Source organism: Cupressus sempervirens, chromosome 8 (assembly GCF_028749045.1).
Source record: "Cupressus sempervirens isolate cs-2001-9-10 chromosome 8, ASM2874904v1, whole genome shotgun sequence".
In the NCBI taxonomy this organism is placed as follows: Eukaryota; Viridiplantae; Streptophyta; class Pinopsida; order Cupressales; family Cupressaceae; genus Cupressus; species Cupressus sempervirens.
Window position 1 is genome coordinate 7,100,359 of NC_143125.1, and position 72,089 is coordinate 7,172,447.

A 72,089-nucleotide genomic window follows, 5' to 3' on the forward strand; every position below is an offset into this window, starting at 1 on the left:
TCGTCTTTGCTTTTGTAATATTAAATGCTACCGATGGTGCCAAGCATAACTGAATGCTTCCGAGTGCCTTTCTGTCCAAAAGATCCCATTCAGCCTCTGACATAGTTCCCTGATTCTTGGCTTTTCCTTCCAACAGCTTCCATAAATCCTTCTGATATAAATAGTCTTCCATTTGCATCTTCCATAACTGGAAGTTCTGCCCATTAAACCTATCAACCCTCAGCTTACCATCATCTGCCATTGCTCCCACTCAACCGTGAGACTCCCACTTAACCGTGAGACTTTCCTGCAGAGGATAACTGAGAAACAACTAGGCTCTGATACCACTTGTTAGGATAAACCACGGACAGAAATAAAAAACTACATGCAAATATAACCAATAACAAAAATAATAGAACACACAGAAATGAACACAAGGCACCAAGATTTAACGTGGTTCACCCAATCCCTGGGCTACGTCCACCAAACAGCAAGTTCGATCTTATTACAATCCAGTGATTACAACCTGATTACAATCCGTAATCCCTTACAGCTCAATACCGCCGCAAGAACCAATTTCGTATCACCACACATAAAAATACCCAACCCTAAGCCCTTTTTATACAAGTATTAAACCGCTTTAGGGTTATAACATGTCGGCCATATGTCGGCCATAATATGTCGGCTACCATGTCGGCCACTATTTATGAAGTATGTACAGTACTTTCTTGATCAGTCACCACAATCTAACAATAAAAAGTTGTATGAGGCACTTTGGGCAAGTAGGATTTCCCCTAAGAGGACAATAGGTATGTCTCCATTTGAACTAGTTTACGGGATTGATGCACAAGTTTATTTACCCCTAAACCTTGTAGCTTCAAAATTACAATCAATAATAGAAGATTCCTTTTTTCAATCATCATTGGAAAAAAGGATTATGTACCTGACCAAACTGGAGGAGGAAAGGAACAAAATGGTAGACAAAATAATAGAACGCTAGATGAGAATGAAAAAGATCTTCAACAGGAATGCAAGATCAAGAAAGTCCATGCTAGGTGATGAATTTCTTTTGTGGGATAAGCAAAATGTGAAGAAAGGGAGTCACAACAAATTTGAGTCTTTGTGGAAAGGTCCTTTTAGAGTACATGAAGTAATTGGACCTAATGTTGTGAGATTGTCTTATCTAGATGGTGAAATCTTGCCATATACCTACAATGGGCAAGATCTGAAATTATTTAAATATTGAAAGTGTGCCCTTTCTTTGTACATACTTGGCTTAGGTTCCTATTTTTGTTCTTGCTTTTTGTTTTCATTTTTTTCCCCTTGCTTTAGGTCTACCTTCCCAAGTTTTTGAATTCTCTAGTTTTCGTTTGAAAACCAGTCCCCATGTAGAGTCAATGTTAGTTTGGGATATTTTAAAGTTGTCATTTCGTTGGTGTATTTTTCTGATTCACTCCTGTTTTCATTGTTTATTTTGAACCATTGGTTCTACCTTTTGTCAATCTAGTATTTTGAGATGCAATAAACAATTCCTAGTGGCCAATTAGTGAACCTTTTCCTAATGATACTTCTCTCTCTTTTCCTATTGTTGACCAAGTTTGACCTGTAAAACCTCCATGGAAAATATATTAAAACCTCCATGGAAAATATATTGTTTTTATCATGTCAAAATGTTCAAAGTTTCTTTAAGTAATCCTAAAACACTTTGTACCACTTTTAAATGATATGAAATAGTCCTAAACCTCTTCGTACCCCTTGAATCAAGTTCAACAGTTCAATGGTTCTTTTGGTTCAAGTTACCTTTGGTTCTCATACAACACTTTCTAGTGGGCCCTCACTATATGTGTTGTGAAGTTCAAGGGAAAAATTGCATTCTATCTAGACACCATTATGGAAATGACACACTTATGTATAACTTGATCATTTATGGAAAGGTGATAGATAATTAGTGTTTTGATATAGGGTCATCATTGATAATCAGGCCAAGGTGTTGATTAAGAGAATAAAAGTAAAGATTTGGCTTGTGCAAGGGTAAAATATCACTTGAGCTTCTTGCCTTGTAATTAATACTAGATGTCGTAGTAGTCCCATCCTCCCTTTTCTCATGACATGTAAGGATTCATTATGCTCACCTCATAATTTATGTTGTGTTCCTTATTTTGAAGCCCATATGAGATAAAACATCCTTTGTAAAGAAAGCATAAGTTTCCTCAAGTGATCCAAATGCTAGCTATAGAAGCTTAGAGTGAGAATTAGCTTTCATAGATTCTCTAGTTATTGTTTCGCAAGTAATTTTTGTATTTCCCAACTCCTTTTTCCTTTCATCTTTAATAGAAAGGGTATTAACTACTTCTTTCATTTCCAAAGGAGAAATTATGAGTCATGAGGTCTACCCTATATATGTTTGTAAATGCTCATAGCTTGTATAGTAAGTAACCTGTCCTATCATATACAAACCTCCTAGGAGTTGATTTAGGTGGAATCATAGAGATGTTATGTGAGAGACTTTCAAAACCCTTTTCCACTAAAGTCTTGGAGTGTAATTTTATTATGGCTTCCACCTTCCTGCCAGCATACCCTTGTCTAGAATTGATTCAAGTATGTAATAAAAATTATGATGTACGATGTACCTAGCAAGAGTATTTTGAAAAAGGATGGGACTGTATTGCTAAGCATCACTAGATAATCTGTCTCTAAATTGTTCCATCTTGAAGAACAAGAGTTTGTCAACTTGACTCCTACATCATCTTTGGTGAAGTTTTTAAGAACTTCAAACATCTATAGGAATGTCATTGCGAAGAGCTAGAATGTATCATTTTACAAAGGTGGTTCTAGGTTGTCAAAAACCCTTACAAAGGATCATATGTCTCCACAGGTTCATGATATAATAGTTTTTTCTACACAAAATATGTGGTTCTCCAAATGTGATGTTATTTGAAAATTGGATGTATTTCTAGATAGTGTTGGAATGGTCAAAGTTTTTAGATTGGGTTGAGTTAATTGCTAGCTCTTTGAGGGACCAGCTTAAGTGGATTTTGAACCTAAAGAAAGATTTTATATGTCCTCATATTTGATGTATATGTTAGCGGGTACCCAGGATTTACAATCTTTACCTCATGAACCCTAGACAAAAAACATCACTCTGTATAATAATTGTCCTGTGTTGCCTAAGGATAAAGCTTTGGAAAATTTTATAAAGGTCCATGATATTTCTAGGAAGATATGTTTTGAAATGATAGGTTCTCCCTATTGTAGATTCTCTTATGAGTCTTAGACACTTGTTCAATCTTATGGAAGAATATACATTCAATATCCTAAATTTACCTATTTTAGGATAGGAGGCTTTGATGATGAACCCATGCAACTTCCTAGATATGCCCTTGATTGTTTTATCCTAGTAGAAGTGTCTTGGCAACTAGTTACTTTCATAAACAATTTTTCCACTAAAGAAGCATTAGATGTTATCCTCCCACTTAAATTAGGCAAATTAACTTGTAGAAGCATGGAAGATGCCATATGTATAGGTTCATAGTTAGTCAAATTTTGTTTTGGCTTTTATCATGCCAGATCAGATTTTGATAGCAATGAGATATTTCATAACTTGTTTGGACCCCATGTAAAGTTTTTGCCTGTTCATAATGTTGAAGACTTTTGGGAGGATTGTGTAGCTAAGCTAGAAGTATGGAAAAGAGAATCTTCTAGGTTTACCATTTCTCAAATTAAGATGTATCAACTAAGTATGCATGTGGGCACCACAGGTATTAAAGAAGATATGTTAGATCTTATTGACACTCAAGAAGCTAAATCTCTGACTTTAAAACAAGTTGTTATAAATTAGGATTCTAAATAGGAAGATGACATTCTTGAAAGGAAAAAAGTTGTCTTTGAAAGAAAGAATTCTTGGCTAAAGATTAAAATGAGCAAACATGTTAAAAAATCAGCTGATCACAAATGTTTTAATGGTTCCCTTAAACTTGAAGGTAATAGGAGATTTTCAAGAATTAGCAATGTGAAAGGTACTAATACTTCCTTAGTGTGAAAAACTCATTCCAAGAGTAAAGCCAGGATGTAAACACTGGTGAGATATAAAGACATCATTTACGTTGATGGTGAACTTGACAAAGAATAGGTTGGCAAACTTATTGACAATTGTCAACGGGTCCAGATGACAGTGGGCACATCTCCTCAAAGAATAGAAATCATGAATACTTTGGCCAAGAGAAATGAACCTCAAAAAGCTACTGCTTCCACTCTAAATTAATTATTTTCTTTAGTAAATAAGAAACAAAGCTTGGTACCTATTTTCTTTCCTATAGATGATATTGTCAGCAAGTACACTACTAGGACTCTAAAACATAAGAGAACTAAGAGCACAACCAGGATAGTGTTTGACAACATGACAGGTAAAAGCATTGTAGAAGTGACTACATATAATCACGAGGGTACATATGTGCTTGATGTGAGAAACTTTAAAGTTACTCGTATGGACCTAGGAGTAATCAACCATGAAATGAAAGAGCATTGGGTGGAAGCATCGACCAAGCAAATTGCTTTGCAATCTCAAAAAGATGGAATTGAGAAGAAAAAGCTAAAGGCAAAAATAAATGCAACGACTGAATATATAAGTTCACTAAAAGGACAGAGTTTGACATCCAATGATCAACCATATTCACATTTGATCCAAGTGCACCTGAGAATCAATAATTGATGGATGATTTGAAAAAGGGGAAAGTTATGATCATCATTGTCTATAATTGGATTGATCAAGTTGTAAGCCTAGTTGCTAAGTTCATATGAGATTTGCACAAAATCTTCACTCTTGTTGAGGTTGTTCTTAATGAATCTAATCTTCAAGTGATAATCTAGAAAGTGGAAGTTGAAAGGTTGTCATCCATGGCCACCCAATTGGTAGAGGTGGAAGAATATGGTTCAAGAATATTCTTAGAGGAAAATCCATTGCAATGTGTTGATGCAAGGTTGATTCATGTTTTGTGGAAATATATAACTTGGAGGGTGTCCAATTATGGTTCAGCCATCTCTCATGTGCAATCCTTCAAGAAAGAGTTCAGAACTACACTAGAAAGTGTGAACGGGGACTTTCAAACAATCAGTTCAACCCATTGTACACCTTTCAAAGAAGGAGGTTCTAATGTTGAGACATTGATTAAGAAGTATGGAGAATCCCTGCACCTAATTAAAAGAAATGTTAATCTTACCACATCTGATCTTATTAAGGTAGCCAAAGTTGAGGCAATGATAGACATGTGCAATCGACAACTCCCTAAGTCCCTAAACATTGTGAACAAGATGAAATAGGACAAGGACACATGGAAGAACTGGCTTCAAAGTATAAAGAGCCCAAATACAAATGTGATGTCTAAGTTCATGGGCATCTTTAGAGGATGGAAACTAGCACCGGGACCAATCAACCAAGAAGATGACAAAGAAGAAGAGGAGCCAATTAAGAAGCAAGTAAAATGGCCAACTTTAAAAAATTTATTGCTTGATGTTTGTTTGAGATAAACTCTTAATAGTTAGTGTTTGGGTCTACGTACCCATGGATTGGTTATTTCAACTACTTTTTAAAATTATCTGAGAATTGAGTTTTAATGGAGATTCTCAAACAATTCTCTATATATGTATGAAACTTAGTAGTAGTAGAGGTTGATAGTTTTTGATTGATATTAAACTAAAAACTTTAGTTTAGTATTTACTTTTGGTTTGTCTGCAAGTATTTTGAATCATCAGTAACATACAAAAATTGAATGATTTTTGAATGAATGAAATATCTCATAAAATATTTAAAGATTATATGCTTTGAGTTATTCTTTGTTCATTTATTCTTGAATAAATATTGAATTGTGGTGTTATTTTCTATTATTGGATTCATAAATGCAGATTCTGCATATATCTAGTTAATTTTTTATTATTCCTCTTAAAAGCATGTGCTGATGGAAAAACTATGTATTTCCATTGTTATATGTGTTGATTTTTTTACTTCATTTTTATTTATCTTATTTCTTCCCCTATCCAAGAATAGATGGGATGCCTTATTGATTTCTAGTTAAAAGTAATTTACATTTTAAAGTAATTATGTTAAACATCTCATAAGGGAGTTGAACCTTAGTAAAATTCAAAGAAGAATTAGTGAGTGTTAATTCTTCAATTGTTGGAAAGTTGTTTATGTCTTGAGAATTGGGCATAAAGAGTTTAATAATTTATTTTATAGAAAAGACAAATCAATTTATCAACATCTCTCAAGAACCCTTCAAATAGATTTCCTTATTTCACCAATGAGTTTACAAACTCCCCATTCTCTTTCCTAACACAAAACAAGATCACTTTCTCTAGTTTAATCCATCCCTGCAAGTATCAAGCTCTTTCCTCAGCCAACCACCTAGTTGGGTTGCTCCAACTCTCGCCTAGGGTTAGCTGGTAAAAATAGAAAACAATATTTTTTCAACTCTAACCAAAATTATTATAATGTATAGGAGTCTATTTTTATTTCCCACAAGGCCATTGATTTTTAATCATGGATGTTGTTTTTAACCACGGATGATTGTTAGAGTTTTAGGTGACTCTACAAAAGCCCCAGGATCAAATGAAAGACCAAAATAACTTCTGCAAGAGATTGGCAAGACAATTGCATGAAGATGCAAAAATGCTAATATTGGTAATGGATTTGATTGACATCGAATGGATTTATTTAAAATATACATAATAGGCCTCCTTATATAGGAGAGGTGATAAGAGACAATGATAAGGAGAAGATAAGATATCACCTACACAAGGTGGAATCACATGTCCACCAAAGGTGGATCATCCTCCATTATGCAATGAAGTATGTGCAATGATGAGGATGATAATGCGATAAGTGCAGTAATGGTGGAATGAGATAAGAACTATGACCACCTAGAGTGGAATTCTACTACACCATGTGTTTAATTGAGGTGCAAACTCCTAAGTGACTCAATCACAAACTACTATGCAATGTATTATCCTAAGTAAGCTTAAGTAAGTTTAATTAGTGAATATTTAATTACACCAACATCCCTCCCCCCCCCTCCCTTAAGTGAAACTTAGGGGAATGCACTTAAACTCACAATACAAGATGGGTCCTGGCTACTAGGCCATTTTAGGTACCCATGTACAATATGTAATGCAATACATGAAAAGTAAACTCTCATAAAGTGGAGAAAGAGAGAAAACCTCATGGGAAAAACCCTCCTCCAAAGAGAGATGAAAACAAGATGCATGGATGGATGGAGTACTCGAGACCCCCAAAAAATTGCATACATCATGTATATACAAAGAATGATCCCTCCATAGGAAGGAATAAGGAGACATGATATCCCCCCCATAATGAAGAAGCTCCAATGTAGATGAAGAGTACCTAGAAACAAGAGATAATCCAATGCCTGTAAGAAACATGTCTCTCATTAGGAAGAGATAAATACATCAAATGATGAAGAAGCCACTCGTAAAAAGTAAGGAAGGAGAAAGAAGGTCTCCATGTATGCTTCTCTAAAGACTAAATAGGTGTCTCCTGAAGAGAGCCAATTACAACCTATTTAATGACATGTTTTAATCCATTTCATGCACTTTCCTACTCACTTCCCTATTCCATTTCTATCCTATTTCATTCCATTTTACCATTTTAGCGTTGCATATAGTTTAATATAAATAACTAATATTTAATATTGTTTCAAGATTAAAATATGAAAAATTCATTAATGGTTGCTTTTTACTAATCTTTATGCTGATGTGGAATGGATCCTACTATCGCCTTCACATAATTATATGTTTTTACATGGACTTGCTATCTACGAATACATACCAAAGGATCATATGTGATTAATGTGGAACAAAAACAATGTGAGTTTCTATTATTTAGTTTGTTGGCTATACATGGAAGAACTTTATGTGGTTGGTGTAAGGAATTGAAACAAAATCTCATAGTTGGGAAGAATTTCCAAATATCATTCAGGATAGGAGACCCAACAATTAGATTTGTCCTATCTCTATCCTATGTTACAACCACTACAAACCCATGCTAGAGATACATAGGACTTCATTCATGGCAGGGACTAAAACCATCATTTCCTCTATTCTTCTCATGGATACCTTCAATACTATACAACAAAACTCCAGAATATATGAACTATCATTTTTCCTATTGTAACAACATTTTCTATATTTTGCAACTAGCAAATAAAGGTCTACATGGAAATAGAGCCCACTAATAAGACTTTTCTAAACTACTACAAAACCATGGTTCAATGAATATGAAGATAATGTTGCTTACCAAAATGATAACACAACTTTGTCTATTCTTGGCACATAGCTAAATTCTAGTAGTGTTGTTACATTAGCTATTATTTGTAGGGTATGTATTATCAATTTGATTGTAAAAAAAACTATTATAGCTATGTATATATAAGCATCCCAATGCAGATTGAAATGTACTTTTCTTCCTTTGTTAAACCTGAAGAATGCAATAATACTTCTGCTAACTAATCTAGCGTAGAAAGACACAATCTGTTCACTAACCTTGCAAACTAGAGAAAGGGACCACTCTTGCAATGTTTAGTGAGGTTGTTAATATTGTAAATTATTTTATATTGCATGTCGGTGATTTATGTAGCTTAAGTTTGGTGTGTTTGATTTGCCATAGAATAAGATTTCATTTTAAAATAATAGTTTCTTCATATTAATACATTTACAATCTGATTAATATCATAGCTAGGTAAGACATATTACTAAGTTTTCATTATTATATAGATTATTAATAACAACCAGCATATTCTGAATTTGCTATCATATTTTCATTAAGAGATAAATCAATATATCTATATAAGATTTATATTAGTAAATTATTGTATTAGATTATTTATATACATGATGTTAGTATTGATTATTCTGGATTCTGAATTATTGCATTTGTTATTATCATTTTTTTTAAAATTATGTTTCTAATGTTCTTGTTGCTAGGAAGTGACAATTCCTATCATTGGGATTTATTTAGTTTTTCATAGATTTGCATCGTGTGTTGTAGTTGCATCCATAATCCCTCATCTCACAACTATCACCCCTTGATGGCATATTGCTTGAACACCTTTCACAAGCTTACACTCTCAGATTGACACGTATAGACCAACTAAACTTCATCATAAATTGTTAATTGTTTCTTAATTATTTTCCCTAATGTTGGCCTATCATCTCCAAGCTCAAAGATTCTGTCACACCATCAAGCTGACCTATGAGACATGAAAAAATAAGAGAACATGAAGAGTTTGGAAATCCAATCTCCAAAGAAGGTGAAGAAGTATCTCAAAGAGAAACCCCCTTAGATGTATTAACCAAATCTGCATTATGAGACTCATCTGAAAGAGCATCTAGGAATTCATCCCACGCTACAAGATCTGAAGCATAAAGATCATCCTGTTGAATAGTATAACTCATGTTTGAAGAAGTAGGAGGTGGAGGAGTAGGAAGTTCAACACTTGTCTCAAGAACAAAATGATTCAAGTGTCCAATGTTCTCCTCACATGAATCATTCACCCTTGATAAAGGGTTAGGTACATCATGAATATCATCATCATTATCAACAAAATGTGCAAAATAATACAATCGTAATGTATGATCAACAACTCCCATAGCTATGACATCTCTAGTCTCCATGTCCCTAATATAGACATAATCATTAGTGAGCTCAACAATTTTACCTTGTGCCCCATGAGTAATTTGGTAAATGGAAAGGAGATTAGTGGTCAAGGATGGTACACAAAGAACACCATTAAATGTACCCTCTCCCATAGGAATAGAACCTTTCCCACAAACCTTCATGTATGTATTATTACCCATCAATATAGGTGGAGAAGTACAAGGCTCAATAGAAGAAAACATATCCATAGAAGATGCCATATAATGTGATGCACCTAAATCAAGAAGCCATTTACCTTGCTCAGGATGTGTGGAAACAATGATTGCTTGTACTTTACCTTTGGATGATGATGTAGATGTAGAAGAAGCAGAAGACATTGATCAGGGCAACTAGATATTTTTGTTTCAAAGAATGTAGGTGAGTTCATCAATCTTCTTATGGAAATATTCATGCCCATCATGTCCTAGCTTTTTGTAATAAGCACATTTATCTCTCTTTCTTCTAGATATTTCCTCTCTTGAAGAAAACTTGGATTCAATATTATGTTGTGAAGGAGATTCATCACCTTTGTCATGTTTCTTAGGATCCTTGTATTATTTGTTTCCCTGAGCCTTTGGAGAGGAGTCATTTACAACCAATGCTTGATACTTGGAAGCCTTGAATTGACCCATGTGTGCTAACTTTACTTTCTCCCTTGTGAGTTGAGCTACAAATTCATTAAAAGAAGGCATTTTGTATACACTACCAAGAGCATCCATAGTAGCATAGAATGTGGAAACAAAGATTGAATATTTAGGAGCTAGCTTGGAAAGATCAGATAATATCAATTGTTCATTATCTTTAGTAATACCATAATTAGAAAGCTCCAATCTAATAGAATTGAACTTAGAGAAAAAGTCTTGAATATTGTCAAAATCACATAAACTTAGACATATAAGCTCATTCTCTAGTTCAAGTTTTCTTATTCTATCAGGTTTACCAAAGATTCCTTCCAATGTAGTCCAGGCATCATGAGGATGTGTGTAGGATGCAATATGATATAGCAAATCAAAAGAGATGGTAGATCTAAGAGACCCAAGTGCTTTATCCCTTCTATTAAACCATTTCCTTTTGCTGCAACACCTGTAGCTAGTTCTAGATCCTGTCTAAGAATCATTCTAAGTAATCCAATAGTCATCAACTGATTAGAAATTGCTTGTTTCCATTTATGATAGTTATAGGGAGTGAGTAATGGAACTTTTAAAAAATCCATAATAAAATTGAATGATGACTAAAATAAGCTGATAACTCCTTACTGATTAAATAAAGCAAATTGAAATCCAAGTATTCACCAAGTGCAAATATAGCCAAAAAAGACCTATTTCTAAAAGTGATATGTCCACTCCAAATCACTGAAATATGATTACATATCTGGAAAGTAGAGGAAAAATCATGCACTTTCAAAAAAAACTGCATTGGAAATGTTACTAGATGTGCCCAAATAAAGCCTTGAAAATTACAAAATATGGGATTTGTGGTTATCAGAAAAATTTAGAAACAGAGATCCAAAATCACCTACAACACTGTGTAGATTGTGAAATTATACCCCAAAACAAAACAAAAAAATTGCTTAGAAAAAGGAGTTTGTATGAGGGAGATATCGTTGTTTGAAAATTGCCTTTGAAATTATTATTTTTGACTTGCCATTGTTGCACCTTCAAAAATCAAATGGCTCTAGATTTGGCCTCAGATGTCTAATTTGGATGAACAAAATCAATTTAGGGGTTTTTGGACCTCCTCTATATGATGCCAACCTCTAATTTACACCAGCAAGCTCCAATTTTTGCTTGCAATAGAAGGTCACAAAATATGACTCCTGAAATCTCCTCCAAATTGTGATGTCTAAATTGAAAAATGTTGCTCCAACAATGAGTCAAGTCAAGATTGCACTTCTTGAGAAGAGGTCTTCACACCATGAGAGCTCTGATACCATGTTAGAGTTTTAGGTGACTCTACAACACCCCCAGGATCAAATGAAAGACCAAGATAACTTCCACAAGAGATTGGAAAGATAATTGCATGAAGATGAAATTATGCTATTATTGATAATGGACTTGATTGACATCCAATGGATTGATTAAAAGATGTACATAATAGGCCTCCTTATATAGGAGAGGTGATAAGAGACAATGAGAAGGAGAAGATAAGCTATCACCTAGACAAGGTGGAATCACATGTCCACCAAAGGTGGGTCATCCTCCATTATGAAATGAATCATGTGCAATGATGAGGATGATAATGTGATAAGTGCACTAAAGGTGGAATGAGGTAACAACTATGACCACCTAGAGTGGAATTCTCCTACACCATGTGTTTAATTGAGGTGTAAACTCCTAAGTGTCTCAATCACAAACTACTATGCAATGCATTATCCTAAGTAAGCTTAAGTAAGTGTAATTAGTGAGTATTTAATTACGCCAAAAATGATGATCCTAGACTCCATTTTCTCTAAATTGCCTAAGTATGTCTAGTGATAGTAAATATCCAAACTTGTTTAATCTAACCTATCAAAACTAATCAAAGAAACTTCAAAATATGTATAGAGTTTGGAATACTCCTAATCTAAATACCTAGAACAAAAAAATGAAAATCAATCCATCAGCTTCAAATGGAACAATCTATGCAAGTTTGAGATATAAAAAATGCCTTATTCACTTGTTTACCACTTGATTTCTTCACATCCAACCGTACAAAATTGTTTGGATGAGATCTTATGATAATTCTACAACTCCCCCAAGTGATTCTTTATTGGTGGGAACCAACATAATTCATTTTCCACGTTGGTGCAAGAAGTTTCTCAAAAGTTGTCAAGTTGCAACATTGCAATTTTGACAACAATTGTAATTACTAAGAAACTTTTACATTTTCTCCATCTCAACACTATAAAAAGTTGTAGAATTGTCACAAGTGATGTTCCAAGACTGTGTGGACCTATTTCAAGTCACTTCAGACATTTGACCCATATTTTTGCTTCTACAAGCAACTAGGGCAATCTTGACAACTTTTGCACCTAGACAATGCAACTTTGAAATTTGGCTTCCCAATCTTTCCAAAACACATTTGAACACTACCTTGGGATACTATTGAGCCCTTATTAAATTCTAGGACACATCAAGGGTCAAAATAATAATAATTTGTGAGGACTTTAACAAGCCCTAGGGTGTTGTTGCACTATTCGCCCCAACAACAGAAGTCCTCATGGGACTGTGGGGGTAATTATTGAAATCAATCTCTAGAATCCATGTTGCTTCATTGTCTATCTTATCCTTTCTTTTGATCAGATATTCAATGTAGACTTTGTGTCTAGTCTTCTTCCCCACTGTGGAACTTAATACTTTCTCTACCTAACAAATTGAGTCAGGTACCTTTGGAAAAAAATTAACTATATTCTAGAGATTTACATCCTCTATAGGTTGTATGGGTGTAGGACCTTTGTAGGAAACCATATGTTGTATGGTAAATATAGTATAGAGACCTATGCCTTCGGGTAATTCCACCTTGTAAGCATTGATTCCATATTTGGCTAGGATCTTGCATGGGCCTATCCTCTTCATTTATAATTTATAAGGCTCCCCCTTTTATAATCTATCTTTTGTAAGGTGCACCATGAAAAATTCCTCTATCTAGAATTTCACATCCTTTTTTTTTCATCTTCTTTCTACTTCATCTTCTATGTATTCTCAGTGCATGCTTTCTTGATAGTATCATGAACCTCCTTCATGGATAGAGAAATGTCTTCAGTAACTGCATTCTTCTCAACACCTTGGCCTAGATATATGAGTTCTAATATGCCCCTAGGATGCATGTCATAAAAAATTTCAAAAGGGATTTTTTCCATAGTCTTATTAATGGTATCATTATAGGCATACTCTGCCTATGGTAACATTTGCTCCCAAGTTTGTCCATATTCTTTGGTTAAGCATCTTAACAAGTTACCTAAACTCCTATTGACCACTTAAGTATGCCCATATGTTTAAGGATGATAAACATATCCAAATGAAAAATTAGTCCCCAATTTATGCCACAAGGTCTTCCAATAATGATTTAGGAACTTGGTGTCTCTATTTGATACTATGCCTATAGGAAAACCATGGATTCTAACTACCTCTTTGAAAAAGAGATTAGCAATGTAGAAAGCATCATGTGTGGTCTTACATGGCATGAAGTGAGCCATCTTATTGAACCTAGCTACTATCACATAGATACTATCATATCCATGTTTAGTTTTAGGAAGTCCTACACAAAATCCATGTTCAAGCATTCCCAAGGCCTATTGGGGATTGGAAGAGGTTGGTATAACCTTGCATTTGTTGATACTCCTTTAGCCTTTTGACAAATAATGCATGCTTCAACATATCTTTTAACATATCTACTCATGGTTGGCTAATAGTAGAACCTCTGCACTAGGTCTAGCGTCTTGTGGATACCAAAACACTTACTCATGGCACCATTATGTTTTTCTTGAATCAAGTTCTCCCTCATGGAACTTCTAGGAACACAAAGTTGTCCTCCCTTGAATAATAAACCATCCTACAAATTAAAGTCAGAACATTCAGAATGAAAATGATTTTGAAATTTGAACAAACGTTATATGGTGTAGCAAAGTATTCATCATTAGGGTACATATCCTTGAGATTATCAATCCCTATGCTCCTTAACTGGACCTCTTTCACTATTAAGAGCCTCCTTCTTAACACACCCACCACTTTATTATCTTGTCCTTTCTTGTGCTTGATTGTGAAGTTATAGGCTTGGATATACTCCACCCATTTCATATGCTTGTGACTCAGCTTATCTTGTGAGTTTAAGAAACTCAGGGCTTGATTGTTAGTATAGACTACAAACTCTTTTGGTGGCAGGCAGTGTCTCCATTTTATGAGGGCTTGCATTAAGGCATACAACTCCAAGTCATAGAATGAATACTTCTTCTTAGCTTCATTAAATTTCTCACTATGAAAGGTAACTGGTCTTTCCTCTTGACTTAGGACTGCCCCTATGACCACATTATTGGCATCACATTCAACTGTAATTACTTTTTCAAAGCTAGGTAACAGTAGGATGGGTTGTGAGGCTATATTTTCCTTTAATTTTTTAAATCCCTTGTTAGCTTGTTCATTTCATCTGAACTTGGCTTTCATGCCACCTTTTATGGTGTCTAACAATGGAGCAACATATTTCACTAAACTATTTGATGAATTGTCTATAAAATTGTGTCGAACCATGAAAGCTTCTGACCTTAGTAGTAGACTTGGGAGTTGTTCAACTTACTATGACTTCCACCTTGCTAGGGTCTATCCTCAAGTTCCCTTTAGAGATCACAAAACCCAAATAGACTAATTCCTATTTCATGAAATAACATTTCTCCATATTAATGGTTAGGTTTTCATCATACAATCTCTATAAAACCAACTATAAATGTTTGAGGTTTTCCTCCTTTGTCTTATTGAATATTAAATTGTTAGCAAGGTAAACTGCAAAAAATTTACATATGAAGTCATGTAATACTTCATTCATTAGTCTCATGAATGTGGAGGGTGCATTTGTCAAGCCAAATGGAATCACAAGCCACTCATACAATCCCTTAGTGGTTTTGAAAGTTGTTTTGGGTATGGGAAACTTCTATCTAATAGTGATTTATTTATGACATTTGAATCAATACATAACCTCCATGTATATTTCTTTTTAGGTGTTAAAATAGTAGGAACTGCATAGGGACTTATACTCTTTCTTATTAAACCAAAGTCCAACAATTCCTGAACTTGCTTGGAAATTTCCTCATGTTGTTGAGGTATCAATTGTTAGACTGCTCTATGGGGAGAGAAGCACCAGGAATGAAGTCTATCTGATGACTTATAGCTCTCTTAGGTGGTAGGATGGTTGGTTGACCATCACTGATAATGTCTTCAAATTGATTAAGGATCTCTTGTACCTGCTTAGGGATATCTACCTTCTCTTTTGGATTAGACTCCACTATCTTCACCACTATGGCATACCCTACTCCTTCTTCTTCTCCCATAGTGTTAAGGAACTTATTCTCTCTTGCCATTAGTACATTGGGACCTATTTGTTGGGTTTCCCCCTCATCCAACAGAGACTAGATTTTGAATATTACTCCATACTTTTTGAAACTATAAGCATTCTTTTTCCCATCATGAATGGCTTCCCTATCATATTTCCATGGTCTTCCTAATAGTAGGTGACAAGCATCCATAGGTAGGATATCACAAAGAACCTTATCCATATATTTTCCTATGCTAAATTCCACCCAAGCTTGCTCATTAACTACTACAAGTTGTCCTTTCTTTAACCAAGTGACCTTGTATGGATTACTATGAGATATCCCATGCCAATTCAATTTAGTGTCTATTTCATTAGATATTATATTGTTAGTTGAACCTAAATGTATAATCACTTTAAATACCTTATTGAGTATTTTGTATTTGGTCCTAAAGAGTGTACTCCTCTGGCTTGGCTCCTCTTTAATAGGTTCCTTGATAAGTGTTCTTTTGATCATGAGGTTTTCTCCTTCTTCTGAGATCAGGGGTACCTCACTTATCTTTTTGTTAGATGCTTCTTCTTGTGCATATGTCACTCTTCTTTCCTCTCCTTGTGTAGTCGACCCCTTCTTTGGACACTTATAAGTAGGGTGCCCATATTGGTTACATGTGTAACACTTCATGGTGACAAATTATAAAGGTCCTCTTCCTTGGTTGTTTGATCTTCCTTTTGGGTGATTACTTGGTCCCCTACCTCTACTTTTTCCTCGTCTTGGGTTACTGGTTCCACCTTGTTTAGTCTACTTGGATTCTCCCTGTGTTCTTGTCTTTGCACTTGTACCTCCAAAAGTGCCTCTATGACCTATTATATCCCTTCCTCTTCCTTTTCCTTTGGAAGTATATTCATGTCTCTTCTTAACCTTTTCCTCCAATTTTTGGGCTAGTTGATAACACTTGTGGATGGTGTTTGGACTCCACAAATTAATCTCTTCTTAGATATTCCATCTCAAACCATTGATGTACTTGGCTATCTTAATGCTCTCTACTTCTTGTATAATGGACCTTAGATATATTTTTTGAAACTCCTTAGTATATGTGGTCGCATTTGTATCTTTTTGCTTCAAGTTTTGCCTTTTGGTATGTAACTATATCTTAAAATCTTCATGAAGATAAGTCTCCCTTACCTTAGATGACCCTTCCAAATGACTATAGCAATTTTTCCTTCTTTCACCCTTTCATCTTGGATGAATTTCCATGAGGTCAATGTTGATCCTCTCATCCTTGCCTTGGCTACTTTCACCTTTTGGGCCTTTGTGATGTTCTTACATTCAAAATAATTTTTCATTCCTTCTATCCACTCCATGACTTGTTCTAAGTTCATCTTTCCACTAAATAGTGGTACTCCTTTAAGGGATTTACCACTTAAAGCCTTGATAACTTTGAGGGAAGGTTCCCCATTCAACACTAGATTAGGGGTAGGTACCTCATTTTCTATAGATACCCATTTGAGTTTCTCCTACTTTTCACTCCTAGTGGCTTTGCTTGTCACTTCCTTAGTCTTACTTCCCCAAGTTTGGTTTCCAGGGCTATAATCTTGTCCTTTATCTCCTGGTTCTCATCCTCCTAATCCTACACCTTCTTTGATAGCTCTTCATTTCTCACCATGGTGGACTCACCAAAAGTTTCTTGGTTTGACATGCACTCTCACCCTGACCAAATCACTTTCTTTGATACCACTTTGATAGGAAACTACCCTTTCTGCTTATCACCCAACCTTTCCAATCATTCCTTGGTACGGTTTATGCTATTTAGGTCATACTTAGGAAGTAAATGATCTCTTAGGAGAGAAATCAAACATTTTATATGATGCAGGAGCACCCTGGGTGTAAGAGCAATCTTGCATCACCCAAAAATATTTCCATTTTGTTTCTTGAATAAGGGTTGTCTCAGCGCAAAGTTGTTGTTTCTAGAGGTTCGATACTTAGTAATTTAGTCATACAAGCTTAGAATGTCCTAATTTCAAAGGCAGATGTTCATCTTGGATATATCAGCCTACCAGTTGAGGCTCAATGCCATATCATGAGTATTCATTGATTTATTGTGAATTTATTGTTACAATTTTGGTATAAAAACTTTAGACTCATCATTGAAGACCTTAGAGGCCTTGAATGGGCTCTGAAATGGGGTCCACTAGAGCTTGCATGAGTCAGACCTTGTAGATAAGAAGTCGAGGATTATGAAAAGTGGTTATAATAGCCAATCCAAGAAACGGTTTGAAAGTTATGGCCTTCCGAAGTTGGGCTATCCAAAACTTCCAAAATAAGTGTCATAGGTGTACCGGGCCAACTTTATATGTAATTTTGGAGTTATTCAGTCTCGAGGGTTGGGGTTTGATATCTAGAAACTTCTCAGATGGTGTAAAAATGTTAATTTAAGGAATGTATGTAGATTGTCTAGGACAAATTTGGGTGATAGTTCATAACTCTATGTTGTAAATTATTGTAAGGAAGATGCTTATGTGGGTTTGCATATTGAATTTCAAAATTCTATAATTTTTCATTTGTGACAATAATAAGAAGCCCATATTTTGTTCTTGCCAATTGTTGTTATTTCTTTGTTCATGTTACGTATTTGTGGTATTAAGGGGAGCACCCTTCATCACTATAAGGGTTTCCTACTAACTTGCTTATCTTCTCCACTAGATTCTTAATTCTTCTCAATGCTTCAAGCCTCCAATATTACTTAAGAACATTGTAGGAGTACGAAGATCCCTTCCTTGGGTTTAACATTCTTCACTAGATTCCTTGAATCCATTTCTTGGGGAGTCTTTCTTACCAATTTCAACAAATTGCTCCAAAACCCTATTAGACCTAGTAGGCCTCCAATTAGGCCTCCTATCTCATTTTTGGGACATTTTCTCTAAAAATTCCTTAACAAACCTAGAAATAAATTACCTTTTTGCACACCTTTTGGATGATCCTAAAAAAATTCTAGGTTTCAAGTCTTGACTAGATTATCTTATACCCTAACCCAACTATGAGGATTTACTAGGGTTTTAAGGCTTCATTGACAAGTTTTTCAGAGTAGGATTTCAAGACCCCTCCAAATGGATTTCCTTTCTCTCACCAATGATTTTATAACTCTCCACTCTCTTCCCTAACACAAACCAAGATCACTTTCTCTAGTTCAATCCACCCATGCAAGTACTAAGCTCTTTCCTTAATCAACCACCTAGTTGAGTTGCTCTAGGACTCACCTAGAGCTGGCTGGTAAAAATAGGAAAAAAAATTCAAATCCAACCAAAAACATTATATTATATAGGGAATCTACTTTCATTTCCCACAAGCCCACTTATTTTCAATAGTGGAAGATGATCCTAGACTCCATTTTCTCCAAATTACCCATGTATGTCCAATGACAATCACGATCCCGAATTATTTAATCTAACCTATCAAAATTGATCAAAACAATTTCAAATTATGTACAAAGTTTGGAATATTCCTAATCTAACTATTGAGAACAAAAATAAAGAAAAATCAACCCATCAACTTCAAATGGCACAATTTGTGCAAGCTTGAGATAAAAAATGCCTTGTATTCACTTGTTGACCACTTGATTTCTTCACATCCAACCATGAAAAATGGTTTGGATGGACTCTTATAGGAATTATACAACTTCCATAAATGATTATTGATTTATGGGAACCAACTAAATGCATTTTCCACATTGGTGCAAGAAGTTGCTCAAAAGTTGTCAAGTTGCAACATTACAATTTTGACAACTTTTGCAATTACTAAGCAACTTTACATTTTCTCCATTTCAACACTATAAAAAGGTGTAGATTTTTCACAATTTATGTTACAAGACTATGTGGACCTATTTCAAGTCACTCCATGCCTTTGATCCACATTTTGGCTTCTATAAGAAACTAGGTCAAACTTGACAACTTTTGCACCTAGAAAATGCAACTTTGACATTTGGCTTCCCAAACTTGCCAAAACACATTTGAACACTACCTTGGGTTGTTGTTGAGCCCATATTACATTATAGAACCACATGAATGATCAAATAGAACAAAATTTTGAGAGGACTTTGACAAGCCCTAGGGTGCTCTTGCACCAATGCTCCCCTTAATACCACAAACACATAGTAGAAACAAAGAAATAACAACAATATGTGAGAATCAAATATGGACTTCTTATTATCACCAAAAATGTGGAATAATATAATTTTATTTTATAATATACAAACCCCCATGGGTGCCTTACAATAATTTTAAACATAAAGTTGTGAACTATCACCTAGAACTTTCCTAGACAATGTATGGGCATTTCTTATATAAGCATTTTTACACCGCTCAAGAAGTTTCTAGACATTAAATCCTAACCCTTGAGATTGACTAACTCTAAAATTAGATATGGAGTGATACACCTTTAGCACTTATTTTGGAAATTTTGGTTGGCCCAACTTTGAAAGGTCACAACTTTTGAACCATTACTCTGATTGGCTATTGAACCCCTTTTTAAGAATCCTTAGTTTTTTGAACTATAGGGCCTGTATCACACAAGCTCCTTTTGACCCCATTTCAGAGCCCATTCAGGGCCTCTAAGGCCTTCAAAACTAAGCCACAAGTTTTTATACCAAAATTTCAACCAAAAATCTACAATAATTTTATGAATGCTCATGATATGACATTGAGCCTCAACTTGCAGGATGATGAGCTCATATGACTGAGTTACTAAGTAGAAAGCCTCTAGAAATAATAACTTTATACTAAGGCAACCCTTATTCAAGAAACAAAAAAGGAAATATTTTTGGGTGATGAAATATTGCCCTTACACCCAAGATGCTCTTTCATCACATTGTCTTCATACGTTGAGGATAATTACAAAGTTTCTAACCCTATAAGATTAAGGTCTTGTGTGCATACCTTATCTATTATATTGTGTATCATCGTGGTGCACCCCCCACACATTCTAATATTTGGTGAGTTATCTACCATAACATTTCTCACCATTTTTTATGTTAAAAGATAAAAGAAATTTCATATAAATTTATAACATGTGGCCCCTCCCATCTTCATCCCTATATCTCACCCCACCTTACTATGCAACATATTTCAATCTCTATTCAATTCTTATTGGGGGCTCAAGGAAAGTGTGTTCTTTATGGGAAACATCTACATCGGCTAAAGACATTTTATTCTCCAATGGTGTCTCATGTTCTGGTAGCTATGCTTAACATAAATAAAGGATAGGTTCCCATGCTACAAATGTCTAAAGCTTACCCTCAGTGTGAGATTCTCGTCCTTGTGGAAATTTCTTGAACTATAATTTATGGTATATGTAGACTCATTTATCTCCCTCTACACCTACCTCCCAGCTTCTAAGGGTGCCCTATGTTTCTTTGATTGCTCGTAGAGGAAAATAGGGAAGGGAACCTATATATGAGTCTATAGTTTTTATTTTGATGATACCTCCTACTTACAATGATGCCCTCCTCTTACACAATAATGACATTTATGACCTCTTGAATGGAGCAAGATGCTACTAACCCTTCACATGTTTCTCATCTTGCACCTACACCAAAACTAGTTTGCATGCAAGTGTAAGCATTGTGAGTGGGTGATGGCTTTCAAGGGTGGAGTCAGTATGGAGGTAATTTGGTTCCTATGTTTTTTCCACTTGCCTTCAAACTTGTTTCTACTCCTATTACACCCATATCTCATCCACATGCATCTATAGTTACACTTTATACATCTTTGGGGGTGAATGATGGGCCTCACCCTAAGTGGATCTAAGTTTTCATTTGTGCATCCTATGAGCCCTCACTCATCACCTTGTTGTCTAATACCCCTTTGTTTCCTCAACTAGTTAACATGTTGCATACTAAGGTGGTTTCAACTGTAGTCATATCTTCCCAATCCCCACCATATGTTGATCCTTGTTCTAGCTTTCCCAAGGTCCACTAATGTGGACAAGAGGGTATCTCATTTGTCCCTTAGAAAAATTGAGAAGGTTCCCATGCTTAAGTTATGTCATTGGAAACCCATTTTGATAAAGGTCATTATTGTGGCTCCTTCAATCTTACTTCTAGTTTAGTCACTTACATATTATCACATATACATGTTTGTCTCTCTTGAGGATTGCAAACAAGAAATCTTTCCATCTATAACATGATGCACTCAAATTTTATAGGACTTTCTCTTTTGTTCCTTCATGTTTTTGGAGATTCATGCGCATGCCAAGTGTCACTCGAGTGGGTACCTAAAGAGCATCACATCCCTCTCTTATCCAAAGCCTTGCTTGAGTGCCACATGTCCTTTGTGTTGATGCAACAATTTCTGCTCGTGAGCTTGGATCCCTAACTAGATTGGTCATGTGTTATCAACACATAAACTCACAATGAAGAGCTCACTTATTTGAAACTTTCAACATTGTTCTATCATATGTCATTTTCCACCAACCTAAAAGAAGCACCTACACAAATTGGTCCTAGTTTTCACTCACAACTAGCATAGCATGTGCTTTTGATCAACAACACCTCTAGAGTCTCTTTCTCTAAGTAATTTAATCTTGTTGGGGCATAGCCTCTATCTATGTCAATCATTCTCCCCTTATTTCTCTTTGTCAAGGGTCATTTTCACCCTAACTATCTAGGTGGATCATCAACTTTTCTTTTAGGGTTGGTTGAGAAAGTGATGTTTCTTTCCCTTCGAGCACACAACATCATGATCTATCATAGATCACTTTCTTGTTTAAACTTTAGGGTGTTATCCTACCCATGTTATTAAAGGAAGAATGTTGTATGAAGAAATATTTATCTTTTTAAGTTTTACTTGAACTAATGTATTTTAAGGAGACCTTTATCATAAGTTGTGAATATGTTTTTGGAATGTTTATATTATCAATTGTGCCTTTGGCCCTTTGGACTTATTTGGTGTTTCTTCTCCTGTTTTGAGAGATTTTATGTAATTAAGGACTTCAATATTGTGTTTTATGGTCGATGTATTTTTCAGACTATGACACTCTACAACTTTTCTATTCAATTTATATGCTTATGAATGATCTTACTTTATGTCCATAAATGATCATTAAGATCATAAGTTTAAAGGAAATGCTTGGGTGGTTTTATGTTTTTTCCTTGATATCCCAATTTGGATAGAATGTGCAACTTCTTTTACTCGTTCTAGAATTTTGGCATATCACTTTTGTTTTTATGCATTTTTGGCCCTTTTTCCCATAAATATATGAAGAACCAACTTCTCAATCCCAAAGTTTTCTTAGTGAAAACCAATGGTTTCTGACACTCACTGAAGCTTCCCATAGAAATGGTTTTGTTCCCCTTAGAGTAATTTTAGGAGTCAACAAGGATATTAAAGTGTTGATGATGATCTTTACATGATTCCTCACTCTTTCCTCAATGGATATTTTGGATGAGAACATTAAGGGGTCAACATCCTTGGATTTGGTTTTTATTGAGGCACTATGTACTACCTTAATACTTCTTCCTCTTTATCCTTGAACTCCCTCCCCATATGATTAAAGATTTGGAGGATGATGACTTGTTAGATGATGGTCTTTAAGGCAATTATAGCTTCTTCATATGTAGATTACAATGTTCTTGTTTGTATTCCCTCATGATTATTTTATAATATTATTCTACATGATGAAAAGGGAAGAAACACACATACATAAATTATCCTTTTTATGACTACACATTTGGAAGGAAGATGCTTCACTAGGCTCAAGAGGATACTCAAATACTAGGTGGGACAATGATCCTTTGTTCAATATGTAATAATGAAAATGGAAATGATAAAATGGTGTAATTTAGATGATAAATTAGGTAAGATCTTGGAAAACTATAAATAACAATATGATATGGACTGGTAGAGAGATGAAATGTATAAAAGATGAAACAAGAAAGAGTATGCTAAAATCTAGGAATAGAATGTTGGGTACAAAATGATAATGATAATTTTTACCTAAGTGTGGGGTGAAAATGTTAATTTTTATCTAGGTAAATGGTGGGAATGGTGATTTACACCTAGGTATAGAGCAACAATGACAATTTGTACTTGGATATAGGGTGGTAATACTTATTTATAATTGGTGTTTTTCACCACCTCTTCTAGGAATCTTCTGATAGTATTTGATCTTTCTAAATTTTGTTCAACAACTCTTCAACTTTTTCCTACAAACAAAAATATTGGAAAAATGTTGTCTAAAGGGATTTTCCTTGTTCAAACTTCTTTTTTAGGAACCAACCTTGAAAATGAAATGAAATTGCATAAAGGAGAGTATGTAAAAATGTAAATGTTTGATTCAATAAACATAAAATCTCATGGGCAAATGTAGAAACAACTCTTATCCATGAAAATTCTTGAAATCCAAAGAGTTAACTTTGAAATGTAATGTAGAATCAAGCATTCTTTCATAAATTTATAGATCTGTGAAAACCATGCATAGATCTTGAATGTAGATATGCTTGATAATTTCTTGTAGTGAAGTAGGGGAAATGTGATTGAAAGGAAGGATTTTGTTTGATTGAAAATTTCTCATCTTGGCCATCATGGGAGAGAAACTTGCTTCAATTGGAGAAGATTACCTTTGATTTTAGTGACCTTGGAGAAGTGTAGACTTGTAGAAACGTGATCTTGGATGCTTTCCTTCAAATATTGAATCTAATTGCTCAATTGTGAATGCTTGAGTGTAGTTATGATATGAAAAATGAGGAGAGGAAAGGCATTTTTATACTCAATCCATCATTTTAGGACTCTAAAATAATTTAGGTTTACCATAGGATTAAATCTACCACTAATACCATGACATAAGGCCCCAAGCCAAATTTTGGCCTAATTGTTGGGGAAAAATATCATTAGCATTTTGTACCCTAGAAAATGGGTCAAAATTTGGGTATGGTGTTAATATAGGTGAATAGATGTGCAAAAACATAACAAACATTTGAACCTAAAAAATAATAGGGTCTAATAGATCCTAATGGAGTATTCAATTATGGGTGTTAACATTTTAGGACAATATATTTAGCCCTAACTTTAGTGGAAGTATGAGACAAACTCATACTCATAGTAAAGTTGATCAATACATAAGAGAAAAGTTACTAAGGTCAATGAGACAAAGAAACATGAATCCATCAAATGACTTAACTCATCATCAAACCAAGAACCAAGATAAAAGACAATGTGTGTGTGTGTGTGTGTGTGTGTGTGTGTGTGTGTGTGTGTGTGTGTGTGTGTGAGAGAGAGAGAGAGAGAGAGAGAGAGAGAGAGAGAGAGAGAGAGAGAGAGAGAGAGAGAGAGAGAGAGAGAGAGAGAGAGAGAGTGCCTTACTATGGATTATGCAAAAAAGAAAGTGTTGGACAAGATGAAAGTGAAAGTCTAGTAAGTTAAGTTAGTTAACCCATCAAAAGAGGATTAGTCCTTGAGGAAACTATTGTATTTATTAAGGTATCCTAAAAGAGGTGATCATGCCTAGGGAAATCATTGCCTCCAAAGGAATCAAAGAAAGAGAGAAAGATCAAGGGAAGCATTGTCTCCATTAAGGGTCTTATAAAGGATGATTAGTCCTAAGGAAAGTATTATCTCCATTTAGGGATCCAATAAAAAAATGAATACAAGGAAAATATTATATCGTTTTCCATTTGTAAGGGAGATTGCATTGAATCATAGTTTATATGTGTGAAAAATTTGAAATAAGGAGCAGTGTATACCTCACGTTCAATCAATTGGAAATGCCTTGATGGGAGAAATGACTTTAACAAAGCCTACATGCACCCACAAGAAATGTTTCAACTATGAGATTCCCCCAAGAAAAAAACATACCAATAGAAATAAACACATGACAAAGGAACACGAAGGGGTCTACTATCTTAGAATGATACTAAAATAATCTCTTAGAGGTAATAGAACTAGAAGAAGAGCACATAAGAGTCGCATAAGAAAATTTAGAAAGAAAAATACTATCTCTGATGTCTTTTTCTAAATTAGAAATGAAAAAGTGTTGCATATCAATATTAGGCACAACATAAGAAATATAACCATGCAAATGCATAAATCCATGAATGAAACCAATCATTTTCTTTAATATCTTGTTTACTATGCATTGAATAAGTCAATGAAATCTTAGGAATAACATTATTTTAAAATTATAGGATGAAATTATTAGCAAGCTTTTCAAAGGAGTGAATAGAATAAGGAAGTAAAGAACAATGTCATTGCAAGGCTTTATCTTAAAAGTTTATAGTAAACAATATAGCCATGAACCTATGATAATGAGAAAAATCACTACAAAATGTTTAAAAGGTTTTGACATAGGTCAAAGAATTAACTTTACCATTATAAGTATCTAGGTTAGGAATTTCCATGTATTAAGGAATAAGAACACATATGATATCCAAGGACAAAAGACCAGTAGTGTCACAAGTAGAAATGTTGAATTTGGATTGGGTCATGCAAGCAATTTTGTATTGCAAGGAAGACATAATTTGAGTCAAGCTACTAATAGTAGAATTAGTAGAAAGAGTGGTATGCGATATGTGTGAAATTTTTTGACAATTATGAGAAATGGAAAAAAAATACTATAATATGAAAAAGGAACACTATTGTAAGTGGACATTAATGAGGGTAAGAAAACACACAAAATGCAAAAATATAAGAAACAATAGGATTAAGAATGTTAACATGTGTAGGATTGATATTTTGAGTGGAACTGGTGATTATGGGTGGAGCATAAATGGACACATTAGGAATGTAGGTACAAATAGGAGTGGAGGCCTCTAACACTAGTGGTAGGTGGAATGCAACCTAGCTCTCGCACACAATTTCCAATAAACTTGACATTGTTATCAACAAGATGAGAGATGCCATACAAGATATTGACACCATGTTCATCATTATGAATTATCTTTCCCAAATCCTCTACAAGGAAGATAACCTCAAGATTAGAGTTTTCTTATCCAAACTATTGCTCAAAATTTTTTTAGTCATGAGATTTTTTTTGAACTTACATAGAAGGGACACTTAAAGTCTCATCATCATCATTAAAATAGCAGGAAGAGTTTTTCTTAATAAGAGTAAAGATATTATTAGTGGTATGTTGGTCTCATCAAGATTCCTAGAATAAAATCAAGGACCCAAAATCAAAGGAACTCTTGAGTCTACAACTTCTCCCAATCAAAATGCTACAAGTAGGACTCAAGGTAATAACACTCATGCATAAGAGAATGAAAGAGAGATAGATCTAATGTAAATGTGAAATTTGAAAGAGATTACAATTCCACTAAGCCAAATAACAATTTTAATGAAAAACACATCTAACCAATAAATATGAAGGTCTACTGTAAAACATAGAAAATAGATCTAGATACACAAAGAGGATCTAACTACCAAAATCAGAAGTGTGTAAGAAGAGTTGAGTTGATAAAGAATGTACTTGGTGAAAAGAGAAACAATGCACATATGCAAATCACTCATTTTCATAATTGCATATTTGGTTGGAAGATGCTCCACTAGGCTCAAGAGGAGACTCAAGTGCTAGGTGGGACAATGATCATTCACTAAGTATGTAATGATGAAAATGAAAATGATAAATTAGTGTAATGTAGATGATGAATTAGGCAAGTTACTAAAAAACTAGAAATAACATACTAATATGGACTAACAAAGAGTTAAAATGTATATAAACAAAAATCTAAAAGTATATATGGCTTGTCACTCAAATTTGGGAACAAAATGTTGGGTATAAAATAAAATTGGCAATTTGTATCTAGCATTTTTTTATTGAATTTTCTAAGAATCCTAGAGTTGAGAGTCTTTAATCTTTTCAATTTTTTTGTCTAATAGTTTTGTACTTCATTCTTGCAAACAAAAAAAATAGGGAAAAGGTTGTCTAAAGGGGTTTGCCTTGGCCAAACCCTTGTTTGGAAATCAACCTTGAAAATGAAATAAAACACATAATGAAAAATATGTAAAAAGATAAATGTTTGATTCACGTTACATAAACCCTCATGGATGGTTGTAAAAATAATTCATACCCATGAAGATGTTTAAATCTACTTGAAATCCAAAGAGTTAATCTTGGAATGTAATGTAGAATCAAAGATGCTCTCACAAATGCATGAATATACCAATGCCACTCCTAGATCTTGAATGTATGTGTGGTCGGTTGAAGGAGAGAGATGTGATGGAAGAATTATTTTGCTTATTGAAATTTTCTTACTTGCCTTTTGACATCATGATTCTCATTAACCAAAAAATAATCTTAAAATAATAATTAATAATTAAATTTTAAGTTCAACTTTTCTAATTGACTTTAATCTTATTATTATAACTAAAAAGGGTAAATTTTTTAATTTTAATTAAAATAGAATTATGTTTTTGAGGAAAATATTTTTTCACTTTAATAATTATATTATATTATAATAAATTATGAATAATACTTTATAAATATAATTTAAAATTATAATTCAAAATTATAATAATTAAAATTACAACAGAATTTTTATTAGAATACCACCCAACATTTTCTATCATACATCCCTTCCCACCAATATGAACAGTCTGAATAAAATTTAAACATAATTTGATTTCTTTAACCCTTTCACAATTGTTACATGGCAATAAACGCGCATCCTTTGTTGTTGTTGGAGATTTAAGGGAAGTAGCTCATCTAAAACATTGACAGACCCGCCGAATACCCATGTTAAATGCTGTTTTTGTTCCACCTAATGGCGGAGTTATAAAAATCCCCAATGCCTTTTTCATAGTTGGGCACTCCGCCATTGCTCAGACGGAGGAACCAAGATTATTGTTGCCACGCGAGCCCTGAATCAATATATAATCAGCAACTGAAACCAACAGAGCAAGTAGGCCCGTTTGATCAACAATTAGGACACATCCACAGGGCAATCGGCCTGAACACTGCAGTAGTATTGGGTGAAAGGAGGTTTGTTCAGAAACAGAAATGGCTTCACTGGGAACTGCCAATCTGGTGACTCATGTGGGAGGAAATAAAATTTCTTGGGCCAAATCTGGATGTGTTCGAAATTCTCTGGTTTATAGTTCAGAGCAAAAGGGCAGAGCAAGAGGAGTTGCAAGAAGGGGAAGAAAGGGAGGAATTGGAAATGGAAATGGAAGGCTGGTTGTGAGGGCCAAGATTAGGGAGATTTTTATGCCTGCCCTGAGCTCCACCATGACGGAAGGGAAGATAGTGTCATGGATTAAGTCAGAGGGGGAGAAACTTTCCAAGGGGGAGAGTGTTGTTGTGGTTGAATCTGACAAAGCTGATATGGATGTGGAGACGTTCTATGATGGGATTTTGGCCGCCATTGTTGTGGGCGAAGGAGAAGTCGCTCCTGTGGGAGCTGCCATTGGCATTTTGGCTGAGAATGAAGGTGAGATCAACGAGGCCAAGACTAAGGCTTCTTCGATCTCTGTTGGAGGAGGTGGAGTACCTCCGCCAGCGCCAGAGGTCTCTGCTCCGTCTCCTCCTGCAGCACAAGTTGCTTCTGTTTCACAGGCTGTTGCTGCCCCTCCACCTCCCCCTCCACCTCCACCTCCATCTTCAGGTTGGTATTTTCATGACATGTCTTTTGAAATAAGTAATTTTTAACAATTCGTTGAATTTGAAAACAAGAAATCTTAATCAAAGGTATTAGATTTTGCGTGAGAGGCTCCTGGAATCATTTGCATAGCTTTTGTATCATCTGATGTCTCAGATTTCTCTGTACAACCTATCATACGATAGTACATATTGCTCTTAACAATAAAAGTTTATTTATTGTGAATAAAGGTATTAGATATTGTGTGAGTGTTTTCTGAAATAGAATCTCATAGCTTTTGTATTGGCTTGACGTTCTAGATCTCTTCAAAAATTATGGTACTTTTTTCAAAATTTATATAAGCATTTATTGATCAATTTTAGACAGAATTATTTGGTCCAGCTAAAACTTTTTTCATAATTAAGTATACACAAAGTTACTAAAATTTCAAAAAGAAAATTATATTTTAGAGGATCATTCGCTGATTAAATGGACACTTACGTCTCTCAAAATCTGTGAGTGCTTATCCTGAAAAAGTTCAAATTTCAGAACGCATCCGCTTCATTACTAAATTCACTAGTATGCGTAAGGATCACTGCATTTTTCTTATTTATTATTAGCTTTTAATAAAGTACACTTTACCATTGTCTTGAAATCCAAGAAATCCGTTTACAGTTCTATGCTTGCCAAACAATTTCCTGCCAGAATCTTAATGGCAATAACTTCCGTGGTTTCTCAGATATTTGTAGTATTAGCATATAATGCACGTATCCCTTATGATATGCGTTTTCCTGTAAATTGTTTTTTCATCTACATTTTTTCCCGAGGGCCTCTGTGCAACTACCAATAGGGAATGGCTTTTTCACATGTTGTGAGATTTCAACTGAACTATGATGGTGCTGGAAATAGCACACTCCATTTTAACTATTCTTTATCCATTGGACTTTCTCATGTGAATTGTTAGTGGTATAATTCATATTCCCTTCTTTTTGGAAGTGAATCAGAATTTCTCTTGTTCCATACGTGTTGTGTAATTTCTCTCTTAAAATTTTCTTTGTTACTCAGGCCCCAGGAAAATTGTAGCTACCCCTTACGCCAAGAAACTGGCTAAACAGCACAAGGTTGATCTGGCTAATATTGTGGGATCTGGACCTAATGGACGAATTACGGCCTCCGACATTGAGAATGCAGTTGGTATTACAGCAACACCTGCTCCATCTGTTAGTGCCGTGGCTAAACCTGAACCAGCCCCTGCTGCTGTTGCTGCTTCTAAACCCATGGCTGCTCAGAACACGGTTGTTGTGCCAGGAACCACAGTGCCTTTTACTACAATGCAGGTGGCTGTGGCAAGAAATATGGTAGAGAGCCTTTCAGTTCCTACATTCCGGGTGGGGTACTCTATCACCACAGATGCTCTGGATGCTCTCTACAAAAGGGTACAACTTTACATTCTAGAACTTAAATACAAATTCACACTTACAATTTTGAATGGATGTTTTAGATTTTTTAAAAATATTTTGCACTGAGAATCCCAGGGTTCAGATGCCATCCTGCTCATGTGAGAACCAATAATCATAACTAAATACCTGAAAGATCACCTTAGCCCTTGAAACTGTAAGTGTACACCAATCTAACCTCTAAATGTATAGCCACCCACAAGTGCACCTGGGAATGACATCTAGTTAGAAGAAGAATCACTGCAGCCTGCAAAGAGTAAATTCCCAATAATCTTGATTCTCAACTTTATCCTTATTCATTTCAAGAGGATTCACATTGCCTTGTTTAGTTTATGATAGCAAATGCCTTCCGATGGCACAAGATCTTTTGTCATAGGATTGATTGTTCATTACCTTAGATCTGGCCAAGAAAACATTTCAAATTTTTAGGTTAGTGAGATAAATATCTGGACAACACTGTACTCTGAATTTGAGCTCCAAGTTACCCTTCAAAAAATCCAAAGGAACTGACTTGCCAATACTTGTCTAACATCGAACAATATTATGTATACGTGCATGCTTTATGCATGTTTGCTTAACAATAGGGAAAATTAATATAGGTAGAGAAATTTGAAATATCCTCATGAAAACATGGATAAGGCACGCACTTATACATAATAGAACCTTAAAATATAAGAGTTAGCAAAATTCATATGCCAAATTTATGTTACTTTGAAAGACAAAATGAAATTTCCTCTATAAATCAAAGTCAAAGTCCCCTAGGCTTCCCTGTACTAGGGATGTTTCTGAGATGGGGATGGCTGGAATAAATGTTGGGGACTTGACATCATAAAAGTTGAATAAGTGATTGCATCTAAGATGTCGACAAGTTAGTGCTATACCCTAATACAAATCACAATCGGGTAAGATTGTTAAAATAGCCATCATCTACCGGCCAGTTGCTTTGGCTGATTTTCAGCATGCCAGGTTCCAATTCTGTAGACTACTACATCCTGACAATGTGATAGTGTTGTGTATTTTCTGGGTTGAATTCAGCTAAATGGTTCTCTCATGTATTGGCATCTGTAAAAGGGAAGTATGCCTTATAGTGTTCCTGCAAACCCTGTAGGGTTTGTTTACACAAAAGCTTCATTACAAAATAGCAATTGACTGAGATCTCAAATAGAAGATCATAATAGCCAGTCTACTATTTATTACTTGTAACTCTGGTGGATTTTACAATTTATGTACCATGTACAATCAAGAGTTGTGTGTGCAAATTCCATTGCTTGATTCAGATCAATGCCTTACATATAAAGCTAAATGGCTTTACAAGTGAATAATCCTGGTATAATGACATATTCTTGAGCTTTTAAGCTGACTGACTACTTCTAAAATAATATAAAAAACACTGTTGAGTTGTCAGTCTGTAATGTACTTTTCTTTTATGTTGTGCCAGAGGTATCCCTGCAACCCAGCCCAGTGCCCAACCTGCCTTACCTTGGTCTTTACATAGTGCTAAGTTGAGGTTCAAGAAGGGGCTAGCTGGGGTAAGACTAATACCTTGGGGATGCATGCAATAGCCCATAAACCATGTGCATCAGGTAAAGCCCAGGCACCAGAGTCAAACCCAAGACCAATGGGGAGCAAACCCATGGAACAAGACGACTTAAAATACCATTAGTTTAGTACAGTTTTGGAATCATTCCATTTCATATAAAATAATAAATACTATATTAGGATAGCAATAGAAAGTTTAAAAGAAGAATGACTATGTGAATTTAGTTTTCATCAACATTTTTTTTTATCACACTTAGTGAGTCATTAGTGTGATGAAAGCAAATCTTAGTAAGGTTGCAGAATTAGCCCATATGAAATGCCAAAAGGTAGGAGTTCCCACCAACCTAATCGATCCTACCAACCGGCTAGAAAATTCTAGGGCCCAACTGATCCTCCCAACCATTGGAATATCGGGAAGCAGCCAGTTTGCAGGGATACTAGAATTCATCAGGAACCAGCACCCATCCTTTCTAGCAAGGTTGCAGAATAAGCCGATATGAATTGCCAAGAGATGCCAGGGAGATGTGGAAACCAAAAATGGAGGGAAACTAACCAGTGAACTAAAAGTTGAACAATAGCATTATTTTACTTCATTAAATTCTTATGGATAGAAATAGTAAATACTGTAGGAGAAATGGGAATAATATGATATTAATATACTAAAGTATAAACTCATTAAATAATAATAATAACTACTTTTCTAAAATTATTTGTAACTAATATAGCATACTGTTATTAGTAATAAAAAAATTAAACCTCCCTATTATTTGATTAAAAAAGTTTGATAATGGGCTCCTTAAGAGTGCTTAATCTGGTTATGTTAAATAAGATTGATATATATTATTGTCCATCCATAATAAATTAATAATTAATACACAATATGATAAATGCAGCTGCATTTTATTGGACAAATTTTACAAATTAATAGTCTAATATAATTAGCAAAATGTTTGCAAACAATGGATAAGATTATTTATTGATCTGAATCATTTGTGATTAACCCATGTATTGGGTTATATAGGTCAAGTCCAAGGGGGTGACCATGACTGCTCTACTAGCGAAGGCAACTGCAATGGCATTAGCACAGCATCCAGTTGTCAACTCAAGCTGCAAGGATGGAAAAAGTTTTACATATAACAGTAGCATAAATATTGCAGTTGCAGTTGCAATAGATGGAGGACTTATAACTCCTGTTCTTCAAGATGCAGACAAGGTTTGTAAACTGTCCATTTCAGGTCATCAATTTTTTAAATAAACTGCAAACATAGAAGCTGCTTGAATTATGCCATTGCAAATACTTTGAGTTGGTTATTTTCTATATCTGGACTAAGAATTGTCATCTCATTAAATTTACTTTTAGGTGAACTTATCCCTTTCTGGGTGTTCTCATTGGTTATTATTTACATGTAGTATATTCAAAACTCATTAGCATAATGCCAATTTTTTTATGGGGCTATAGGCAGACCTGTATTTACTTTCTCAAAGGTGGAAGGAGCTTGTTGAGAAAGCCCGTGCAAAGCAACTTCAACCTCAAGAATACAATTCAGGTGCAGATATGTTAGTTCATGCGATGTTATTCAAGAAACACATAGCTATACTTCGATTTCTCTACAGTAATGTTTCAACCCAACTCTAGCATTTGCATCTAGAGGCAATGGTGTTTACTTGTAATGTTGTTCACAGGAACCTTTACTTTATCCAATCTTGGAATGTTTGGAGTAGACAGATTTGATGCAATTCTTCCACCAGGACAAGTGAGTAATTCTTTATAATCTTGTCTATGCTAAGATGTTTAAGAGGATCAATTTTATAGTATATTAATATTCATGTCTTGAAATCTGTTATATGTGCTATTTTGGTATATAGGGTGCAATTATGGCCGTTGGAGGATCAAAGCCTACAGTCACAGCAACTGGAGATGGGTTCCTTGGCGTGAAAAGTAAAATGCAGGTACAAATTCGACTGGCACTCACTTTACTTTAAACTGCATGAAGGCATCCTTCCCTTTTATAAAGAAATTTGATGTTTGCATTTGTTTAAGTTTGTTTTCGATCAAACAAAAAGGGGAATCCTGAGTTCAATGTATGAAATGCACTAAATGTGTGGATTATTTTTAAGTTTTTATTAGCCTGGTGCTCATATGATCCAAGGTGTGCAAATAGAGGCTCTAGAGGAATAATCCTGCCTAACATATACTTTTTTGAAAATCTGTGATACTTTCTTAGTTATTATTATCCACAGTTGAGTCTCTTGTATTTATTGACACCCAAGTTCAAATTTCTCGAGGCTTGTTATATTTCTGTTTATAGTTTATAAACTTTTATTTGCAGTCATTTACTGTGTCACCTCTTTATAGCTTTGCTGAATTCAATTCCAAAAAGAGTTAAGCCTAAATGTCTCTTGCCTTCAAATGCCATTTGCTTCTTTCACAAATCATTTGCCATGTCCAAGGAGCTGAGATCAAGTGGTTGAAGCATTGGTTTCTTGTTGTGGCTACCTTAGTTCAAATCCGTAAAGGGACATCTAAGGTGGAATCCCAAGTGGTGACTCTTGGTCTCCCACCCTTGCTTCTAGTGTTAAATTTCAAAGTTGTTGCCCTTAAGGAGCTAAATATTATATTGTATTGTTGTGAGGATCCGGCTCAAATGCTCGTTTGAGCTATATTTGTTGACTGCCATCTGCCATCCGTTTTCATTTTTCTGCTTTCTCAGTTGATTTTCTGATTTTCTGTTGTCCTGTGATAATTGTTCATTACAGCAAGTAATGGTCATAAAGCTTGGAGTTGAATTTCAGCTTCCTACTAAGATAGATCTCTATTCTCAGCAGTTATGTTAATCCTTTGCCATAAAGGATCATTTGTCATCTTTAAATGACTGTATCCCTGCATTGACTATTACGCCTGTCAATTTCATATAGTTTCAGAGGACTGAGTTAAGTGACTACAAAATCAATTTGCCTAGCATCTATATGGATGGATGAAAAAATATTTGATGGGAGGAATGAGACTTACCCATTTTCTCTTTACCAATTATGTCTCTGTCCACCAATTGAGTACTTCACCGTTCAGGCTGTTTGGAATTAATTAGTTCACTAAGTGAGAGCATACAATTCACCTTCATTAGTCAAATCTTCCCTGCGCCTGGAGTTGAACTATTATCTTTAGGATCCCCACTCAAGGAATTGTTGTCTGATACATATCTATAGAGTCTAGACTATCCAGTAAGGAGCTGTTAAGGAAGTAATATTGTGAAACTAACTGAAGGCTGTTTTTTAGTGTCATGCATTTGGGCAAATGGTTCAACAGATGAAACTGCAAGTGCTGCTGGGCCCTGCGATAATCTACCTCTGTATGCACTGGCAGGCCCTCTGCATGCAGTCACGCTGGCATGCACCAACAATATATTCGGCTTGTAGGTTGCTTCTGTAGGTAGTAACGATAACCCCTTGCTTCTGTAGGCCCTTAACCTTTATAATAGTAGGGGGTATGCATGCAGGGGGTGGTCAAAAGGATAAACTTTAATGGGTACTTATGCTCACTCAAGTTATGGATTGGGCCCTTTATAATAGTAGGCTTCCCGCCCCTTCTATAATTGTTGGTGCTAGGCAAAGTGATGGCAGGAAAGCAGGAACATTCACTGTTTCAGGATAAACTGGCCCTTTTCTTATACAGGCAACTGAATCATTAGCCGCTGTCACCCTTACTTATGCTGTTTGCTTCGATGCTTGTGGGTGGGGCGGTTCTATTCTCTCTGAGGTGGGATCAGATGGCAGATCAAATCTTATAGTAAGCTAATCGATGGATGGACCACCCGATGATCACTTCTTGATGCCCAACACCCCTGCAGGAGGAGATGAAACATTTGTATCAAATGTCGTGGATTACTACTCGACCTGGTCGGGGAGGCAAGGGGAGGATGGCATGGATGAGCGGGTGGATGGCCTGCCCTGCCAACTCTATATCTCGATCAATCGGCAGCGGGAAGATAGCTGTTTCATCAGCTTATGGCCCTACTATCATTTCTTCCACTGCTGAGATAGGGGATTGCTTGCTTGCTCCGGTTCCGCTGCCCCTACCTTCCAAGTTTCAAATGAAATTAACCACTGTTCATCTTTTATTTGAACAAGGTGAATTGTAGTCTGTTTGCATTACCAAGTGGGTTACATGAGTGTATGGGAATGAAATGCTTGAATTTCTCCAGCTCTAGTTTGCGAAGTTTCCAAGTCCACAGTCATCAATAATATGCAGTGTTACACCGGCGCGGGGGGATGTCGGGATGAGTTTCGGGTGCGGGAAAAAAAAGGGCCTCAGTTTGGGGGTGGTGGGGGGGGCAGGTGAAGGGGGTTGCATAGTATGTATATATGACTGAAAATGCTAATTATGAAATGATACTTCAATATATTAAATAACATACCAAATATAGTTGAGTAGAGAAAATTGAAATGTGATTCACAAACCATAAGTTCAAACTTGAAACTTCATAACAATTACCAATGACCATTTAATAAATTAACTTAGTTCAAGATGCAAGATTCAAAATTCATTGTTCAAATATGAATATCATATATCATAAAGATGCTCATAATGACAATGAGCCAAGTAGCATGAAATAGTGAAATGAAATAATGTTCATAGCCATATCAAAGTGAGTACAATCAACAAAATGACAAAATGTCAATAATGAGAATGGAATCATCCCAAGTGCTCTCTAATCATCCCCTATACCAAAGTCCTAATCATCCCAAGGGTTAGCTTGCTTAAAAAACAAATTGAAAAAGAAATGCAAAAAGTATTTTTTTATAACTCTTTGGGCCATTCAGCCAGCTGCACACTGCGAGCACCCTGGGAGCACCCCGCGATGCATCCGAGTCTTGTGTCCCAGCCGGGTGCTCGACTGGTGCAGCCGAGGTGTGGCGGCACTTTTTCAGCCAGCGGGGGTAGCTCGGGTGCACAATGCACTTGCACTGGGTGCGTACGCACACCGGTTGCTTCGAGTTTTTGACCCAGGTGCGCGCACCCAGGTTACACTGGTAATATGATCCTTCACAGTACGCAGGTGGCATGAATACAAATACTGTGATGAATGTTGTAAGGTGGCACTCTCATATGTATGAATCAGTAAAGTGATAGTTTGGATTAAGATTATTTCTTGTCATTATTGTTTGAAGAGGGAGATGAAGGGTGCTGTGCCCTCTGATATGTATGAATCGATGAAGTGATGGTTTGAATTAAGATTATTTTTTGTCATTATTATTTGAAGATGGGGATGAAGGGTACTATGCCCTCTCTGGCTGGATTAAATCATTGCACGTCATCTCAATTAACTTTATTTTCCTTATCCATGGAAATATGCCTGTGATCAATCTATAGAGCTCTACTCATTTGGAGAAGGGAAAATACCTTCTGGGCACTTTGGCTTTTTCTTCAATGGCTGCCAATTGTAATGAAGAGCAAGGGTCGAGCTTCAGATACTTTCTTTCAGCCAAGTTTTGCCTCTCTCATGTACTGAAAGTTTTGCCGAGCAACTTAATCCCGTAGGGTTGATATTGAGATGAAAAGAGGCCAAGGAAGGGGAGGATTTTGTCCAATGGGAGAGGTTCTTGTCCTTTCATCTCTAGCCTACTTGATCCAGTCTTGTTGGAACAAATGAATATAGAAGATGGTCCAACCACAGAACTACTTCTTTTCCATTACTTCCATTGTTTTTTGTTGATACGGTGAGAGATTCCTCTCCCCCTCCTGTGTTTGTCTTCCAAAGAAGGTGCATGACAAAATCTCCCCCTAGTAGATTAATATTTTAAACATTATTTTGGAATACTGCAAGCAATTCTTTGAACTATGACATTGTTGGGGTTGTCAGGCTTGTGCTAGAGATTTTACAGCTCCGGCAATTTATTATTTATAATTATGTGCTAAAATCTCTCTCTCTCTCTGAAGTTGCATACTGCAATTTTTAACAGAAAAAATAGAGCAAAATTCATGGATGGCAATTAATGCAGCATATGGCAACTCTGTATTGTTATGTTTAGATGATGTCATTGTACATCTTAAATCATTAATTTTCCTCTTTGGCTCTGTGACAGGGAAAAACAAATACACACATTTTTGTAAATCATGTTTATGGGTTTAATAATATTAATAACTGATTGTACTGAGTGAATTCTGTGTTTGCAGGTGAATGTAACTGCAGACCACAGAATAATATATGGTGCTGATTTGGCAGCCTTCTTGCAAACATTTGCAAAAGTTGTTGAAAACCCAGAAGCACTTACATTGTAAGGGTAAGGTATGAATTTTGATTCCTTCTCCGTGTATGTGCCATCTTTTGGGGAGATTTTTCACCATTCAGCATGTTGAAGTGCTCACAGTGCGCTTGAAAAAGATCGCAGTAAATCTGCAGCTTATGGAGAGAGTAATTGTGTTTTGAATTTTCTTTTTTGTAGAAGCTTCATTTTTGTGACTCATTTGTCTCTTTAGACAAGTATGAAACTCTGCATCTTTTGGCAACTGCTATAAAGGTGGATATAATAGCTTAAGTTTACCTTATGGCTGCCATTGTGGTCAACATTTTCTGTATTCTGCAATTTAATGGAACAAGCCCAGTTTAATCTATTTAAGTTTATTGCTTTCTTGCCTTAGCTTCTTGGCAGAACAACGAAATATCTGAAAATCCATAAATGGGCTTAACTGATTTATTGAAATATTTATTTAGAAAGAAACTAGTTGTGCATGTGCATCAATCTGATTTTATTGGGATATAAATTGTTTAATGAGCACTCCTGGATTCTTTTATACCAATGTGACCAAATTCTGGATTCTAAGGCAAATATATTGAAGAAATCAACAGTATCTTTGAAAATTTGTCTGAATCCTAAATAAGATTTATAAGATGGTTTCAAAAGGAAATAGAAGAATGAAACACAGGCTCGTGGAATCAAAATTATGAAGTCTATGACTGAGAGTTTTTTTTTTAATAAGATGAAGTTTGTAACTGAATAAAATTTTGACAGAACGTTAAGAGAATATCTAGTTTTAAATTTCTGTTTTAACAATTATGGTCTAAATGTGTTTATTCTCAGTTGCTTTTGCACTTGCATAAGAAATAAAGCTTAATTTTTAGGTTTATTCCTTTTTTAAGAGAGCTATAGTTCTGCCTTTTGCAGAAAATACATCTCACATTTGTATCAGAAGCAATTTGGCACTCTCAAAGACTACATGAAATCATAAAGATTTAGTTCAGGTGGGAACAAGCACACTAGTAATGCACACATTACGATAAAAATAACTAGATTATGTAGATATTGACATCTGCCATTTCACTGAGTGGATTACAGCATATCAGTGAGTGAGTATACTCCAAAATTTGTTCTTCAGTTGTGCTGCCACTAGGAGGGGAATTCACTTTGTCAAAGTCACCCTGTGGTTGAATCTAGCCCAATTGCATCTCTGGGGCTTGAACCTTGGTGAATGGTTTGATCAAGGAATATATTGTCACTCTTACCAATTATGCTCAACTAATAGAATCCTTAAGCAAGAATACATATTTTTAGTCCTGTAACATTTAATTTATTTACTTTTGATCAATTGACAAAATCCATGTCTACATAAACGAATCTGCCTGCAAATTTATAAATTTCTTTTTCATTTTCCACTGTATAGCATATATAGAACATTCCACGGAGACAATGGTGTTTAGGTATAGGAGATGAGGAGGCCATCTTCAAAAGAAATATGGAGGGCGAAAAATATAAAAACACCAAAGTCACCATATTGTAGTAGTGAAAATTGCATCCCTTTGTCTTCTTTCCTTGGCAACTATGTCGTCTCAAGTTTATTTAATATTTACCAGTATGTAATATGGCATAGTATTACATTCAAGTTGGAAAATAGCATCTTGGTGTGATAGTATCATCTTTTATTTGTAATAGGTGGATTTGAAGCATCTTGGTGTGATAGTATCATCTTTCATTTGTAAGATGCGGATTTGAAGTCTAAATCTAGTTGTTCATCACTTTTATGGAATCCATGCGTATAGAATTGGCTTTTAAACTCTGAACTTTTAAATTTGAATTGCTTAGTTTAGGCCCTTTTTTTCTAATTTCTTAATTTGATTTTTTTTTCGAGACACAAAGGAATCATCATTTGAACATTTATATGAGACCACTAGTATAATTAATATTAGAGTATCTTCATTGCATCATCATTCGAGGCATATTACATGCTTTAAGCGAATTGGCAGAAGTGGGGTGTCTTACATGCTTGTGTATATCTCTCTCTAATGCTATGTTGATTTTGGAGGGTTTATACTTTTGAACTAGGAGGTTTATACTTATATCTATGTTGAGGGACATTTAAAGGTTGTTAGATAAGTATAACCAAGACGTTTTGGAGGGTTGTTCTTTAAGCAAATTGTCAAAGGGGGTGTCTTACATGCTTGTGTATATCTCTCTCTAATGTTATGTTGATTTTTTAGTTATGAGTTTTGGTAAACTTATGTCGCTTACTAGTTCCACATAATTATGCAACTTGGAAAGTAAATGCATGGACTAAATTAATGGAAGGAGGATTAAATCATTATGTTGATGAAACTAGTTTAAAACTCTAAAATCGAAAAACTAAATGGCTCACTAAAAGTTCTTTGGATCTTGGAACATTGAGGAAATATATATAGGTTAATCATTCATATTGAAAAGTATAAGATGATCAATAACGCCTTAGACAATTTCTCAATTGTATGGTCAAGTTGATGAGATTAGAGGATACACACTTGATAGTGAACTTTTTAGATTGGATCTTAAGAACTGTGATACAATCCAAGACTATGTCAATGAGGAAACCAACCTAAGAGTGTAACTTCAAAGATTGTAGCATTGGGGAGGAGGATGTGCAATTAGTCTTTAATTGTTTTTGGAGGATTCTTTTTTAGTATTCAGCTTTTACTTCCATTTTCCAAACTCATTGAGTGACAATGGGGAGTGCCTACAATACACCATTATATGATCACTTTGCAGAGATGTTGATGCATGAGCAATCAAAGTTGAGCAAAATGAGCATTCTTAATTCCTTTTAGTCAAAAAATTTAAGTCAAGGCGGTCAATGAAAAGGTTCCAACAAGAAACTAAATTAATCAAAGCCAAAGTTAGACCAAGATAGAGCACAATCGTCCTCTTGTTAGCAAGGAGGTCATATACCATCTTCAAAGAAGGGGAATTCACAAAAGAAGGGTAACACAACGTGTTCTTATTGCAAGAAAATTGGTCATAATGAGCATTGTTACTATACTAAGTGAATTGATGAGTTGAAAAACATCATCAAGAAGACCAACATTAATATGTCATCCATCTATAAGAATGATCCAATTGCTTCCTCATCACATTCAAAGGATGGAGAAGGACAAGCACTTGTTGCAATTGTAGGATCATCAAAGTAGTTGGTACTTGACTCAGGTGCCTCTCATCACTAGGGTTCTACAAGTGAATTGTTATCTTCATTAGAGCCTTGAATGGTATCTCATATTGTCATGGCCAATGATACAAAAGTAGAAGTTGAAGGAAAATAACCACTTGAAATGATTGTTGGAACATCTAAAATAGTTCTTTATGCCCCTATCTTGTGTGCCAATCTTATTTTAATTTACCAAAACACTCATCTTGGACATGGGAAGAAAGTTGAACTTTCACCTAATATAATTGTGATAAAAGGACTTCATGGTGATGTCTTAGTTGGAGTGGGACAAGCCAATCATGATGTTCTTCTACAACATTACTTACTCATATAGTTGTTATGCTTATAGGCAAGATTGTATTAGATTTTTTGACATCAATGTTTTAAATCATACTCCATGATCCATTATTAGGATGAGAGATTTAAGAATGCAAAAAGATACAATAATGCAAACCAAGACTTAAGAGATTGAAGGGGCAGCTACAAGCAAATTGATATATAGCAATAATCAGAGCAAATTAAGATATTCAAAGATATATTAAACATTTTGTAACTTGAGATTTATAATTGTGGATTTTGTGTGCAAAAACTGCGAAGTCCAATCTCCATTCACCTAGATGGTGTATTTTGGTCCTCCCATCTTACAGTGTACTATTGTTTAAGGAGAATTCTCCTTCAAAAAAATCCTTGAAAGTCTATGGGCTTCATCCAAGCCAACAATTGATCAGTCTCATTATTTTGAAATTGTGTCCCTGCTTTCTTGGATTTGGACCTAAGTGGCCATAGCTGCAAGGAAAATTTACACCTTATCACTTAAAGGAAAAGTTGAAACCCTATCTCCTACACCTCGAGAATTCATAAAATTCAGGAATGCCAACAACTACATATTCATAATTAGTCTGCGAGCGAATCAAGAATCCAAAGTAGGAAGCAAATCCTCTTGAAAAAACCAACAATTTAGGGAAAATAAGAGTAGATTTCTTCCAAAATATGAGATTAAGAGCAAATTATTTGACATGCATCTTACATCCTTTTTTCATCTTGATGATGGATCATAGAGTGTGATCCGAAATGTTAATGACAAAAAAAATACACAATCAAATCTAGAAACAAAATCAAATCATTAGAAATGGATTGTGGAAATATGATATTATTAATAAAAGAAGCGACTTCCCAAATTGTAAGAATTTTCCTTAGGGAAAAATTCACCCAAAACCAAGGAACTCAAACATAAGCACAAAATAGACCAGAGTATGATTAGAATAACTGTATAGTATTCAATTCAATGTACAAGTACACTAGGAGTGCCTATATATAAAGGCCTTTGAGATGCATCTAGAATGCCCAAGAATTAACATAATGATAAGTCATACAATTAGGCACATGTCCACCAGATATGGGTTATCCTCCATTAAGCACGAAAGTAAGTGCGATGATGAGAGGATAAGCCTACAATGGTGTAGCACACAAATTTATGTAGACACCATGTGTTAAATTAGGAGTGCAAAGGATAAGCCTACAATGGTGTAGCACACAAATTTATGTAGACACCATGTGTTAAATTAGGAGTGCAAATAACTGTGTTGTCTATATGACAACTCAGTGAATGATGCAAACTCTAGTGTTGTAGACACCATGTGTTGAATTAGAGTTGCGTACTTTTGTGTTGTCAACATGACAACTCATAAAGGTACACAAACTCCTAAGTGTCACAAAATAAATAATAAAATAATGCACTAACTTAAGTAAACTTAAGTAAAGTGTAAATAGTAAATATCTATTTACACCAACACCCCCCCTTAAGTGCAATTTAAGGGGATGCACTTAAAGCTCACAAATGCATGATGGGTCCTGGCTACGAGGCCATATTAGATACCCATGTACAAAAGTAATGCTCTACATACAATGATGCAATGCAATCTCTCATAAAGTGAAGAACGAGGGAAAACCTAATGGGAAAAACCCTCCTCCAAAAAGAGAGATAAGTACAATAAAGAAGATGAGAGAGAAGAAGACCTCAAATGAGGAAAAGATCCCTCCCAAAAGGAGGAGAAGAAAGAAGTCAAGAAACTCCCCTTTCTGCAACATCCCGCACCCCCAAGAGATCTCGCAAATGAATATACTTGACCTCGGTGAAGGGTTTGGTGAAGATATCGGCGACCTGCTTTACTATAGGACAATACTTTAGTGCAATGATCTGCTCATGTATAAGCTCTCTGATGTAGTGCATATGAACCTCGATGTGCTTGGCCCGCTGATGCTAAACTAGATGCTTAGAGATCTCAATAGCACTTTGATTGTCACAATGAATGACTGTAGGTTTAGGTAGATCAAATCCAAACTCCTTCAGGATGTGTTGTAACCAAAGAGCCTTTGTAGCTGCATTGACAGTGCCTCGATACTTAGCTTCTGTGGAAGAAAGAGCAACATTGTTTTGCTTCTTACTCTGCCAACAAATAGGGTCGGAACCAAGGTGAAATATGTAACCTGAAGTGGACTTGCGAGAATCAAGGTCCTCTGCATAGTCTGAGTCTGTGTATCAAACTAGCTGAAGTCCTATACCTGTTGCATAATGTATCCCATGTGCGTATGTACCCTTTATGTAGTGCAAAATGTGCTTGGTGGTTCTTGCATAAAGTGAGAACCCATGCCAACTGTAAAAGCTATATCAGAGCGTGTATGTGTCAGGTAGATAAGGCTCCCAACTAACTATTTGTATAATGTAGCATCAACAAGTGGAGTGGTACACTTAGCCTCTAGCTTGACACCTGATAGAAAGGGAGTAAGAGCAGGCTTGCAGTCACTCATGTGAAATTGAGAAAGCAAGTCAAGTGCATACTTGGGTTGTGAAAGTGCGATCCTTGCTGAAGGCTGTGTGATCTCAATACCAAGGAAGTAATGTAGCAAACCCAAGTCTGTCATAGCAAATCTGTCATGTAGAGAGGTCTTGACACTGGCAATGATGGATGAAGTGCTCCCTGTAATGATCAAGTCATCTACATAAAGCACTAATATCAAGTGTGAGTCATCTTTCTGAAGAATGTAGACATTCAAATTAGAATGACACATGGTGAATCCTGTTGAGAGTAGAAAGGAATCCATTTTGGCATACCAAGCCCGAGGAGCCTGCTTAAGACCATAAATAGACTTCTTCAATATGCAAACCATAGTAGAATCTTGTACGAACCCCTGTGGCTACTCCATATAAATCTCCTTGTGAAGATCACCATTCAAGAAAACACTCTTTACATCCATCTAGTGTACAACCCAACCATGAGTTGCAACAATAGCTAGTGTTAGGCGAATGGAGTTCATCTTGGCGATTGGTGCAAAAGTCTCTGTATAGTCAATACCTGGAACCTACGAGAAACTTTTGGCAACTAGTTTGGCCTTATGCTTATCCACACTTCCATCCGCTGCAAATTTGGTTCGATAGATCCACTTACATCGAACCACTTTTCTTCCCTTAGGAAGGGGAACTAAGTCCCAAGTGTTGTTTTTCATCAAGGAATTATATTCTTCCTCCATAGCCTTGTCCCATTCTGGAATCCCCGATGCTTCCTTAAATGACCATGGATCTGAAGCAATGGCTATATATGCATGTGGAAATGACTTGTGTTGTGACCTTGTCCTCCGAGTGTCTGAAGGATTTCCCACCAATGAACCTACTACATCAAGAGTTTGTTGTGCCCAACGAGGTTTAGTGGAAGAAGAAGGAATGTCCTCAACTGTTTGTTGACCCTGCGAAGGTGGTGTCCTATGAGTCAAGGTTGAAGGAATCTCATCTTCCGAGTCACTGTCATCACTATGATCACTGTCCACGAACGAGGAAGGAGGAGTTGAAGAAGCCAAACTTGGACAAGTTTCTTCAAAGTGAACACTCCTCTCGTAAAAGATTTCATGTGTCTCTAGATCCATTAGTTTGTATGCCTTGAGATGGTCAAGGTATCCAACAAATATACATGGTTTGCTTTGAGGTTCTAATGCATTTCTCTTTTGTGGAGGTATCCTTGCCCATGTTGGACAACCAAAAACTTTGAAGTACTTTACACTTGGTTTTCTTCCACACCATGCCTCAAAAGGTGTAATTCCATCTAAGGCCTTATGTAGACTTTTGTTTTGGATGTAGTTGGAAAAACACATGGCTTCTGCCCAAAACACTTGATCTAGAGACTTATGTTGAAGGATACAAGTGGTCATTTCTTTAAGGGTTCTATTCTTTCTTTCAGCTACACTATTTTGTTATGGCGTGTATGCAACTGAATGTTGAAGATCAATACCCTCATGTGTGCAAAAGTCTATAAGCCTGGAGTTGATATATTCCCTGCCATTATATGTTCGTAGAGTCTTGATGGCTTTCCCTGGTTTTTTTCTCAACTTGAGCTTTGAAGGTGATGAAGTTATCAAATACTTCACTCTTATGAGCAAGAAAAAAGACCCAAGTGTACATGAAAAGTCATCAATAAATGTGAGAACATAGAGGGCCTTACCAAATGATGGTATTGGAAATGGGCTAGCTACATCACTGTGAACCAACCAATTCAAGAACAACAGTTTCTTTCCAAGACTTCCCCTTGTCATATTTCTCTTCGGGATGCTTGCCTGCTTCACAACCTGGACATACACCCTCTGAATACTTGACTTGAGGTAGACCAATGACCATATCCTTGCTGCTCAGTAGTTGAAGGCAACGATAACTGAGATGTCCAAATCTCTCATGCCATAGTTTACTTTGTGTATTTGAATGAGTCAACAAAGCAAGGGAAGTGGACTTAGGCACAAAATGTGAGAAAGAATAAAGTCTTGTCTCATGATTAGCCTTTCCAACCACCACCATAGAATCATCTTGGAGATTTTCACCACTACTGTATTGGGGAGGAACTCTACTTTGTTGCCACATCCATAGTGAGTAATCTGATAGATTGAGAGAAGGTTGGTGCTAAGGTTAGGAACATGAAGTACATCCTTGAAGACACCATTTTCCAACTCAACATTGCCTTTACCTTCAACTTCCACTTGAGTATCGTTGCCCACATAGATGTAAGGTACATTTGATGGTTTTAAAGAGGAAAATTGCTCCCTTGAAGCACCCATATGATGTGTTGCTCCTGAATCAAGAACCCATTCCTCAGCATTGTTTGTACTTGCTACCAAAGCTTGTCCCTTACCCTTTGAAGTGGTGGAAGATCCCTTATCCTTATATGTATTTGGTACATCAATTTTGTGTTTCCTCATTATGTTGACCAATTCATCAATCTGCTTATCCTTGCACTCATGTTCATTATGACCATTCCTCTTACAATAGGAACAAGTTTTTTTCTCCTTTTTGTTGGAATTGTTCCCCTTTTGGTTATTTTTGGAAGAAGCCTTTCCTTGTTGTGAAGAAGATTGTTGAGTTGAAGAAGATTGATTTGAGGAAGATTGTTGTTTTGAGGAGGATTGTTGTGTGTCTTCTTGTGGCTTAGGCTTCCACTGCTTCTGCTTATTGTTGGAGTTTTTACCACTTGAATTACCTTCATTAGGTACCAAGGCTTTGGTCTTGGAAGACTTGAGAATTCCCATACCCACTAGATTGTCATATTCAAAGATCAACATTTCTGAAAATTTCTCAAATGAAGGCTTAATATAGGCACTACCCATCGTTAATTTATGAGTATTAAAACTAGAAACAAAAGGAGCATATTCAGGTGGAAGATGAGTCATGATGTGTTTGATCAGCTTTCCATCCTTGATGGGTTCACCACTATCCTTAAGTTGTGCCCAATACGTGTCTACTTGGGTAAGATAGTCTTTGATCGTGTCGAAATTCCTAGGATCTCCTCTATGGTGCAAGCCATGTCTTCATCTACTGTCCCATACAATGCTTCAAGTTTAGCCCAAATCTCTATTGGATCAGTAAGCATCCTAATGTGAAATTTGACAGGATTTGAGATATTTTTCAACAAAGTTCCTAGGGCCATCTCTTGTTTGGATTTCGAGTCTTCTTTCCGAGCTTCATCAGCATCAACAGGAGGTTTCTTTGCGGCACTAGTTACATAATGCAGTAAACCTTTTTCTACCAATGGTTCCTTAATGTTTTCTTTCCAATTAGCCTAATTATGTGGAGTTAACTTTGAAAAAGAACTCATAATGCAAGAGCACAAGATCAAGGAGACACAATACACAGTACACACACACCCTTTTCATTCAATCAAAAAATTCCCCCCCCCCCCCCCCCCACCAAAAAAAAAAAAAAAAGATTTTGGCACTTTATATGTAGTTCGTTTGCAATAGGCCACTTGTCAAACTGGACAACGTGGGCTTCTAATTTTGCTGATTACAATCTCTGTTTAGAGTACAAATTTGGAATTTTACAATGTAGCTCAAAAATACAACAATTGTGAAGCAATACAATGCAAAACATGACCTATTCTTGAAAGTGGTATTTTTGTCCACACAAGCATACAATCTGACTGCAGATCTAAAAAGTAGGCAAAAAAAATGCACTTTTAAAAAAAAATAGAATCAGAAAAGGAGTCTAGATGAGCCCGTACAGAGCGTTTGAAGTTGTAAAATGCAAGATTAGACATGTACAGTCACCAAAAAATGTTATTTCTGACAAATCTGTGCACCAAAACTAGAAAAAAGCTACAACACTAAAAAGTTTTGGAAATTTTACCCAAAATTAATAAAATCGCGCCTAATTTGGAGTTTGGATGACCGAGTTATGGCCTCTCAAAGTTGGGCTGCCAAATCAAAACTACATCTAAAGAGGGGTCTGGAGGGGAAATCACTATGTTAAATTTGATAGTCAAACGATCGTCGTAGTAGTTCAAAATTGCATTGGAATGACGGTCAAATGATCGTCAAATTTAGGTTAGTAGTTTGCTGACGTCAACAAACTACTAGGCCCTTACTGACGTGTATGCTGATGTCACCTGTACGACTGATGACGTCAGTCGTATAGATAGTATGGACGATACAACTCTGATAGACGTGGCAGTACAGAAAATCAGACATGTCTTCGCTGCATGGATGCTAAGTCAGCTGGGCGGTGACTGTTTAGCCACGTGTCCTTCAACATTAATGTGGGTTGTTGTCAAGTGCTCAGTTGGCGAAGTCCACATTGTAGGTGATTAGATGTTGAGTTGGCTACGGAGTGAGCGACATTTTCCGCGTGGCGTCTTTGCGGAATGTTGCGTGTCTACACAGTGGATGGACGTGGTGGAAGGCATGACAGGAAGTTTATGCATGGCAGCGGCAGGATCCTCACCAGAATTTAAAATGCCATCGCCGACATTAAAGTTTGGCAGGCCAGAAACTTAATACAAAATCCCACATTCATGCAAGAGTTGGAATTTGTTGTTTGTTAAAAAAAAAGGGCCGCGGGCGCTAAGTAAACAAGGTTGCCAGCTTGGTGAGAAGTCTCGGCCGTTGGTTGGATGGGTAATCTCGGCCACTGGATTTGCAAGAACTTGGCTGAAAATGTTGATAATTGGCCACCAAATGATATAAAACCATCGATGGAATATTCTGTGTAGGGCTAGGGTGTGACTGCTCAGTGCCTGTGCAAAAAAAAAAATTTGCACGGTTGACTGGGCTAATAATTTTAGAAATTTTTTTTCGAAAATGCAGAAATAATCAAATCTAAAAAATAAATTAGCAAATCAAATAAAAGATCATACCCAGCTTGCAAATTGGGACTTCGGGTTTCAATTTGCAAATTTTTTTTGCCTCATGATCAACTTTAGCCCAACATTGGTGAATTTATAGTCGATCTTTCATGGTATCGTCACTCTGGACGCAATGGTGAGGTTCGCTTCAACTCTAGACACTCCCAATTGCTGCAGATGCTCTGGATTTGAATCGGGTCCCTTCAAGAGATGAAGCAACAAGATCTTCAATGGCTTTGTGACGAGAATCTCCCTCAGCTCTGATACCATGTAAGAATTTGCCTTAGGGAAAAATTCACCTAAAACCAAGAAACTCAAACACAAGCACAAAATAGACCAGAGTATGATTATAACAACTGTATAGTATTCAATTCAATGTACAAGTACACTAGGAGTGCTTGTATATAATGGCCTTTGAGATGCATCTAGTATGCCTAAGAATCAACATCATGATAAGTCATACAACTAGGCACATGTCCACCAGATATGGGTTATCCTCCATTAAGCACAAAAGTAAGTGCGATGATGAGAGGATAAGTCTACAATGGTGTAGCACGCAAATTTATGTTGTAGATACCATGTGCTAAATTAGGAGTGCAAATAATTATGTTGTCTATATGACAACTCAGTGAATGATGCAAACTGTAGTGTTGTAGACACCATGTGCTGAATTAGAGTTGTGTATTTCTATGTTGTCAACATAACAACTCATAAAGGTACGCAAACTCCTAAGTGTCTCACAAAATAAATAATAAAATAATGCACTAACCTAAGTAAACTTAAGTAAAGTGTAAATAGTAAATATCTATTTACACCAACACAAACAAAACGTAGCGATTTTGAAGATCACAGAGATGATCTTGAATAAACATCGAGAGATAAAGTAGAAGACACATTGAACAAAAGCATGAAGAAGAAAGTAGATCGAAGGCTATTTGGCAAACATCAAACCCTAATAATCACAAAGACAATATTAAGGAATCCAATCACGAGCTAGTTGATAAGGGATGCCGTCAAATTTGGTATTTTGTTCAGGCTTGGTGGAAGTATATTCTAGTGCATGGAATAAGAAGCAATATACATTGAGATGGCAAAATATGCGAGTACTGGGAAACATGCAATCAGAACGATCAAATCAGTGCATCACAAACTTAAATAAAACTAAAAATGCAGGCACAAACATCCTCTAGACATCTACTAGGTTCAAAGCTCTACAATCGCTTCTGAAATTTGATTCAATGGTCAAGGGAAAGACTCCAAACCAAGCCCAAAATTACTCTGCTAGCGGATCGAAAGCTTTGACGGAGGATCGATGGAAGCAACAAGAAAACTTCTCATCAAAAATGAAATACTCAAAGGCGATTTGGGAAAGATATTTAAAAATTCAATTAACACAACATTCACAAGGGCAAAGAATGTTTATGTATTCAAAGCACAAGGAAAAGGTATCCCTTCAAGAAAACCCTAGTTGTATTAACCGTAAAAAGCCTTAGATAGAAGGATGGGTCACTGTAACAAATAAAAGAAATTGCAAAAAGAACCATACAATCCCTAGAAACTCTAGTCCTAGCCTTCTTCGAACCAATCTTAGCTCATAAACTAATAAGCTTCATTGAGGAGAACATGTCCAAGAGAATCCTAAAGTCTACATCCCTCCACAAAAGAGAGTTGACCATTCACCCATAAACTAGAATGACATTCGCAGTCTAAATCCTAAGCCCAACCGCAACATCTAGTAAAGACAAAAAATAAATTAGGTATCTTGCCAATCAGGAAGTATCCACTAGGGAAATCACATCTCCTAAACTCTCAAATACCATCAACAAAACATCGTAATAATCAGTGATAAGTACAATGAGAATCAATGGATGGAATGATAGGATTTGGGAGTGTTTGCTTACTGGAACGTCCCAGAAGGTAAAAAATCCAATTTGATAAGATGGGTAGAGGACTTCTGTGGGGAATAGGTAAGTATTTCCTCCTCTTATAATTGTTTGCTTTACATTCATTGTAAAAACAAAAATATTAGAGATCATTTTCTCACAGTTTCTCATTGCTTTTATAAAGGATTCTCCGTGAAATTTATTAAATGGGAACCAAACTTTAATGAATCTATGGGTAGAAGATATCATGCACCTACTTGGATAGTGTTTAAATATCTTCCAACAGAGCTAATTCATATCCAAATTTAAAACATCTAGGAAATGAAAGAACTCATAGGAATTGAAACAAGTTACAAAAATTCTATTGATGTTAAACTCCTAATAAATTTAGAAGTAAGGAAGCTTGACTCTAAGTCTCTGAAATTATAACCAATAGATCAATCTATAACTTAACTTCCACAACATATGAGGGCCCATCAAAGAAATCACCAAAATAGAACCTATTTGAACTATAAATTTAAAATTCATAAAAGGAAACTCGAACCTCAAAGAAACCCTTTGAACGATTAACATAAGGAATAGGACTTTATCAAGGGAGACAATTGGATAAGCTAAATATAGAAGCAACAAGAATGGAAGTATAGCAACAAAAACCCCAATATCATAGGTGAGAATGATGAAAAAGGCAAATAAATATAGGAAGGGGAAGTCTTAGCAGACAATATGGACAAAATAAACATAGCATGGATTCGGGAAATAAAATAAAATTAGAAATCTAGATGATGATGAAAATGACCACCCAGAAGAGAATGGTATAAACTCAGAGGAAAACATCTATAGTGAAGATAACATAATCAAATTACAACAATGCAAACATTGTCTTCATCAAAATTTATTTATAGAAGATATAAGGAGAAACTTGACCACCTACAATATGTTGACCTTTGAAATCATGCTAATACAAAATGACATCAGTGATCAACTGATCTGATGGAATGAAGCTCATAAGGGACACTTGCAACTAAGCAATCGTATTGAGATAACAAAAAATAGAGTAGAAGAGAACAAGAGGTTGGCAAGTAGCATAATTCATAACAATCATAACAACCAGGAAGTACTTCATAAACTAACTCCAGAAAGGAATAGGGTGAATTAATCAACTAAATTAACAAAAGAACAAGACACTCTTTTCGAAAAGAATCAATCTAGTAATATAAAGGATGACACATTATCAAATAATCAGGATGAGAATGATATAACAAGAAGGGGTGTAACTTCAAATATGACCCTTAAATCTATTTGGGATAGAGTTTTCATAGATAGAGAAAACAATCCTGAGGAAATTGAGTGTGATTCAGAAAATGAGGAAAATGAATAAGCATCAAAGGAAAAAATATGGTTAATTAAAAGAATTATGGAAATGGATAAGGACGATTATGAAGAAGTAGACCCAGAGACTAATAAAAAATATCTCAATCCTATCAATATCAAGGGTATTAGTGAGTCAAAGTCAGATACAATTGTAAGGATAGGAGAAGATATTCATCTTAAAAGAACAATATAAATTCAAGCAAAAGGATTTAAACTCTATCTTAGACCATAGAGGAAATGTAGAAATAGGAACTAATACTTGTAATTTTATTCCTATAGAGGTTGAGATGTCTTTAAAAGAATCTAAGTTATTTAATCAAGAAGAAGACTTAGATAATGGGAGTTTGGATAAATTAGAAAAGGATAATTTAGAAGTCAAAACTGGGAAGAGTTTGGGATTATGGAAGTATTTCAACAAGAGCAAGATAGCATTAACAAAGTAAATTGTCAAACAAATCATTAATCAAAGAAGTGGTACAAAAAAAGAAATAAGTAACAAAATTATGAAAGAATTAGAAAAAAAATATTTACACAAAGATGATCTTATTACTCAAACTGTGAAGAATGCAAGTAATAATCTATCTAGAGAACCTTGGTATTAAAGCTAACAAACAAGGATTGGTTCAACCAAAATGTGGTAAGCAAAGCAAGAAAAGAGGTAGAAAATCCTTAGCTGAATGTAGAGCAACTAAAGGTCTGGCTAGCAACTAGAAAAAGATTAACGATGTGTTGAATGTAGGAAAGGAGAAGCTTCCTAATACTTATCATGAAATTAACAATTTGGAACATAAGGGGTCTTAATGCCCCTAAGAAAAAACATTTACTAAAGTGCAACTTGTCATTATTTGAATATGATATCATTTTAATTCAACAAACGAAACTTAATAAAGAAGGAGAGAAACTTAAAAGAAAATTGAGCTTTTGGTAAATAGAATTGGTTGATCAGCTGGGGCCTCTAGGTGGATAGGTATTTTATGAGATCCTAGGAGGGTAGAATTTAATCCACTCATTTCAAGAAGTAATTGGGGGGGGCAAGTTAAAAGCTTTAAAAGTGAAACTCAATTTAGTCTTATAAATATATATGGAGCAACTCCAACATTGAATAAGAAAGAATTATGGAATGCAATAAGTAAATAACAAATCCTTTAGAATTTTTTTTTTTTTTTTTTTTTTGTGGGGGGGGGGGGGGTGGGGCGGGGGGGGGGATTTTATGCTATCCTAGACTTTGGGGAAAAAGTAGGTGGAACCTTGACCATTTCCCAGGTTATGCTAAACTTCAAAGATTGGTTTGCAAAAGAAATTTTTATAGATATCCCAATAACTAATGGAACTTTCACTTAGAACAATAGACGAGCAGGTTTTTGTAATGTAGGAGAAAGATTGGATAAATTTATATTCAAAAGAAACTTAAATTTTTTTAATCACCCTTTCGGTATAGTCATTCTTCCTAATGCAAGATATGATCATTATCTGGTTAGGCTAGAAATAGGTGAACCACATAAACCATTAAGATATCCTTTTAAATGTGAAAAATGTGATTTTTAGACAAAGATTTTCTCAATAACATTAGGTAATGATGGAATGAAGAGGATTTTGAAGGACCACAAATGTTCTGTTCTATATCAAAACTAAAATCTTTAAAAGAAATATTTAAAAATGGAATAAATAACACTTTAATGAAAATATCAAAGATAAATTAGAGAATGGAGAGAAATTAAGAAATTTTAATGAAGTAGTTATCAAGGGAGAGGTGGACAATGATAAATTTATCAAAGAAAAAGAACTTCGGCTAAGCAAGAAATTATTCTAACAAAAGAAGAAACATTTTGGAAACAAAAATCAAGAAAAACTTGGTTGTTAGGAGATAGGAATATAATGTTTTTTAATAATAGTACTATCGATAGAAGCAATATAAATATAATAGTAAAAGTCAAGGACAATGTAGGTAGGGTAATAGAAAACCCCTGTGAGATAGCATAAACTTTTGTTAAATATTATACTAAATTTCTTAATTATTATGAATCCTCAAGTTTAATAGCTTAGAATAAGATGTTAGGGTAGATCCCTAAAATAATAACTTCAGATGATAATAAGACCTTAAATAAGAAATTTACTAAAGAATAAATTAAAGAGGCCCTTTTTCCACTTAATCCAAATAAATTTGTGAGACCATATGGTTTTCAAGCCTTTTTCTTTCAAAAGTGTTGGGATATCTGAGGAGATGATCTCTAGAAAGCAATTGAGGCAACTAGGAATTTTGGTTCTCTTTTAACAGAAATTAGTAATACCTTCTTAGCTTTAATTCCAAAGAAGTCAGAATATGAGGATCTAGAAGATTTTAGACTCATATCTTTATCTAATACAACTTACAAGATTCTCTCAAAAGCGTTAGCCAATAGACTTAAAAAGTTCTTTCAAAACTCATTTTAGAGGACCAAACAAGTTTTGTTCCTAATAAGGTTAATCTTCAATGGTATTGTTATTATTTAACAATTAGTTCACTTTGTACAATCAAATAAGGAATCAACTTAATAATTAAGGCTTGAGCTGAAAGGAAGATAAGAGATACTATAGTTATTGAAGAAGTTCCTAAAATAACCCACCAACAATTTGTGGATGATACTATTTTACCAGGAGAAAGTACTAAGGAAGAAGCTCAAAAATTTAAACAAATAATAAAAATTTACATGGAAGCTTTAGGACACAAGGTAAATGACAATAAGTCAGAAATTTTGTTCATTAATAAAAAAGAGGAAGTGGAAAGGGACATTTGTAGAAGTATGAGATATAGAAAAGGAACCTTCCCTTGTAGATATCTTGGGATTCAACTTGAAAAAGGTATTAAAAAAGGTAAATCTTGGGACTCTATTATAGAAAAATTAGATTAAAAAATGGGAAGTTGGAAAGGCAAATGGTTAACTATAGCTGAAAGAATGACTATGATCAAAGAAATTCTTTCAGCTATTCCTATATATATATCATATGTCATGTCTACCACAACCCAAAGGTGTTAAAAGGAAATTAGACTCCAAACTTGAAAATTTCTTTAGGAAATGAACTAAATAAAAGAGAAAACAAGCTTTTGATAAAATGGGATAAAATATGTAGACTTAAAGAGTATGGAGGTTTAGGAATTGAAAACTTGAGTTGGCAAAATGAAACACTAGAGGCTAAACTTGTCTAGAGAATGTTCAAAGAACATAAAAGTAAATAAGCCTAAATTTAATATCATAAATATTTAGATAATAGTAATCCTTTATCTTTGTTTAAAACAATAAATTTGCCAAAACGATCAAGAATTTGGAACTTTATGTTAAGTTGTCATTCTTTAATAAATAAAAATCTAACTTGGGATATTGGTTTAGGACAAAAAGCTTTATTTTGGGAGGACTCATGGGATGTGCTTCCTTCTCCAAATAGTGCAAATATACCATTGAACATAAAACATATCCTGGTAAATTTATGGGATAATTATGTGTGTGATTACAAAATTAAAATAAATAATAACCAAAACATAGAATGACAATGAAAATCTCTAGATGAAACCCCTTTACCAAATCAGCAGAAACATATATTTAGTCAAATTTTAAATAAAAGTGTTAGTTGCCCTTAGGTCCCTTTGAAATTTTGAAATTTTTGGTTTTCCCTTGGTCTAATTAGTTCATATTATATTGAGTTTGGTTTAAGATTGGGCCTTGAATTGCTTTGGACAAGCTCAAAGTGGTTCAATAGGTACAAAGGATTTACAAGTTCGTCAAGTTTGATGGGTTCAAAGGTCTGAGGTTCGAAGGGTCAAAACTCATGGTTCAAGTTTAAAGTTCATTGGTTCATTGTAGAGGTTTGGAATTCAGGTTTGGTACACAGGTCCTACCATTTTAGTGGTTCAAGTTGGTTCAACAAGCTAGTTCAATTGGTATAATCAGTTCAAGAACAAACATTAAACCACCTTGAACTAGTTCAAACTAGTTCAAAAGGTTCAAATAGGTTTGGTGGAAATGTACAAAGTGAATTTTTTTTGATGCAAGTGTATGTGAATTCAACATAGTTCAAATTAGTTCAAACTGGTTCACAGAGGATCACATGGTTCACAAGTTCAATGAGTTCAAATATAGCTAGATTCAATGTAGAGGTTCATCAGTTAAAGGTTCATAAGTTAAAAATTTATGTTCATTGGTTCAAAAGTGTAGATTCAGTTTTAGACTCTTTTGCTAATGATGAAGCTACCATCTTTCTTCTAAACAACTCGGCACTACTCAAATCTTCGCTTGATCAAACTTTTGTCTCAAATTTTCTCTAGGTCTCCTTGAAATCTCTTTTGCTAATTGCTCAAATCACTCAGTGCTCTCAAATTATGTATGCAAGGTGTAAAAAATGTCTTCAATTGTCAATATATACTCTCTTTTTCTTGAATTAGGGTTTCCATTAATGATTTGTACACTGGTAGGTGGAAGCCAGCTGTCTCAGTTGATATTGTGTATTTTGAACTCAGTTCCCACTATATAGCTTGGTCTATTCCTTCTAACTTGGTTTGCACACCAATTTAGCATCTGAAGTACTCAGTCCATATTGCAATGCTCAGTCAATCTAGACAATTTTAGTGATGTTCGACACTTATGATATGAAGCTTCCTCTATACTCATCATAGATCTATTCTATTGCATCAATTCTTATGCAGATATGAACTTTAGCGCATTTTATGTTAGGAATTGATGTAAGATATATTGTTAAGTAAATAGTTCCTTACATACCTACTTGATCAGTTTGAGATGATGATGTGATCACTTTCTCCATTGGATTGGGTGATCTCAACTCCATTCATTCCACTATTTTCCTCCAAGTTTAATTCATCTCCTTCCTTATTTTTTCAATGTCCACTTTCATTTTACCTTGATGTGATCATGATTTGATGCTAATACTTGGGTTGATTAGATGTCGAAACGTGTGACATTTGGAACATGCATTTTTAGGTGTATAATTCTGCCTTTTATTGGTCCAATAGGGCATTTTTTGTGATTTGTATTCATATGCTCTATGTCCATACTTTTGACAATTGTAGCAATAACCTTCAAATCTAGGTCTAGCAGGTATGTTGTTCATCCTTGATCTACATTCATGTATTTGATGTCCTTTCTTCTTGCAGTAAAAACAATGACTAGTAAACTTAGGTTTAGGGTTTTGCTTACCATTTTTGCTTCTATAGATGTTTGCAGTATGACCAAGTTTTCCACAAAGATAACATGTAGGCTTGCCTTTTGTATTTTCATTTCTCATTTCTCCACTCTTGGACGATTCTCCTTACTCGGTAGATGAATGTGTCTTTGTATGCCTTGATCCAGAAGTGTTGCCATATGACTTGGCTGATCTCATAAGTATTTTATTGCTTCATTAGTCATGTTCAATTATTCCACATGTTCTTTCTTGGTCTTCAGTTCATTTCTCAATAATTCATTTTGTGATCTCAAATTTTCTATCTCCATATCATTTATGTTTAGCTCCTAATTTGCAAGCATCAGTTGATTCATTATGTCCAGTTGAGTATTTGTAAGCTTTTGCACATCAGGTGATCTTTCTTCAAGTCTAGTTGACATTTGTCTTTTGTCTTTGTCAGCTACAACCTTGTCTTCTTAAGCTTTCTTCTTTTATTCGGTCACTTCACATAGCCTTACTAGATCTCATGTTCTCTTTTTAGTCTTCTGACTTCTTCAGTCAAGATACTATTCTTCTCTTGTAGATCTACAATGACTACATCATTCCCACTTGGAGTTATAGTTTCAAATAGTCTTGTAGTGTCAACTTCTTCATAGTGGTGCTGTTTTATTTGAATGACCCACTCCTTCTTTTCAAGGATCTCTTCAGTTTGTGTGTTTTTGTTTCAAGTTGTTGTAGTATGAGTTGGATGTCAATCACTTGATTTTCAATAACCATTTCCAATTTATAAGCCTCCATCTCCAAGATCTAAATTTCCAAGTTGTTAAACTTCTTCAAGAGAACCTTTCCTTTGATACCAATTGTTGATTGTTGGAAGTCTTAATTGGGAAACTAAGATATTGAGAGGTAGGGGGGGGGGGGGGGTGAGTTAGGATCTATTACACTTTATCTTTTAACACAACTTTGGTGCATTCATCACATTTACCATCTCATACCTAATGCATGCATATCATAACTTGTAAAATCAAATGATGTAACATGTATATCTAACTATCACCTTGATCTTCTCTATGATCACACAAATGCTCACTCTTTTTCACCATATCTATCAATAGGGCTTTGATTTGCTCTATTTAAAGATCTCTAAAGAGTTTTCTAGACTCTTCCACTTTTCCTCTATTTGGTTGGTCATCTCCCATAGGGATTCTTAATCCATGTCATCAAATACAAAATTATATATGTGCCAACCTCTACAAATATTGAATGTTTTGTCCATGTTAGCCTGAAATGATTTGCCTCAAAGTTTGCATCATTCCTGACTTGAATATCAATTATGTGTAGCTTGACACAATTTTTTTTTGATACTCGACCTTCACTGTTTTTGTTGTTGTCACTCGGTCTCTATTGTACTCGGCATTTACTGTGTAACTCGACATCAATATGTTCTGACTACTTAGTAATCATTATGCTCAACCTATATTGAAAATACTTGACAACTAAATACTTTCTTTGACTCCTATAGAGCTCGACATATACATGTTTGTTTACAAGTCTACCACATGACTCGACCTATATAGAGTAGTTCAGTCGCAATGATGACCAATTGACTTTGCCTTGTATATGACTAAGTGTTTGACACTAATAGACAACAATAGTTAGAGATACCAACAATATCTTTAAGTGTCAATTGCGACTAGGCTCCAAGTCAGTCAAGGAAGTCATTCCTCATTCACTTTTGAACAATTAGCAACTCCAACTAGGCATCCTTGTAGGCAACCCTATGAGGAAGAGTCCATCCCTGACAAACAAGAAAAGGATAACACTTGACATTATCCACTCTATAGATTTAAGAACCCCTTCGATACTCTCTTTGACACTCCTAGGGCCACAAACAACATTTCACCCACCATGCATCTTGAAGAGAGGAATTGTTTCCTAAAGTAACTCTTTGCACATAAAGAAGAACAAGCATGCGCAGATAGAGAAAGACTACAAGAGGCTATATGCATTTCCACTAGGGAGAGGTCTTATCATCAAGCTGAGACTAATGCTCATGTACATAACTCTGAGAATAGACATGCATGTGGTTACTACATTAATCCTTTTGAGAGAAACCCTACTGGTGGAAATGATGGAAACAACATGCCACCTAGATCTCCAAGAATACACAAAAAAGCATGTTCATCGCCACCTAATCCCTCACTATCACATCATGAAAGTGAGGTAAATGATGAAATCACTAGCAAGGATCTTATGTGATTCCAACAAAATGAGGTTGCCCAAAGGCTGATGCTAAAAGCCTTAGAACAAAACTCTGGCCAATATTTCCAATATATAACCTCTAGGGGATGGAAAATCCCCTATGACTATGATGTCCAAAGGATCATCCAAAAGTGAGAACTTATAGAGGCTGAATCTTGAGGAAAGAAATGTAAGAGCTCAAAAACCAACTTTCTCAACTACAAGTAGCCAAAGAACAACCTAAGACTTCTTTTGTTGAATTTATATGTGCTCTTCCATTCAATAGAAGTCTCTATATGGTCCCATTTCCTAGGGATATAGAGGTTCCCAAATATGATAAATATGATGGAAATGGTGATCCCCATGATCATGTACAACACTTCTATGCTCTCAGCATGGATTTTATGCACGAAGACACTTACCTCATGAGGTTGTTTCCTAGAAGCTTGAGGGGACATGCTATGGAATGGTTCATTAAATTGTCACCCCGTCAAGTCATTTGATGAGCTTGCACAATGGTTCATCCAACAATATTCTTACAATATTCAACATCCTATCACTATGTTGGACTTGTATAATATCAAACAAAAACAAGGTGAGCCCTTTGCCACATACGTCCAACGATGGAGATCCTTACACTCAAGGTACCCTCAGTAGATTCCTTAAACTGAGAAAATTTATATCTTTATCAACATGCTTGTACCTGAGCTATATTATGACTTTAGAAAATAATTATTTACATCCTTCAATGACATGGTTGAGAGTGCTTACTGCATTGAGGATGTTGTTGTCAAGAAGGGTGACATCGTGCTTAGTAAAGACAAGAATGGCAATGGAAATTGCAAGGATTAAAGAAAACCTTAGAACAATAACAAATACATAGTCAATGATGGATAATAGATGCTCCTAAGACAAAAGATCTAACCTTTTATTTGTCTAATGTTATTTATGTTGCTAAACAACAAAATACTTCTAAGTCTCAACCCTTTGACACAACTAAGAAGTATTCTAAGTCAAAACTTGTCTACACACCAATGGTTGAGTCATATGAGGTAGTTCTAAATACCTTTCTTGCTCAACTACCTGATAGTTCAAGACCCTATGACCCACTCGTCAAGCCTACTTGGTGGAGAGATGATCACTTTTGCAACTATCATAGGAGTAAGGGACACAACACTGATAATTGTTACAAGCTTAAGGATGTTATCCAAGACCTAATTGATGGAGGCAAGGTTGTTACAAATGGCTTAATCAAGAATTCTGATCACAAAGTCTTTAAATAACCCTTACCCGAGTGCAAAAAGAAGAGTCATCTCAAGATAACAAGAAGAATCATGATGCTAAGACGAACTACACTTATACCGACATTGGCAATGTCATCAACATGTTGGAACTCATTGAAAGCATCTACATGTTGGGTCCTACATTTGACAAGGAACCAAACTATGATACTGATGATGAAAAACCTAAAGTAGTCTTGAAAACTTGTAACTCTCAACAAAACTATAGAGACATTAGACCTAGGGTGACTCTTAAGGCAGCATAATCTTCCTCTTTGCATGGTGAGATGCTAAACACTAGCACTAGGGGGAAACCTAAGGTTGTCCTCAAAGTAACAAATGATCCCAAGAATGCCTCTTCCTCTAAATAGGTGGTTGCGCCAGCCATATCTAGTTATGACCTTGTTAGTTAGTTGCAACGAACCCCCACTCAAATTTATATCTTTGAGTTGATAGAGTTGTCTCCTTTGCATAAGGAGATCCTTGAAAAGATGTTACAAATGACCAACGTTCCCATAGATAATGATGTTGAGAGGTTCCAAGCTATGGTCAATCATATCTCCTTGCCTCATTATCTCACCTTTTCCGAAGAAGATGATAAGTCCCTTAGTCATCCACACAATCTGACCCTGCATATTAAAGTCCAATTCTTTTGCACTTGTGTCTGTTAAGTATTGATAGAAAATGGTGTTGAGCTAAACATTATTTCTTTCAATGCAATCCAAAAACTTGGAATATCTGAATTTGGCATTGATCCTAGACAAAAAAAACACTATCAAGGCATATGATGAAGTTAAATGGTCTTATAAATGCCTAATTGTGCTACCTATCTGTGTGGGCCCTATAGAGAAGGATGTGGTCTTTCAAGTCCTAGACATCCCACTTGCATACAACCTTTTTTTGGGAACACCATGGATCCAAAAAATGCAAGTTATGTCATTGATATACCATCAATGCATAAAATTCTCATTCAATAGTGCAGAGATTGTTATTGCAGGGGACAACTCCATGTCCATTAACATTCTTACCACTGAAGGAACACTAGTACCACACAATATCTCCTCTTGTGAGATCAAACCATCCCTTATAGAATGTGAACAAAAACTAAAAATGATGAGCATTGGTATGGGAGAGTACACTTTAGATTCTATTGTTGCATTGTTAGTTTCTCCATGATCTTATGGGAAACCTTTTGAGAAAATGAAGCCCTTGGCTTTTGCCATGACTATCTTTGGAACATTTTTCCAGTCATTCATCCCTTAGGAAGAAGAGAAGGAAGATCAAGCTATAAGGGACTAGATCTATAAAGAAGAAGAAGATGTTGAGGAAGTCACTGTCACTACCATTTCTCCCAAATAATATGGGAAAGGCTATAAGTTGCTAAAAAATATGGGCTATCATGGTCAAGGATCTCTGAAAGGTGACAAAAAGGCTCTTGTGGAACCCCTAAGTCACACTAAGGGACGAAAAAGCAATGATATTACTAGTTTGGGCTTTGGAGTAGATGATGACTCACCAAAGTTTGATACATAAGGTCCCTATAGCTAGTGAATCAGAAGATGATGATCAATCCTTTACTACCCCCATTACACAAGAAGAAGACTTCATGCCCTCTACTTTCCTCATTTGGAGAGAAGAACCAATGATTACCAATAATGATGATGAAGATTCTACATCTAGACAACATGAATCCAACAAATCTGATAGTGAAGATCCTAACATAGATAGAATAAGAGAAAATATTGCTCATTTGCTAGCCCAAAATCAAAGTACAAATTCTGGTTACTATGAATGGGAATCTCTTTCAGATGCCTCTTGTGAATAAGGAGTGGATATAATAGATGCCTGTCACCCAACTCCACGTAGTTGATGAGTCTAGTACAAGGTCTGACGAGTTTGGATCAGAATTTGCTTTAGTGGATCACACTAATCTCTCTAGGCCTCCTCTTGATTTAGATCCGTTTGGAGCTTTCCCTATAGGCTCAACTTCTCTTGTCACCAGAGATGATTCTTTTTGCATCAGCAATCTTGAAACTTTCACCTCCCTTTAACTTAGACACCCTGATCTCATAGATTGGTATGTTCAACATTAAAGACCAGAGCTACTATCCTTCAAAAATGACTTTGAGATCGCCTACTATCTAAACACTATTGAACCCATGGTGGCTTCCACCAATGAACAAGTGACTAATATAATAGAAATGGATATCAAGTACCTCAATCATAAAATAAAGAGAAAAATAAAAAACAAGCTTTCAGATGGAAAATAACCACTTTGTGGTGGTAGCTGAACCCAAAAATAGTAAAAATAAAGATGTATCCAAGGGTGAAAACCTCTTCGAGGTGCCCGAGGATAAGGTGCTTGGTAGTCTCCCACGCTATTTTCAAGACAAGTCATAAATTTTGATTGAACCAACACAACCAATCAAATTAGGTATTGAGTAGTCTCCTAAGATAATACATGTGTCTCAATCCCTATCAACAGAAGAGAAGGAAAAACTTATAGAGTTCTTTAAGGAAAAGAAAATAAGCTTTGCATGGACAATTTTTGCTATGTTGAGTCTAGACACAAAATTCATAATGTACCATCTCTCCATAGCTCTTAGCATCAAACCAGTAAAACAAAACCTGAGGAAAATGCAACCTCATGTGGTATTGTTAGTTAAAGCTAAACTCAAAAAATTATTAAGTGCCAACTTCATTTGAACTATCGACTATGCGAAATGGATTTCCAATATCGTACAAGTCTCAAAACATGACAAATGCATCCATGTATGCACTAATTTTAGGGATCTCAATAAAGCATGTCCAAAGGATGGCTTTCTACTACCTAACATTGACATGATAGTTGACATGACTACAACTTACAAAATGTATCCCCTAATGGATGGTTTCTTCGGGTATAATCAAATCAAGATAGTTCCAAAAGACCAAGAGAAAATAACTTTTACTTGTGCATGGGGAACCTTCTGCTAGAATGTAATTCCATTTGGGATTTAAAATGTTGGTGCTATCTATAAAATGGATATGACCACTATCTTCCATGATATGATGCACATAAACATGGAAGATTATGTTGATGACACTTTGGGAAAAAATCTAAACAAAGAAGCACTCACTTGTCAGACTTGAGTTTTACTAGATAGTATGGAACAATTTCAACTTAGGCTCAATCCCAAGAAATGTCCTTTTGGCATCATCGAAAAAATTTCTAGGGTAGATCATCTCAGCTAAGGGCATAGAGGTAGATCCCTAAAAGGTGCAAGCTATCATGAACATGCCACTTCTTAGAAATATTAGTCAACTAAGGAGTTTGCAAGGATGCTTTTAGTCAATTCGAAGGTTCGTCTCTCAACTTATTGATAGGTCACAACTTTTAGTAAGAATTTACATAAGGGAGTTATGTGTATATGGAATGAAGAATGCGAGAAAAGCTTGGCTCAAATCAAGGATATCTAGCAAAGCCTCTTATTCCCATGCCTCTAATTCAAGGGAAACCTTTGATCCTCTATATCTCAGCTACAACAAATTCACTAGGAGCTTTATTGGCACAACAAGATGAAAATGGGAAAGAAAGAGCCATTTATTATATCAGCCGCACCTTGGTGGCCTATGAGCTTAACTATAACAATATTGAAAGGCTTTCCCAACGATAGTGTTTGCGTCCCAAAAACTCACATATATGCTTGCACATACTATGTAGCTGGTTGCAAAGATAGATCATTTAAAATACCTTTTAAAGTAAAGGTGTGCTTACAGGTCGACTTTCCAAAAGAATGATGATTCTTTTAGAATTTGACATTGAATATGTTGAATCTAAAGCTATTAAAGGACAAACAATTACTGATTAATTGGTTGAATTCCCAATTACGGATAATGCTCCAATGTAGATTGACTTTCCAAATGCCTCTATTATGTATGTCACTAAGAGGACATGGAAAATGTTATTCCATGGCTCACACGCTCAAAATGAAGCTAGTGCAAGGATTTTGTTTGTCACACCTCATGGATACACAATCCCAAAGTCTTACAAATTATTGTTTCCATGCACTAAAAACATACCTGAGTATGAGGCTTTGACTAATGGGATTAAACTGGCTCTTGAATGGAGAATCATAGAATTGCATATTAATGGAGACTCCCAACTTGTCATTAATCAAGTCAACAATGAATACCAAACTAAGGATGAAGCTGATTGATGCCCAAAGGAATTATTTCACATTTGTAACATTCCAGTAGATTCCTAGGAATGAAAACAATATTGTAGATTCTATGGCCACTTTAGCATCTATATTACAACTACAAGAACACAAATCTCACTTAAAGTTCTTGGTGGAAGAACTACAACACCTTGCCTATGACTCCCCTGACAACCACATAATCTGCACTATTGTCGTCCATGACTCCTCTCACCATTCCACCATCTTTTCCTACCCGCATGATCAAGTTATTCCAAAAAACCTCATGCACAATGAAAAATGCCAACTCATTGACAATGCCTTACATTATACCCTTGTCTCTGGTGACTTGTATAGGAGGGGTCTTGACGGAACACTTCTTAGGTGCCTAGGGATAGAAGAGTCTGAAACAGTGTTAGCTAAAGTCCACGACAACATTTATGGGTCACACTCTAATGGCCTTGTACTTGCTCAAAAATTTCTTAGGGTAGGTTACTATTGGTTGACTATACAGGTTGATGTTATCTGGTATGCCAAATCATGAAAGAAGTGTTAGTTACACTACAACTTGCTTCATTCTCTTGGGCATGAACTTATTCCTTCTGTCCCATATTGGCCTTTTTAGTACTAGGCCTTTGATCTAGTTGTTAAAATTCACCCAAGAGCATCTAGTGGACATAAGTTTATCATCACAATGACTGAGTACTTTACAAAATGGGTTGAAGTTATTCCATTATCCTCTGCTATAGGAAAACATGTTGCCATGTTCATACTCAATCATATCATCTATTGCTATGGTATTCCATCCTCTATTGTCACTGATAATGGAGGGCAGTTTAAGAATAAGGACCTTAGGAAATTATGCAATAAATTCAAGATTAAGAAACATTGGTCCTCTATCTACTACCCTTAAGGAAATGGCCAAGCGAAGGCCTTAAAAAAAAGACTTTTGAATATGCTACATAGAAAAGTTCACAGATCTGGAAGGGGTTTGCATTTGCAAATTAGTCCCATGCTATGGGCTTATAGAACTACTATATGAACTCCTACAAGGGCTACACCATTTTCATTGGTCTATGGTTCTGAATTTTTCCTCCCTCTAGAAGGCAAGATTCCCTACGAATCTCTCTACATGGTTTAATTACCAATGAGGACCATAGAGCTATGAGGATCCATGAGCGAGAAACCCTAGATCAGTGTTGTAGGGCCACTTTTGATCACATGAGGGCTTATTAGAAGAGGATGTATGCTAGCTATAATAAAAAAGTCAATCCTCATGAGTTCCAAGAGGGTGAACTTATTCTTCGAGAAAACCCTAAGAACCAACACAATAGGGAATAGAAGGGAAAATTTGAGCCTAACAAGTTGGGTCGTTACATCATCATAACAATGTTCGGATATGGGGCCTATTAGCTCTCTACACCTGAGTGGGAACAACTCCCTAAGCCTATCAATATCCTACATCTAAAGAAGTTCTATGTTAAAGGCTTTCATGGCTCAACTATTTGTACATACTTTATGATCCTAAAAAAAAATCATATATGATGCTAAAAAAATCCTTAAAAGTATAAAATGTCCTGAAAACCTAGTGAAAACCTAGAAATAGGCACTTTGATGTATCACCATAAAAATAAAAAAGTATAAAAAAATCAAAATAATTATTAAAAAGTCCTAAAAAAATATGTCAAGTGGTGAAAACCTAGAAATAGATGCTACTTGAGACCCTTGCACCTATGTCTACCAGTCTCACTTTACGCTTATTCATTTCATAGTACATTCCTAGCTTAAAATCAACTCTTGTCCTCGTCTAGGGGGCATAACTGCTTAGCTTATCAGGGTCTTCTTGTGCATTAGGGTTTCTCTAGAAACTTGTCTAAAATAATGTTTATCAACACTTCTCCCCTTGACATTGAGTGTTTCTCAACACTTTTTTGGATAACTTAGCCATTGTCTAGGATGCTACAATATTTATCGCTAGTAGATCAAGTCCAAAGGAAATAGTCATGTGACTTCAACACACACACACACACACACACACACACACACACACACACACACACACACACACACAATATTAAACTTGTTGAGACTTGGTTGATCTTTATTTTCTATTGTGTGTTCCCTATGACAATTTCTTTACTGAATGTTCCCTCCCTAATAGTCTTTCGAGGATGTTATGGACTAGAAGACTATGGGCATGGGGCATGTTTTACTTGTTTTCTACTTGTGGGTATACTTTGTCGATCTAAAGTGTTATGAGCATTCACGCTTGTCCTACTTGACATTTTGGACCTACAATGTATCATACTTATCCATTTTTGCAAGACCACACTCAGGGCTATCCTGGCATTTATGCCTTGATACATGTGTAATCTTGCTAGACTAAACTTAGGGAATCTAACCACATTAGTCATCTTGACTTACATTGCTTTGATGCTTAGGTTGGATTCCCATATACCTATCTGATATAAGATCATATTCATATCCTCATAGTTATACTAGTGAGCATTGTATGATCTTTCTATGTCCCTAATAATGCTCAATGATGAAATTAGAGTCTAAAAGTTATGTATCTGTTGCGAGTAAACCACTTTACATATTATTTTGTATTATAAGATCATTCTAGCTTAGTTTTTCATTTTGCATATGGAGAGCTCTCTCTCTTTATCTTTCACGAATATGTTAGCTAACAACATTTATTTCTTCTCATCCTTCCTTTTAATCATGTCTTCCGTTACTTGTCGATCATGTCCGATATCTTCCTTCTTCTATAACTGTCACCACAAGGGGTTAATCTCATCATTAGATCTAATTTATCCAAGTATCACATTTTCAAAACATTAGTCTACATCATAAACTGTTAGGATAAACCACAGACAGAAATAAAACTACATGCAAATATAACCAATAACAGAAAAATAATAGATCACACATAAATGAACACAAGACACCAAGATTTAATGTGGTTCACCCAATCCTTGGGCTACGTCCACCAAATAGCAAATCCAATCTTATTACAATCTAGTGATTACAACCTAATTACAATCCGTAATCCCTTATAGCTCAATACTGCCGTAAGAAGGAATTTCGCATCACAACATAATGAAAAACACCTAACCCTAAACCCTTTTTACAAGTATTTTATGCTATTTTAGGGTTACAACATGTCGTCCATATGTCAGCCATAACTTTAGTGGCAAATCTACGAATGGCAAATAGTACCAAAAAAATTTCTACGAATGGAAAATAGTACCAAAAATGTACAGTACTTTCCTAATCAGTCACCATAATCTAACAATCTCCCACTTGGGGACTGATCAGGCTCCACACTAAATAACAATCTCCCACTTGGAGACTGATCCTGTAGCAATACCACTACCACATGGGGCTCCCACTAGATCAAACCACCCTGGACTCTGCTGTGCTTTTATTCATGTTCAGTCTAAAAGACCAACCGAAGCTGAAGATGAGTTCAGCTTCTCCCTTGTTACAACCTTTGTCAACATATCTGTTGGATTGTCATTGGTATGTATCTTCTCCAACTTTAACTGTCCATCCTCCAAAACTGACCGAATGAAATGGTACCGCAATTGTATGTGTTTGGTCTTAGAATGCAGAGCTAAATTCTTTGCAAGATGAATGGTACTCTAACTATCTGTAAACAAATAATTATCCTTCTGAGGATGTCCCAATTCTTCCAAGAAGAACTGAATCCATATCATCTCCTTGGCTGCCTCTGTAGCAGCAACATACTCTACCTCTGTAGTGGATAGAGTATTAATCTTTTGTAACCTAGAAACCCAGCTCACGGCTACCCCACCAACAGTAAAGACATAATCTGTAGTGCTCCACCTGGTATCAATATCCCCTGCCAAATCTGAGTCAAGATAGCCCTATAAATCAGTAGTAGAGCCCCCAAAGTGTAAACACTTATTGGATGTTCCTCTCAAATATCTGAGAATCTACTTGACAACATTCCAATGGTCAAATCCTTGATGACTCATATACCTGCTAACAACTCCCACTGCATGGGCAATATCTGACCTAGTGCATACCATAGCATACATCAAGCTTCCTATAGCTGAAGCATAGGGTACCTTGGACATCTTATCCTTCTCTTCCTGTGTCTTAGGACACATCTCCATAGTCAATTTCAAATGACCAGGTAAAGGTGTGCTGACAGCTTTAGCATTCTCCATAGAGAAACGTTGCAACACCTTCTCAACATAATCAGCATGAGATAGCGTCAATGTTTTGTTCTTCCTATCTCTACAAATCTTCATACCAAGGATTTGTTTTGCTGCCCCCAAATCCTTCATAGCAAATGCATGTGCTAACTGGCGTTTCAACCCCTTAATATGATCCATGTTAGACCTAGCTACAAGCATATCATCAACATATAAACATAAAATAATGTAGCTATCATCATCCAACCTCTTAAAATAAACACAATAATATGAATGACACCTGTTATAGCCATGCTCATGCATAAACCTATCAAATTTTAAATACCATTGCCGAGGTGCTTGCTTCAATCCATATAAACTTTTCTTCAATTTGCACACTAAGTTCTTACCTTTGACCTCAAATCCTTGTGGCTGAGCCATATAGATTTCTTCATCCAAATCACCATGAAGGAAGGTTATTTTAACATCCAGCTACTCTAAATGCAAATCTTCAGTAGCCACAAGACTTAAAACAGTATGGATAGAAGTCATTTTAACAACAGGAGAAAATATCTCATCAAAATCAATTCCCTTTTTCTGTGCAAATCTTTTTACAACTAACCTGGCCTTAAATCTTTTCTTACCTCCTTCCTCTTCTTTCAACCTGTAAACCCACTTATTCTATAAAGCCTTTTTACTTGCATGAAACTTGCACAAATTCCATGTCTTATTCTTCAACAAAGAGTCCATTTCATCTTTCATTGCAGACTCCCACTGAATCTGAGTATCCACCTGCACAGCTTCATCCTAACTTTCAGGTTCACCAGCATCAGTAAGTAAAATGGAATACAAAGAGGGAGAAAATCTTTGTGGAGGTCTAATTTGCCTCGTTGACCATCTAACATTCACCGATGTGTGTGGTATTTGGTGTTGCATTTGTTGCACATCATGAGGAATGGCTGGAACATCAACTTTTGGAGTATCATCCAGCACTACATAATCATCTTCTTTCTTCCCATGTTGCTGCAATAGATCTTTGTACAACACTTTCTAATTGAATATGACATTCTGACTTCTAACAATTTTATGATTTTCAAAATCCCAAAGCCTATAACCAAATTCATTAATGTCATATCCAACAAAGACACATTTATTTGATTTAGCTTCTAACTTGGTTCTATTTTCAGAGTCTATATGAGCAAAAGCTTCACAACCGAAGGTCTTGTGAAAAGAATAACTCACCTTCTTACTAGTCCATGCCTCCTCTGGAATACCATAGCCCAAAGGAGTAGAGGGACCTCTATTAATCAAATATACTGCAGTATTGACAGCCTCCGCCCACATGTCTAAGGGCAACCTAGCATGCAACCTCATGCTCCTCGGGCGCTCCATTATAGTCCTGTTCATTCATTCAGCCACTCCATTTTCCTGTGGAGTCCTTGGAACAGTTTTCTATCTATGAATACCATTAGTGGAGCAATAATCTTCAAATTCATGACTGCAATACTCACCACCATTATCAGATCTGAGACATTTTAATTTCTTACCAGTCTCATTTTCAACCAAGCATTTCCATTTCTTAAAAGTTTGAAATACATCAAATTTTTGTCTAAGGAAATAAACCCATACTTTTCTAGTTGTGTCATCAATAAATGTAACATAATAATGAGAGCCACCAAGGGAAGATACTTGAGCTAGTCCCCATACATCTGTATGCACAAGCTCTAATTTCTCCTTTTTGTTTTCCTTTCCAGTCTTTACAAAACTCACTCTCTTTTGTTTTTCATACACACAACTTTCACAGAAATCCATATTAACACATTTCAGACCTAGTAAAACTTTCTTTGAATGAAGTACTTTAATACCTTTCTCACTCATGTGCCCAAGTCTGTTGTGCCACAGCGCTGTATCAGAATCTACAACAACTATTTGTTCTCCCTACTCAACTGCAGCAATTGTTCCTAAACATTCATTTTTCTATGAAACAATCAAAGTAGAAGGAACAATATGACCTGTACAAAGATATAAGGTGCCTACTTTCACACCTTTTGCTACTACAAGGGAACCTTTTGAAACTTTCCAATTTTTATCATTAAAAGTAACTACACAACCCTCATCATTGAGTTGCCCCGCTAAAATTAAATTCCTACTTAGCCTTGGAACATGTCTTACCTCATGTAGTAGCCAATGATTCCCATTCTGTAACTTAATCTTAATTTTTCCCTTTCCAACAATTTGACAGGGTTCATTATCCCCAAAATAAACAAGCCCAAAATCCCCTTGGACATAATCAATGAAATAACCTCTATGAGGTGTAGCATGAAATGAAGCACCAGAATCTAAAACCCATGAATCATCAACACTTTCTAAAGACAGAAGCAAAGCATCCTCTTCGGATTTGTTACTTACCACGTTTGCCTCTTTGTCTCCATCTGATTTATCTCCTTCATTTTTCTTTCAATTCCAGCAATCTTTCTTTTTGTGCCCTGGTTTC

General features: G+C 35.6%; 1 protein-coding gene and 1 long non-coding RNA gene across 2 annotated transcripts; both read left to right on the top strand.

Moving 5' to 3' along the window:
* Window positions 1-28,377: 28,377 nt before the first annotated feature.
* LOC149541291 (dihydrolipoyllysine-residue acetyltransferase component 4 of pyruvate dehydrogenase complex, chloroplastic-like) lies at window positions 28,378-38,844 on the top strand. The gene is made up of 7 exons (XM_089796586.1): window positions 28,378-29,265; window positions 30,304-30,674; window positions 33,256-33,447; window positions 33,694-33,781; window positions 33,918-33,988; window positions 34,101-34,184; window positions 38,407-38,844. The coding sequence occupies exons 1-7, from the start codon at window positions 28,662-28,664 to the stop codon at window positions 38,509-38,511; spliced, it is 1,515 nt and encodes a 504-aa protein (XP_089652712.1). The 5' UTR covers window positions 28,378-28,661; the 3' UTR covers window positions 38,512-38,844.
* Window positions 38,845-39,382: 538 nt separating this feature from the next.
* LOC149541292 (uncharacterized) lies at window positions 39,383-39,785 on the top strand. Its single transcript, XR_016355318.1, has 2 exons — window positions 39,383-39,472; window positions 39,567-39,785. It is a non-coding gene; the product is annotated as an uncharacterized LOC149541292 (long non-coding RNA).
* Window positions 39,786-72,089: the final 32,304 nt, after the last annotated feature.

Bases quoted from the DNA above. Each gene is read 5' to 3' on its own strand.
- LOC149541291 (XM_089796586.1), top strand. From the start codon at position 28,662: ATGGCTTCACTGGGAACTGCCAATCTGGTGACTCATGTGGGAGGAAAT. The intron at 29,266-30,303 runs GTTGGTATTTTC...TTTGTTACTCAG, and splicing joins ACCTCCACCTCCATCTTCAG to GCCCCAGGAAAATTGTAGCT. The intron at 30,675-33,255 runs GTACAACTTTAC...TGGGTTATATAG, and splicing joins TGGATGCTCTCTACAAAAGG to GTCAAGTCCAAGGGGGTGAC.